The 72,089-nt window shown below is 41.4% G+C and overlaps 5 pseudogenes; 3 read left to right on the top strand and 2 right to left on the bottom strand.

The window, feature by feature from the left end:
* Positions 1 to 34,666: 34,666 nt before the first annotated feature.
* On the bottom strand, positions 34,667 to 35,413 carry LOC144581004 (voltage-dependent calcium channel subunit alpha-2/delta-3 pseudogene; annotated as a pseudogene).
* Positions 35,414 to 45,250: 9,837 nt separating this feature from the next.
* Positions 45,251 to 45,424, top strand: LOC144581245 (COP9 signalosome complex subunit 9 pseudogene; annotated as a pseudogene).
* Positions 45,425 to 45,691: 267 nt separating this feature from the next.
* LOC144581028 (histone H2B type 1-K-like) lies at positions 45,692 to 46,073 on the top strand (annotated as a pseudogene).
* Positions 46,074 to 47,014: 941 nt separating this feature from the next.
* LOC144580963 (solute carrier family 41 member 2 pseudogene) lies at positions 47,015 to 48,784 on the bottom strand (annotated as a pseudogene).
* Positions 48,785 to 48,928: 144 nt separating this feature from the next.
* LOC144581247 (oocyte-expressed protein homolog pseudogene) lies at positions 48,929 to 49,376 on the top strand (annotated as a pseudogene).
* The last annotated feature ends 22,713 nt before the right edge of the window (positions 49,377 to 72,089 follow it).

Here is a 72,089-nt window from a genome sequence, read left to right as displayed (position 1 = left end):
AAGGAACTGTCCATCCCACAAAAGGGAGAGTTGAAAGCAGGGAAGGGGATACGTCCATACAGGCTCCACCCCGAGAAGATCAAACAACTGCAATCCCTCTCCCAGGAGAGTTTTGCAGTTAAAACATCAGACCAAGCTCCATACAGAGCAGCAGGTACAGCAGAAAAAAAATACCTGCCATTGGGAAGGTGGAGCTAATGTCAGCGGCATAAGCTAAAACAAGAGGAAGAATTAACAGCAGCCTGGCTGAGACCAATGCAGCCTAGCAGAGTCTCCACAGGTAGACATCAGACAGACTGTCTCAAGTGGCACGCTGACACCTGCATTTAAAAAAGGCCACATACAGGAGACATAACCCCAACATTAACAGAAAGGACATGCACTCAGAGATTCCACCTGAAATCACCAGCTTGAAACTCAAATATAGGTAAAGAAGATGGGAAGATACCAGCGCAAAAAGGACAAACACATCAAAGTTCAGAACACTTCTCTTCCCCAGAGAGATTACAACTCATCAGCAAGGCAAGAAAACAGGTCAGAAAAGGATTGTCATAACCTAACGGAAGCAGGCTGCAGAAGATGAATAATAACAAACTTCTATGAGCTAAAAGAACATGTTCTAACCCAATGCAAATAAACTAAGAACCTTGAAGAAAGATTAAACGAAATGCTAACTAGAATAAACAGCCTAGAGGAGAACATAAATAACTTGATGGAGCTGAAAAACACAGCATGAGAATTTCGTGAAGCATACACAAGTTTCAGTAGCCAAATGGATCCAGCAGAAGAAAGGATATTAGAGATTGATGATCAATTCAGCTAAATAGAAAGAGAAGGCAAGAAAAAAATCAAAAAATAAATGAATAAAGGCACCAAAAATCCTGGGGTTATGTGAAAAGACACTTGATCCATGTACCTGAAGAGTACGAGGAAAATGAATCCAAGTTTAAAAGCACTCTTCGGGATATTATTCAGGAGAAATCCCCCGACCTAACAATGTAGGCCAACCTTCAAATACAGGAAATACAAAGAACTCCACAGAGAGGCTCCTCAAGAAGAACAACTCCAAGACATATAATCATCAAATTCACCAGAGTTCAAATGAAGTAAAAAATTGCTAAGGGCAGCCATATAGAAAGGTCTAGTCACTCAAAAAGTAAAGCTCATCAGACTTACAGCAGGTCTCTTGGCATAAACCCTACAAGTCAGAAGAGAGTGGGGGCCAATATTAAACATCCTTAAAGAAAACAACATTCAACCCAGAATTTCATGTCCAGTCAAACTAAGCTTCATAAGTGAAGGAGAAATAAAATACTTTATGAACAAGCAATTACTGAGAGATTTTGTTATTTCCAGATGTGCCTTACAAGAAGCACTAAACAAAGAAAACTGCATCCATTGCCAGCCACCGCAAAAACAAACCAAATGGTAAAGACCAACGATGGAAAGAGAAAACTGCATCAAAAAACAGGCAAGACAAACAACCAGTAACAAAATGGCAGAATCAAATTCATACATAACAACATTAAGGTTAAATGTAAATGATGTAAATGTCCCAATCAAAAGACACAGACTGGCAAACTGGGTAAAAAGACAAGACCCATCTGAGTACTGTATTCAGGAGATCCATCTCACATGCAAAGACACACATAGACTTAAAATAAAGGGATGGAAGAAGAGCTACCAAAGAAATGGAGAGCAAAAAATGGCAGGGGTTTAAATTCTAGTCTCTGATAAAATGAACTTTAAACCAACAAAATCAAAAGGGACAAAGAAGGGCATTACATAATGGTGAAAGAATTAATACAGCAAGAAGAGCTAACTATCCTAAATGTGTTTCACCCAATACATGAGCACCCAGATATATAAAGCAACTTCTTAATGACCTACAAAGAGACTTAGACTCCTGCACAATAATAGTGGGAGATTTTAACACTCCATTTTCTGTATTAGACAGATCAAAGAGACAGAAAATCAACAAGGATATCCAGGACTTGAATGTAAAACTGGAACAAGCTGACCTAATAGACATCTACAGAACTCTCCACCTCAAAGCCACAAAATATACATTCTTCTCAGCACCACATTGCACTTACTCTAACATTGACCACATAATTGGAAGTAAATCACTCCTCAGAAAATGCAAAAAAAAAAAATGAAAATCATAACAAACAGTCTCTCAGATTAGATCTCAGGATTAAGAAACTAACTCAGAACTGCACACCTTCATGGAAACTGAACAACTGGCTGCTGAATGTCGACTGAATAAACAATGAAATAAAGGCAGAAATAAAGATGTTTTTCCAAACCAATGGAATGAGGACACAATCTACGAGAATATCTAAGCCACATTAAAAACAGTGCCTAAAGGGAAATTTAAGCAATAAATATCCATATGAGAAGCCAGAAAGGATCCAAAATCGACGCGTTACTGTCAGAATTGAAAGAACTAGAGAAGCAAAATAAAAAATTTCAAAAGCTAGCAGAAGACAAGAAATAAGTAAGATCAGAGCAGAAATGAATGAGATAGAGCCACAAAAAAACTTTCAAAACATTAATAACTCCAGGAGCTGATTTTTTGAAAATGTCAACAAAATAGGCTGCTATACAGATTAATAGAAAATAAAAGAGAGAAGAATCAAACAGATGCATTAAAAAACAATACAGGGGATATCCCCACCGATCCCATGGAAATACAAACTACCATCACAGATTACTACAAACAACTCTATGCACAGAAACCAGTAAACCTGCAAGAAATGGATAAATTCCTGGACACTTGCACCCTCTCAAGACTAAACCAGGAATAAGTTGAAACCCTGAATAGACCAATAACAAGGGCTGAAATTGAGGAAAAAAATTAATAGCTTACCAACCAAAATAAATTCCAGGTCCAGACAGGTTCACAGCTGAATTCTACCAGATTTACAAAGGGGAGCTGGTACCATTCATTCTGAAATTATTCCAAACAATACAAAAAGAGGGACTCCTCCTCAACTCATTTTATGAAAACGTCATCCTGATACCAAAACCAGGCAGAGACTCAACAAAAAAAGAAAACTTCAGGCCAATATCCATGAAGATAGATTCAAAAATCTTCAATAAAATACTGGCAAACTGATTGCAACAGCACAACAGAAATCTTTTTAATCAAGATCAAGTAGACTTCATCAAGGGGATGCAAGTTTGGTTCAATACATGCAAGTCCATAAACGTAATCCACAACATAAATAGGATTAAATACATGGTTTTCTCAATAGATGCAGAGAAGGCCTTCGACAAAATTCAACAGCCCTTTGTGCTAAAAACTCTCAATAAACTAGGTACCAATAGATTATATCACAAAAAATAAAAGGCATTTACAACAAACCCACTGCCAATATACTGAATGGTCAAAATCTGGCAACATTCCCTTTGAAATCTGGCACTAGACAAGGATGCCTTCTCTCACCACTCTTATTCAATATAGTATTAGACGTCTTAGCCAGAGCAATCAGGCAAGAAAACGGAATAAACGTATTCAATTAAGAAAGGAGGAAGTCAATTTTTTTCTATTTGCAGATAACGTGATTAGGTATTTAGAAGACCCCATCATCTCAGCCCAGACTCTGCTTAATCTGATAAGCAACTTTGGCAAAGTCTCAGTATACAAAACCAATGTGCAGAAGTCACAACCATTCCTATACACCAATAACATACAAACAGAGAGCCAAATCAAGAGTGAATTCCACTCACAATTACTACAAGGAGAATAAAATATCTAGGAATACAACTAACAAAGGATGCAGTAAACCTCTTCAAGGAGAAGTAGAAACCACTGCTCAAGGAAATAAAAAAAGAAACAAACAGATGGATAAACGTTCCATGTTCATGGTTAGGAAGAATGAGTATCGTGAAAATGGCCATACTGTCCAAAGTAATTTGTAGATTTAACACTACCCCATTAATTATCAATGACCTTCACAGAACTGGAAAAAAACAATTTAAACTTAATAGGGAACCAAAAAAGAGCCTGTATGTCCCGACCTGCGGGACGAGAAACGGAGACCCTAGGGAGGGAGTGGGGATTAAGAGAGAGAGACAGGAGATGCGAAGAATGGAGACAAGACAAAGATCTGATCAAGTCTCGTTTATTAGGTACAAAGCAGCTGCTTATAAGCAAGCAAAGGCGGGAAGCTCTGAGTGCTGACGTCAGAAAGTAACCATGGAGACGAGACTTCAGGCTGGCCTCGTGACTGAGAAGAATGTGAAACTTAGATAAGGGAAGCAGAAGCTTGAGCAACAAGATCACAAGACGGCTATCATAATGCTCAAGATGGCCACTGCTCCCTACAGGTCCCCCTTTTTTATTTTATTTCATTTGGCCAGCTGCCTGTGGGGACCATGCCTGTCTTAGGTCAAGAGACACACCTGCAGTGATGCTTTTACCCTTACCCGTCGTAGGGCGAGCAGGAATTTTAACAGGGTCTCCTGTCTTAGGCAGGAGCATCTTACCGCCAGGCTCTCAGGTTGCCAGTCATTGGCTAACTGGTCCATCTCATCAGGCAATGTCAGAGATGGTTGGCGGTGCTCATTGAGCTTCTACTGTAACCTTGATCCATCTCTATTTCCCGGTCGGCCATTTCCAGCTTATGGTAATGGACCTGTAGAGGTTGCATTTTTATGGAGTCAATTTGTTGTTTAACAAAAGCCATGACCTTGTTGAAGATAAGAGGTCCAACAGTGAGGAGTAGGAGGAACCCAACAAAAGGGCCGAGGAGGGGGAGGAGATAGGGGAGGAACCCATTCAACCCCCCCATAGTGGATTATCATAGAGTGCCTTTCTTCTTTCAGCCAAGTCTTCTTGCAGGGTTTTTATTTTATCTCTGACAACACCAGAACGGTTGGCGTAGAAGCAGCATTTTTCTTCTAATGCAAGGCACAGCCCTCCTTTTTCAGCGGTAAGCAGATCTAGGCCCCGGCGGTTTTGCAGGACCACTTCGGCTAAGGAATCAAGCTGGTCTTGAATGATTTGTATGGTGGATGAGAGTAAATCAACATCATTAATTAGTTGAAGGGAAAGTTGATGGTAAGAGTGTAAGGAATTACCTAAACCTGCAGTTCCTGTGGTAAAGGCAGCAGTGACTCCGAGGGTAGCTAGTAGAGGAATGAACTGGATTGCCCTCTTGTTTCTACCTGCTATAACATCAAAACTGGGAAGGGGAACAGGGTCATCCCCTGAGACTATGCTGGCGTCAGGAAATAGGGAAGCTACCATGCATATTCATGTCCAGTTCTGAGGGAGATAGGAGAAGGCCATGTTGCTTCTGCAAACAAAGCTTTGTCCAGCAGGGGCATACAAGCCGGTGGTGGCATTTATAAAACCAGAGCAATTACAAAAGTCTGTAATCGAGCCCACATTGATGTCATAGGAATTGTTCATGAGAAATTTTTGATAACAGGTGACATTGATACAGAGGTTTGACAAGGGATGGACTGCAAAAGGAAGACGGAGAGTCCCATTAGTGCTGTGATTGGCGGTTGCAGTGTTCCTAGAGGCATGCAGATCCAGCAGCTGCTGGCTAAAGAGGAGTTGCTGTGTAGCAGAAAATTATGGACTGCCTTAATAAGGTTTTGAGTTTGGGCATCTAGTTTTAATTGGCGAGGCTTGGGTAGGGCTATAGGGTGGTAGGATATAGTAGGGAACAGTGCCTTTAACACTTCTTTAACGTGATGAGACCTCAACTAATCATGTGGGCCTCCTCCATCATTAACGCCGATGGTGGGGCTGCTTTCCCAGCAAACTGGCTGCCCTGCAGGCTTTGGACAAAAAGCTAGAGCATAATTAATACCCAGTGGTGAACTGGAGGTCCAGTCGCCCCCGAAAGAACCAGTTCGGGTATGAGTGATCCAGGCTGTAAAGTAAGTTTTTTTTTTTAATTTTGATTGCATTTTAGGTTTTGGGGTACATGTGCAGAGCATGCAATAGAGTTGCATAGGTACACACATGACAGTGTGCTCTGCTTGCTTTCTCTCCCTCACCCATATTTGGCATTTCTCCCCAGGCTATCCCTCCCCACCTCCCCCTCTCACTGGCCATTTCCTTTTCCCCCCAATAGACCCCAGTGTTTAGTACTCCCCTCCCTGTGTCCATGTGTTCTCATTTTTAATCACCCACCTATGAGTGAGAATATGCGGTGTTTCATTTTCTGTTCTTGTGTCAGTTTGCTGAGGATGATGTTCTCCAGATTCATCCATGTCCCTACAAACGACACAAACTCATCACTTCAGATTGCTGTATAATATTCCATGGTGTATATGTGCCACATTTTCCCAATCCAGTCTATCATCAATGGGCATTTGGGTTGCTTCCAGGTCTTTGCTATTGTAAACAGTGCTGCAATGAACATTCGTGTGCATGTGTCCTTATAGTAGAACGATTTATAGTCCTTTGGATATATACCCAGTAATGGGAATGCTGGGTCAAATGGAACTTCTATTTCTAAGGCCTTGAGGAATCGCCACACTGTATTCCACAATGCTTGAACTAATTTACACTCCCACCAACAGTGTAAAAGTGTTCATTTTTCTCCACATCCTCTCCAGCATCTGTTGTCTCCAGATTTTTAATGATCGCCATTCTAACTGGCGTGAGATGGTATCTCAATGTGGTTTTGATTTGCATCTCTCTGATGACCAGTGACGATGAGCATTTTTTCATATGATCGTTGGCCTCATATATGTCTTCTTTCGTAAAATGTCTGTTCATAACCTTTCCCCAATTTTGAACGGGCTTGTTTGTTTTTTTTCCTGTAAATCTGTTTGAGTTCTTTGTAAACTCTGGATATCAGCCCTTTGTCAGATGGGTAAACTGCAAAAATTTTTTCCCATTCTGTTTGTTGCCAATTCACTCTAGTGATGGTTTCTTTTGCCGTGCAGAAGCTGTGGAGTTTGATTAGGTCCCATTTGTCTATTTTGGCTTTTGCTGCCAATGCTTTTGGTGTTCTGTTCATGAAGTTCTTGCCTACTCCTATGTCCTGGATAGTTTTGCCTAGATTTTCTTCTAGGGTTTTTATGGAGCCAGGTCTTATGTTTAAGTCTTTAATCCATCTGAAGCTAATTTTAGTGTAACGTGTCAGGAAGGGGTCCAGTTTCTGCTTTCTGCACATGGCTAGCCAGTTTTCACAACACCATTTGTTACACAGGAAATCTTTTCCCATTGCTTGTTTTTGTCGGGTTTATCAAAGATTGTATGGTGGTAGATATGTTGTGTTGCCTCTGATGCCTCTGTTTTTTTTATTGGTCAATATCTCTGTTTTGGTACCAGTGCCATGCTGTTTTGATTACTGTAGCCTTGTAGTATAGTTTGAAATCAAGTAGTGTGATGCCCCCCACTATGTTCTTTTTGCTTAGAATTGACTTGGCTATGTGGGCTCTCCTTTGGTTCCATATGAAGTTCATGGTGGTTTTTTCCAGTTCTGTGAAGAAAGTCAATGGTAGCTTAATGGGGATAGCATTGATTTTGTAAATTACTTTGGGCAATATAGCCATTTTCACGATATTAATTCTTCCTAACCATGAACATGGAATGTTTCTCCATCTGTTTGTGTCCTCTCTGATTTCGTTGAGCAGTGGTTTGTAGTTTTCCATGAAGAGATTCCTTACGTTCCTTGTGAGTTGTATTCCTAGGTATTTTATTCTTTTTGTAGCAATTGTGAATGGCAGTTCGTTCTTGATTTGGCTTTCTTTAAGTCTGTTATTAGTATAGAGGAATGCTTGTGATTTTTGCACATTGATTTTATATCCTGAGACTTTGCTGAAGTTGCTTATCAGTTTCAGGAGTTTTTGGGCTGAGGCGATTGGGTCTTCTAGGTATACTATCATGTCGTCTGCAAATAGAGACAATTTGGCTTCCACCTTTCCTATTTGAATACCCTTTATTTCTTTTTCTTGCCTGATTGCTCTGGCTAGAACTTCCAGAACTATATTGAATAGGAGTGGTGAAAGAGGGCATCCTTGTCTAGTGCCAGATTTCAAAGAAAATGCTTCTAGTTTTTTCTCATTCAGTGTGATATTGGTTGTTGGTTTTTCATAAAGAGCTTTTATTACTTTGATGTACGTTCTATCGATACCGAGTTTATTGAGGGATTTTAGCATAAAGGGCTGTTAAATTTTGTCAAATGCCTTCCCTGCATCAATTGAGATAATCATTTGGTTTTCGTTTTTGGTTCTGTTTATGTGGTGAATTACGTTTATAGACTTGTGTATGTTGAACCAGCCTTGCATCCCCGGGATGACTCCTACTTGATCGTGAAGAATAAGTTTTTTGATTTGCTATTGCAATCGGCTTGCCAATATTTTATTGAAGATTTTGCATCTATGTTCATCATGGATATTGGCCTGAAGTTTTCTTTTCTTGTTGGGTCTCTGCCGGGTTTTGGTATCAGGATTACATTGGTCTCATAAAATGATTTGGGAAGAATTTTCTCTTTTTGGATTATTTGGAATAGTTTCAGAAGGAATGGTTCCAGCTCCTCTTTGTGTGTCTGGTAGAATTGGGCTGTGAACCCATCTGGACCTGGGCTTTTTTTGTGTGGTAGGCTCTTAATTGCTGCCTCGACTTCTGACCTTGTTATTGGTCTATTCATAGTTTCAGCTTCCTCCTGGTTTAGGCTTGGGAGGACACAGGAGTTTAGGAATTTATTCATTTTTCCAAGTTTACTAGTTTATGTGCATAGAGTTGTTTGTAATATTCTCTGATGTTGGTTTTAATTTCTGTGGAATTTGTGGCGATTTCCCCTTTATCATTTTTTATTGTATCTATTTGGTTGTTCTCTCTTTTCCTTTTAATCAGTCTGGCTAGTGGTCTATTTTGTTGATCTTTTCAAAAAACCAGCTCTTGGATTTATTGATTTTTTGAACGGTTTTTTGTGTCTCAATCTCCATCAGTTCAGCTCTGATCTTAGTTATTTTTTGTCTTCTGCTGGGTTTTGAGTTTTTTTGATCCTGCTTCTCTAGCACTTTCAATTTTGACGATAGGGTGTTAATTTTGGATCTCTCCATTCTCCTCATATGGGCACTTATTGCTATATACTTTCCTCTAGAGACTGCTTTAAATGTGTCCCAGAGATTCTGGCATGTTGTGTCTTCATTCTCATTGGTTTTGAAGAACTTCTTTATTTCTGCCTTCATTTCATTGTTTATCCAGTCATCATTCAAGAGCCAGTTGTTCAGTTTCCATGAAGCTGTGCGGTTCTGGGTTGGTGTCTGAATTCTGATTTTTAACTTGATTTCACTATGGTCTGAGAGGCTGCTTGTTATGACTTCAGTTGTTTTGCATTTGCTGAGCAGTGCTTTACTTCCAATTATGTGGTCAATTTTAGAGTAGGTGTGATGTGGTGCTGAGAAGAATGTATATTCTGTGGATTTGGGGTGGAGAGTTCTGTAAATGTCTATCAGGTTTGCTTGCTCCAGGTTGGAGTTCAAGCTCTGGATATCCTTGTTGATTTTCTGTTTGGTTGATCTGTCTAATATTGGAAGTGGAGTATTAAAGTCTCCCACTATTATTGTGACGGAGTCTAAGTCTTTCTGTAGGTCATTAAGAACTTGCCTTATGCGTCTGGGTGCTTTTGTATTGGGTCCATATATGTTTAGGATCATTACCTCTTCTTGTTTTGTCGATTTTTTTATGATTATGTAATGGCATTCTTTGTCTCTTCTGATCTTTGTTGCTTTAAAACCTATTTTATCAGAGATGAGAATTACAACTCCTGCTTTTTTTTGCTCTCCATTTGCTTGGTAAATCTTTCTCCATCCCTTTATGTTGAGCCTTTGTGTATTGTTGCATGTGAGATGGGTTTCCTGGATACAGCACACCGATGGGTTTTGGCTTTTTATCCAATTTGCCAGTATGTGTCTTTTGATTGGTGCATTTAGTCCATTTACATTTAGGGTTAATATTGTTATGTGTGAATTTGATACTGCCATTTTGATGCTAGCTGGCTGATTTGCCTGTTAGTTGTTGTAGATTCTTCATTATGTTGATGCTCTTTAGCATTTAGTGTGATTTTGGAATGGCTGGTACTGGTTGTTCCTTTCTATGTGTAGTGCCTCTTTCAGGAGCTCTTGTAAAGCAGGCCTGTTGGTGAGAAAATCTCTGAGTACTTGCTTTTTCGCAAAGGATTTTATTTTTCGTTCACTTCTGAAGCTCAGTTTGGCTGGAGATGAAATTCTGGTTTTAATGTTTCTTTCTTTAAGGATGTTGAATATTGGCTCCCACTCTCTTCTTACTTCTAGTGTTTCTGCCGAGAGATCTGCTGTGAGTCTGATGGGCTTCCCTTTGTAGGTGACCCGACCTTTCTCCCTGGCTGTCCTTACTATTTTCTCCTTTATTTCAACCTTTTTGAATCTGACGATTATGTGCCTTGGGGTTTCACTTCTTTCAGAATATCTTTGTGGTGTTCTCTGTATTTTCTGCATTTGAGTGTTGGACTGTCTTTCTAGGTGGGGGAAATTTTCCTGGATAATGTCCTGAAGAGTATTTTCCAGTTTGGATTCATTCTCTTCGTCACATTCTGGTACTCCTATCAAACGTAGGTTAGGTCTCTTCACATAGTCCCACATTTCTTGGAGACTTTGTTCATTCCTTTTTGCACTTTTTTCTCTGATCTTGGTTTCTCGTTTTATTTTATTGAGTTGATCTTCGACTTCTGGAAATTCTTTCTTCTGCTTGGTCAATTCGGCTATTGAAACTTGTGCGTTCTCCATGAAGTTCTTGTATTGTGTTTTTCAGCTCCTTTAGTTCATTCATATTCCTCTTTAAGTTGTCCATTCTTGTTATCATTTCCTCGAATCTTTTTCATATCTTTTTTCAAGGTTCTTACTTTCTTTGCATTGATTTAAAACATGTTCTTTTAGCTCACAAAAGTTTCTCATTATCCACCTTCTGAAGTCTAATTATGTCATTTCATTACAGTCATTCTGCATCCAGCTTTGTTCCCTTGCTGGTGAGGAGTTTTGGTTTTTTCTAGGAGGTGAGGTGTTCTGGTTTCGGGTGTTTTCCTCCTTTTTGTGCTGGTTTCTTTCCATCTTTGTGGATTTATCCACCTGTCGTCTGTGTAGTTGCTGACTTTTTGATTGGTTCTCTGAATGGACACCCAGGTTGTTGATGATGAAGTATTTCTGTTACTTGGTTTTCCTTCTACCAGTCTAGCCCCTTCACTATATGACTGCTGAGCTCCACTCCAGGCCCTGCTTGTCTGGGGTGCACCTATAGCAGCTGTGGAACAGTGAGCGATGCTACCAATTTCTTTTTCTGCTATCTTTGTCCCAGAATTGTGCCTGCCAAATGTCAGTCTTTTGGATATAGAGGTCAGGGAGCTGCTTGAGGAGACAGTCTGTACTGTATAGGAGCTCAATTGCTTAGCTGTGTGCTCTGTTGTTCATTCAGGGCTGTTAGGCTGCTATGTTTAATTCTGCTGCAAGAGAACTCATTTAGAAACCCTTTTTTTCTCAGATGCTCTGTCTTGGGGGATTGGGGCTTTATTTTTGAGTGTCTGTTTTGCTGTCCTATCCAGGTAGGAGACAGTCTAGTCCCTATTTGCCTGCTGAGGCTCTGCCCTTCTGGTGTGAGTTTCACCCTGTTGCTGCAGGCTCTGCCCTCCTGCTGCGGTCTCCGCCCTGCTGCCATGGGCTGTGCACTGTGGCAGAGTCTCTCTGTTGTAGAGGGTTGCCTCGGCAATGGCAGGCTGCCTCAGCAGTGGGCGTTTACTTCAGTAGGTGCGGGTTGCCTCGGTAATGGCATATGCCCCTCCCCTACTGAGCTGCGCTCTCAGGGGACCTCTGCACTGGGAGTGTTTGGAATCGCCATTTTGTGTGTCGCACTGTGCTACCCCAAATGCTGTGTCCCTGGAATCTCCTGGGCTGGCTCACTGTCCAAGTCCCATTCAGTCTCAAGTTCAGCCCTCTCAAGTCTCAGGTTGCTGGTTCAACAGGGCACCCAGACCAGTGCGCTTTGTGTGGAGCGCTATGTTGTGCTGCTGCGCTACCGTGTGGGCCACTGCCACACTGGCTGCCAGCTATGCCAGCCAAAACCTCTGTCTGGCATCCCGTTTCTCTTCTATACCTGGAAATTTCCCTGTTCTGTGGGCAACAAAGATCTGTCTGGAAATGCGGCCCTGACTCACCCTCTCTACTCATGCACCAAGAGCTTCAATCCTAGGTTGTTCTCACAGCGCCATCTTGAGTCCTCTCCTGAAATATTGTCTTTTTACCATAGGCCTCCATTCAGTCTGAAATGTTTCTTTCTAGATTCTACATGAAGTGTGTTTCTGAACTGCTGAATAAAAAGATTCCTTCAACTCTTTGACTTGACAGATACAAAGCAAAGCAGTTTCGAAGATATCTTGCTGCCATGTATTAAAGCCATTCTTGTGTTTTGTTTACATATGCCAGGGTGGTGTTAAAATATCTTTTTTTAGGTTGTACACAAAGAGTGGTTCTCAGCTGCTTAATCCAAATATGAGTTAAAATCTAAAAGGTGAATGCTCACATCATAACGCAGATTCAAGAATAGCTTCCCCTTGGATTTTAATGTGAGATATTTATTGTTTCACAATAGGCCTCCATTCAAACTAAAATGTCCATTTAAGGATTAAACACAAACGGTGTTTATAAACTGCTGAATCAAAACATAGGTTCAACTCTCTCAGTTGAAAGCACACAAATCAAAGCAGCTTCACAGATACATTCCTTCCAGGTTGTTTTTTTTTTTTTTAATTTTTTATTGGATTTAAGTTTTCGGGTACATGAGCAGAGCATGTAAGACAGTTGCGTAGGAACACACATGGCAGTGTGCTTTTCTTTCCTTCTCCCCTTCACCCACATTTGGCATTTCTCCCCAGGCTATCCCTCCCCACCTCCCCCACCCACTGGCCCTCCCCTTTCCCCCCCAACAGACTCCAGTGTTTAGTACTCCCCTTTCATTTTCCATGTGTTCTCATTTTTCATCACCCGCCTATGAGTGAGAATATGCAGTGTTTCATTTTCTGTTCTTGTGTCAGTTTGCTGAGGATGACGTTCTCCAGATCCATCCATGTCCCTACAAACGACACAAACTCATCATTTCTGATTGCTGCATAATATTCCATGGTGTATATGTGCCACATTTTTCCAATCCAGTCTATTATCAATGGGCATTTGGGTTGATTCCAGGTCTTTGCTATTGTAAACAGTGCTGCAATGAACATTCGTGTACATGTGTCCTTATAGTAGAACGATTTATAGTCTTTTGGATATATACCCAGTAATGGGATTGCTGGGTCAAATGGAATTTCTATTTCTAAGGCCTTGAGGAATCACCACACTGTCTTCCACAATGGTTGAACTAATTTACACTCCCACCAACAGTGTAAAAGTGTTCGTTTTTCTCCACATCCTCTCCAGCATCTGTTGTCTTCAGATTGTTTAATGATCGCCATTCTAACTGGCATGAGATGGTATCTCAATGTGATTTTGATTTGCATCTCTCTGATGACCAGTGACGATGAGCATTTTTTCATATGATTGTTGGCCTCATATACGTCTTCTTTCGTAAAGTATCTGTTCATATCCTTTGCCCACTTTTGAATGGGCTTGTTTTTTTTTTTCCTGTAAATCCGTTTGAGTTCTTTGTAAATTCTGGATATCAGCCCTTTGTCAGATGGGTAAACTGCAAAAATTTTTTCCCATTCTGTTGGTTGCCGATCCACTCTAGTGACTGTTTCTTTTGCCTTGCAGAAGCTGTGGAGTTTGATTAGGTCCCATTTGTCTATTTTGGCTTTTGTTGCCAATGCTTTTGGTGTTTTGTTTATGAAGTCCTTGCCTATTCCTATGTCCTGGATAGTTTTGCCTAGATTTCCTTCTCGGGTTTTTATGGTGCCAGGTCTTATGTTTAAGTCTTTAATCCATCTGGAGTTAATTTTAGTGTAACGTGTCAGGAAGGGGTCCAGTTTCTGCTTTCTGCACATGGCTAGCCAGTTTTCCCAACACCATTTGTTAAACAGGGAATCCTATCCCCCTTGCTTGTTTTTGTCAGGTTTATCAAAGATTGTATAGTTGTATGTATGTTGTGTTGCCTCCGGTGCCTCTGTTTTGTTCCATTGGTCTATATCTCTGTTTTGGTACCAGTACCATGTTGTTTTGTTACTGTAGCCTTGTAGTATAGTTTGAAATCCGGTAGTGTGATGCCCCCCGCTGTGTTCTTTTTGCTTAGAATTGACTTGGCTATGCGGGCTCTCTTTTGGTTCCATATGAAGTTCATGGTGGTTTTTTCCAGTTCTGTGAAGAAAGTCAATGGTAGTTTGATGGGGATAGCGTTGATTCTGTAAATTTCTTTGGGCAGTATAGCCATTTTCACGATGTTAATTTTTCCTAACCATGAACATGGAATGTTTCTCCATCTGTTTGTGTCCTCTCTGATTTCGTTGAGCAGTGGTTTGTAGTTCTCCTTGAAGAGGTCCCTTACGTTCCTTGTGAGTTGTATTCCAAGGTATTTTATTCCTTTTGTAGCAATTGTGAATGGCAGTTTGTTCTTGATTTGGCTTTCTTTAAGTCTGTTATTGGTGTAGACGAATGCCTGTGATTTTTGCACATTGATTTTATATCCTGAGACTTTGCTGAAGTTGCTTATCAGTTTCAGGAGTTTTTGGGCTGAGGTGATGTGGTCTTCTAGGTATACTATCATGTCATCTGCAAATAGAGACAATTTGGCTTCCACCTTTCCTATTTGAATACACTTTATTTCTTTTTCTTGCCTGATTGCTCTGGCTAGAACTTCCAGAAATATATTGAATAGGAGTGGTGAAAGAGGGCATCCTTGTCTAGTGCCAGATTTCAAAGGGAATGTTTCCAGTTTTTGCCCATTCAGTATGATATTGGCTGTTGATTTGTCATAAATAGCATTTATTACTTTGAGATACGTTCCATCGATACCGAGTTTATTGAGAATTTTTAGCATAAAGAGCTGTTGAATTTTGTCAAATGTCTTCTCAGCGTCAATTGAGATAATCATGTGGTTTTTGTTTTTGGTTCTGTTTATGTGGTGAATTACGTTGATAGACTTGCGTATGTCAAACCACCCTTGCATCCCCGGGATGAATCCTACTTGATCATGGTGAATAAGTTTTTTGATTTGCTGTTGCATTCGGCTTGCCAATATTTTATTGAAGATTTTTGCATCTATGTTCATCATTGATATTGGCCTGAAGTTTTCTTTTCTAGTTGGGTCTCTGCCGGGTTTTGGTATCAGAATGATGTTGGTCTCGTAAAATGATTTGGGAAGTATTCCCTCTGTTTGGATTGTTTGAAGTAGTTTTAGAAAGAATGGAACCAGATCCTCTTTGTGTGTCTGGTAGAATTCGGCTGTGAACCCGTCTGGACCTGGGCTTTTTTTGTGTGGTAGGCTCTTAATTGCTGCCTCAACTTCTGACCTTGTTATTGGTCTATTCATAGTTTCAGCTTCCTCCTGTTTTAGGCTTGGGAGGATGCAGGAGTCCAGGAATTTATCCATTTCTTCCAGGTTTACTAGTTTATGTGCATAAAGTTCTTTGTAATATTCTCTGATGATGGTTTGAATTTCTGTGGAATCTGTGGTGATTTCCCCTTTATCATTTTTTATTGCATCTATTTGGTTGTTCTCTCTTCTCTTTTTAATCAATCTGGCTAGTGCTCTGTCTGTTTTGTTGATCTTTTCAAAAAACCAGCTCTTGGATTTATTGATTTTTTGAAGGGTTTTTCTTGTCTCAATCTCCTTCACTTCAGCTCTGTTCTTAGTTTTTTCTTGTCTTCTGCTGGGTTTTGAGTTTTTTTGATCTTGCTCCTCGAGCTCTTTCAATTTTGATGATAGGGTGTCAATTTTGGATCTCTCCATTCTCCTCATATGGGCACTTATTGCTATGTACTTTCCTCTAGAGACTGCTTTAAATGTGTCCCAGAGGTTCTGGAATGTTGTATCTTCGTTCTCATTGGTTTCGAAGAACTTCTTTATTTCTGACTTCATTTCATTGTTTACCCAGTCAACATTCAAGAGCCAGTTGTTCAGTTTCCAGGAAGCTGTGCGGTTCTGGGTTGGTTTCTGTATTCTGAGTTCTAACTTGATTGCACTATGGTCTGAGAGGCTGTTTGTTATTATTTCAGTTATTTTACATTTGTTGAGCAGTGCTTTACTTCCAATTATGTGGTCAATTTTAGAGTAGGTGTGATGTGGTGCTGAGAAGAATGTATATTCTGTGGATTTGGGGTGGAGAGTTCTGTAAATATCTATCAGGTTTGCTTGCTTCAGGTCTGAGTTCAAGCCCTGGATATCCTTGTTGATTTTCTGTATGGTTGATCTGCCTAATATTGACAGTGGAGTGTTAAAGTCTCCCACTATTATTGTGTGGGAGTCTAAGTCTCTTTGTAAGTCATTAAGAACTTGCCTTATGTATCTGGGTGCTCCTGCATTGGGTCCATATATGTTTAGGATCGTTAGCTCTTCTTGTTGTATCGATCCATTTACCATTATGTAATGTCCTTCTTTGTCTCTTTTGATCTTTGTTGCTTTAACGTCTATTTTATCAGAGATGAGAATTGCAACTCCTGCTTTTTGTTGCTCTCCATTTGCTTGGTAAATCTTCCTCCATCCCTTTATTTTGAGCCTTTGTGTATCCTTGCATGTGAGATGGGTTTCCTGGATACAGCACACTGATGGGTTTTGGATTTTTATCCAATTTGCCAGTCTGTGTCTTTTGATTGGTGCATTTAGTTCATTTACGTTTAGGGTTAGTATTGTTATGTGTGAATTTGATACTGCCATTTTGATGCTAAGTGGCTGTTTTGCCTGTTAGTTGTTGTAGATTCTTCATTATGTTGATGCTCTTTAGCATTTAGTGTGATTTTGGAATGGCTGGTACTGGTTGTTCCTTTGTATGTGTAGTGCCTCTTTTAGGAGCTCTTGTAAAGCAGGCCTGGTGGTGACAAAATCTCTGAGTAGTTGCTTATTCACAAAGAATTTTATTTTTCCTTCACTTCTGAAGCTCAGTTTGGCTGGATATGAAATTCTGGGTTGAAAGTTCTTTTCTTTAAGAATGTTGAATATTGGCCCCCACTCTCTTCTGGCTTGTAGTGTTTCTGCCAATAGATCTGCTGTGAGTCTGATGGGATTCCCTTTGTGGGTAACTCGACCTTTCTCTCTGTCTGCCCTTAGTATTTTCTCCATAATTTCAACCTTGTTGAATCTGACGATTATTTGCCTTGGGGTTGCTCTTCTTGCAGAATATCTTTGTGGTGTTCTCTGTATTTCCTGCATTTGAGTGTTGGCCTGTCTTGCTACGTGGGGGAAGTTTTCCTGGATGATGTCCTGAAGAGTATTTTCCAGCTTGGATTCATTCTCTTCGTCCCCTTCTGGTCCACCTATCAAACGTAGGTTAGGTCTTTTCACATAGTCCCACGTTTCTTGGAGACTTTGTTCATTCCTTTTTGCGCTTTTTTCTCCAATCTTGGTTTCTCGTTTAATTTCATTGAGTTGGTCTTCGACTTCAGATATTCTTTCTTCTGCTTGGTCAATTCGGCTATTCAAACTTGTGCATCCTTCACGAAGTTCTCGTATTGTGTTTTTCAGCTCCTTTAATTCATTCATATTCCTCTCTAAGTTATCCATTCTTGTTATCATTTCGTCATATCTTTTTTAAGTTTCTTAGTTTCTTTGCATTGATGTAATACCTGTTCTTTTAGCTCACAAAAGTTTCTCATTATCCACCTTCTGAAGTCTAATTCCATCATTTCATCACAGTTATTCTCCGTCCAGCTTTGTTCCTTTGCTGGTGAGAAGTTTTGGTCCTTTCTAGGAGGCAAGGTGTTCTGGTTTTGGGTGTTTTCCTCCTTTTTTCACTGGTTTCGTCCCATCTTTGTGGGTTTATCCGCCTGTCGTCTGCGTAGTTGCTGACTTTTCGATTGGGTCTCTGAGTGGACACCCAGATTGTTGATGATGAAGTATTTCCGTTACTTGGTTTTCCTTCTACCAGCCTAGCCCCTTCGCTGTACACCTGCTGAGGTCCACTCCAGGCCCTGCTTGTCTGGGGTGCACCTCTAGCAGCTGTGGCACAGCGAGGAATGCTACCCGTTTCTTTTTCTGCTATCTTTTTCCCAGGATGATGCCTGCCAAATGTCAGTCTTTTGGATATAGAGGGGTCAGGGAGCTGCTTGAGGAGACAGTCTGTTCTTTTTAGGAGCTCAATTTCTGTGCTGTGAGCTCTGTTGTTCATTCAGGGCTGTTAGGCTGCTATGTTTGATTCTGCTGCAACAGAGCTCTTTAAAAAAACTCTTTTTTTTCTCAAATGCTCTGTGTTGGGGGGTTCGGGCTTTATTTTTTGATGTCCGTTGAGCTGTCCTGCCCAGTTAGGATGCAGACTAGCCACTGTTTGCCTGCCGAGTCTCCGCCCTGCTGTTGTGTGATTCGCCCTGTTCCTGCAGGCTCTGCTGTGGTCTTCGCCACGCACTTCGGCGGAGTCTCTTCGTTGTAGCGTGTTGCCTCGGCATTGGCAGGCTGCGTCAGCAGTGGGTGTGTGTCTAAGTAGGGACGGGTTGCCTCGGCAACGGGAGGCTGTGTCCTCAGTGGGCGTGTATCTCAGTAGGGACGGGTTGCCTCGGCAACGGCTGGCTGCGTCAGCAGTGGGCGTGTATCTCAGTTGGGGCGGGTTGCCTCGTTAGTGGTGGGCGCCCCTCCCCCACAGAGCGTCTGGGACCGTCTGCTCGGGATAGTTTGAAATCACGGTTTTGTTCGTCCCATGGGTACCCTGAACGCTCTGTCCCTGTAATCCCCTGGGCTGGCCTACTGTCCAAGTCTTGCTCAGTCTCAAGTCCAGCCCTCTCAAGTCTCAGGTTGCCAGTTCAACAGGGCACCCGGACAAGCGTGACCTGTGGGGATTGCTGGGTAGGGCCGGTCGCTGCCGCTCTGGCTGCCGGCTTCGCCAGGCAGACTTACTGCCTGGCGTCCCGTGTCTTTTTTATACTTGGGAGTTTCCCCGTTCTGTGGGCAACAAAGATCAGTCTGGAAATGCAGCTCTGACTCACCTCTTTGGGGATTCAACGAGAGCTCCAATCCTGGGTTGTTCTCAACAGCGCCATCTTCCCCATTTCCCCTCCTTCCAGGTTTTAAAGCCAGTATTTGAGGCTTTTTTCTGTAGGCCAGGTGGCATTAAAAATATCAGTTCTTAGGTTCTACACAAAGAGTGTTTCTCAGCTGATGAAACCAAATATAAGTTAAACTCTGGAAGATGAATGCACACATCACAAAGCAGTTTCACAAATAGCTTCTCCTTAGTTTTTATTGTGAGATATTAGTCTTTTCACCACAAGCCTCCATTTAGTCTGAAATGTCCCTTTCAAGATTTTACACAAAGAGTGCTTCCAAACTGATGAATCCAAACGTAGTTTCAATTCTCTAAGTTAAGTGCAGACACATCAAACAGTTTAAATATAGTTTGCAGGAGAAGATCCAAGATGGCCCTTTAGGAGCAGCTCAGGATTGCAGCTCCCAGTGAAAGGGCAGAAGGTGAGTGAACACTGCATTTCCAGATGAATCTTTATTTCCCACAGACCAGGAGATTCCCAGGTGGAGAAGCCCCACAGGTCACCAGCAAAACTGTTTTGGCCAGTGTGGTCTTTTCAGCTGGTGTGGCTGTTTTGCCAGTGCCCCAGTGCAGCAGCTCTCCATACAATATACACTGGTGTGTTTCCCTTTTAATCTGGTAATTGGAGCTCCGAGAAGGCATATTCACCAATTCATCTGATTAAATGGGTCTGAAACAGGGAACCAGGCCAGGAGATTCCTGGGCAGAACCATTGTTTCAGTCTGCACAGTGGGTTGCCTCCTGGGAAATCACACAGTCCTGGCGCCCTGTCAGCAGGCGACTGGAACACCTGGGAGAGAGTCAACCATTCAACTTTAAAAGAATAGGCTCTGAGACAGGGAGCCAGGTGATCAGGCTTGGGGAGTCTCATCCCCACAAAAACAAACCAAAAAACCCCCAGCAATTGAAAACGCTTGGGGTTGAGGGTTTCATGGCAAGCACATCTGAACCAAGGATGGTACAGCTCGGTAGGTGAGGGGTGTCTGCCATTACTGAGGCACTCCACCCCTACAAAGGTAGTCTGCCATTGCTGAGGCAGCCTGCCATTGGAGCAGCAACCCACCATTATGGAGAGAGTTTACCATTACAGAGGTGGGTCACCATTGCCGAGGAAGTTCTAACCACACCCTTATAGCCAGGACTGAAGGGAAGCTCACAGGGAAGCAGGGCAGAGCCCACAGCTGCTAAGGAAAACCTCTGCAGGCAGACAGTGACTAGGCTGCCTCCTTGCTGGGCAGGGCAGCTCTAAAAAAAAGGCAAAAGCACAGTGGATAATCATAAATAAAGCCCTAACTCCCCTGGACAGAGCACCTGGGGAGAAAAAGGCAGTTTCTGAGTTCTGCAGCAGCAGACTTAAACGTACTTACCTAGTAGCTCTGAATGAACAATGGAGCTCACAGCTCAGCACTTGAGCTCCTATAAAGACAGACTGTCTCCTCAAGCAGCTCCCTGACCCCTGGATATGAAGAGAGTCACCTCACAAAAGACTGATCAGACAGATGATCAGCAGTCATAATTCTGGGACAAAGATAGCAGAAGAAAAAACTGGTAGAAACCCTTACTGTTCTGTAGCTGCTGCAGGTGATTTCCAGGCAAGCTGGGCCTGGAATGGACCTCAGCAGTCCTACAGCAGAGGGGCCAGACTGTTAGAAGAAAAACTAAGAAACAGAAATAACTTCACCATCAACAATCTGGACATCCACTCAGAGACCCAATCTAAAAATCAGCAACTACACAGACAACAGATGGATAAATCTACAAAGATGGGAAGAAACCAGTGCAAAAAGGAGAAAAGCACTAGAAACCAAAACAACTCTCCTACTAAGAGGGATCACAACTCCTCACCAGCAAGGAAACAAAGCTGGATGGAGAATGAGTGTGATGAAATGACAGAATCAGACTTTAGAAGGTGGGTAACGAGAAACTTCTGTGAGCTAAAAGAACATGTTCTAACTCAATGCAAAATACTAAGAACCTTGAAACAAGATTTGAGGAAATGATAACAAGAATGGAAACTTAGGAATATTAGTGAATTGATGGAGCTGAAAAACACAACACAAGAAATTCGCAAAGCATTCACAAGTCTCAACAGCCAAAGAGACCAAGAAGATGAAAGGATATCAGAGGTCGAAGATCAACTCAATGAAATAAAACGAGAAGGCAAGATTAGAGAAAAAAGCACAAAAAGGAATGAACAAAGTCTCCAAGAAATGTGGGACTATGTGAAGAGACCTAATCTACGTTGGATAGGTGTAACTGAATGTGACGAACAGAATGAATCCAAGCTGGAAAATACTCTTCTGGATATTATCCAAGAAAACTTCCCAAACCTAGCAAGGCAGGCCAATATTCAAGCCCAGGAAATACAGAGAACACCAAAAAGATATTCCTCAAAAAGAGCAACCCCAAGGCACATAATCGTCAAATTCACCAGGGTGGAAATGAAGGACAAAATGCTAAAGGCAGTCAGAGAAAAAGGTTGGGTCACCCATAAAGGGAAGCCCATCAGACTCACAGCAGATCTCTTGGCAGAAACTCTACAAGCCAGAAGAGAGTGGGGACCAATATACAACATCCTTAAAGAAAAGAACTTTCAACCCAGAATTTCATATCCAGCCAAACTGAGCTTCATAAGTGAAGGAAAAATAAAATCCTTTGCGAACAAGCAAGTACTCAGAGAATTTGTCACCACCACACCTGCTTTACAAGAGCTTCTGAAAGAGGCACTACACATAGAAAGGAACAACCAGTACCAGCCACTACAAAAACATACCAAATGGTAAAGAGCATCAACAAAATGAAGAATCTTCATCACGTAATGGGCAAAACAGTCAGCTAGCATCAAATGGCAGTATCAAACTCACACATAACAATATTAACCCTAAATGTAAATGAGGTAAATGTACCAATCAAAAGACACAGACTGGCAAATTGAATAAAAAGCCAAAACTCATTGGTGTGCTGTATCCAGGAAATCCATCTCACATGCAAGGATACACAAAGGCTAAAAATAAAGGGATAAAGGAAGATTTACCAAGCAAATGGAGAGCAAAAAGAGGCAGCAGTTGCAATTCTTGTCTCTAATAAAATAGACCTTAAAGCAACAAAGATCAAAATAGACAAAGTAGGACATTACATAATGGTAAAAGGATTGATATGACAGGAAGAGCTAACAATCCTAAATATATATGGACCCAATACAGGAGCACCCAGATAATACATAAGGCAAGTTCTTAATGACTTACAAAAAGACTTAGACTCCCACACAACAATAGTGGGAGACTTTAACACTCCACTGTCCATATTAGACAGATCAACCAGACAGAAAATTAACAAGGATATCCAGGACTTGAACTCAGACTTGGAACAAGCAAACCTGAGAGACATTTACAGAACTCTCCATCCCAAATCCACAGAATATACATTCTTCTCAGCACCACATCACACCTACTCTAAAATTGATCACATAATTGGAAGTCAATCACTCCTCAGCAAATGCAAAAGAACGGAAATCATAACAACCAGTCTCTCAGACCACAGTGCAATCAAGTTAGAACTCAGAATTCAGAAACCAACTCAGAACTGCACAGATTCATGGAAACCTAAAAACTGGCTCTTGAATGTTGACTGGATAAACAATGAAATGAAGGCAGGAATGAAGAAGTTCTTCGAAATCAACAAGAATGTAGACACAACATACCAGAATGTGTGGGACACATTTAAAGCAGTCTCTGGCGGAAAATATATAGCAATAAGTGCCCACATGAAAAGAGTGGAGAGATCCAAAATTGACACCTTATTGTCAAAATTGAAAGAGCTGGAGGAGCAAGATCAGAAAAACTAAAAGCCTAGCAGAATCCAAGAAATAACTAAGATCAGAGCAGAACTAAAGGAGATAGAGACACAAAAACTCTTCAAAAAATCAATAAATCCAAGAGCTGGTTTTTTGAAAAGATCAACAAAATAGACAAACCACTAGCCAGATTAATAAAAATCAGAAAGAGAGAATAACCAAATACATGCAATAAAAATGATAAAGAGGAAAATCACCACAGATTCCACAGAAATTCAAACCATCATCACAGAATATTACAAACAACTCTATGCACATGAACTAGTAAACCTGAAAGAAATGAATAAATTTCTGGACACTTGCATCCTCCCAAGCGTAAACCAGAAAAAAGTCAAAACCACGAATAGACCAATAACAAGATCTGAAGTTGAGGCAGCAGTTAAGAGCCTACTACAAAAAAAAGCCCAGGTTCAGATGGGTTCACAGCCGAATTCTACCAGTCACACAAAGAGGAACTGTTACCATACTTCCTGAACGTTTTCCAAACGTACCAAAAAGAGGGAATCTTTCTCAAATCATTTTATGAGACCAACATCATCCTGAAACCAAAGCCTGGCAGAGACTCAACAAGAAAGGAAAACTTCAGGCCAATATCCATGATGAACATAGATGCAGAAATCTTCAATAAAATACTGGCAAGCCAATTGCAACAGCACAACAGAAAGCTTATCCACCATGATCAAGTCGGATTCAACCCGGAGATGCAAGGCTGGTTCAAGATATGGAAGTCTATAAACATAATTCACCACATAAAGAGAACAAAAGACAAAAACCACATGATTATCTCAATTGATACAGAAAAGACCTTTGATAAAATTCAACAGCGCTTTATGCTAAAAACCCTCAACAAACTCGGTATTGACATAACGTATCTCAAAATAATAAAAGCTATTTATAACAAACCAACAGCCAGTATCATACTGAATGGGCAAAAACTGGAAGCATTCCCTTTGAAATCTGGTACTAGACAATGATGCTCTCTCTATCCACTCTTATTCAATATAGTGCTGGAAGTTCTAGTCAGAAAAAGGCATAAAAAAGAAATAAAGGGTATTCAAATAGGAAAGGAGGAAGCCAAATTGTCTCTATTTTCAGAGGACATGATAGTATATCTAGAAAACCCCATCGTCTCAGCCCAAAATCTCCTGAAACTGATAAGCAACTTCAGCAAAGTCTCAGGATACAAAATCAATGTCCAAAAATCACAAGCATTCCTATACACCAATAAGAGACTGAAAGAGAGCCAAATCAAGAACAAACTGCCATTCACAATTGCTACAAAGGGAATAAAATACCTAGTAATACAACTAACAAGGAAAGTAAAGGGCCTCTTCAAGGAGAACTAGAAACCACTTCTCAACAAAATAAGAGAGGACACACAGATGGAGAAATATTCCATGTTCATGGTTAGGAAGAATCAATACCGTGAAAATGGACATACTGCCCAAAGTAATTTACAGATTAAGTGCTATCCCCATCAACCTATCTTGATGACCTTCTTCACAGAACTGGAAAAAACCACCTTAAACTTCATATGGAACCAAAAGAGAGCCCACATAGCCAAGACAATTCTAAGTAAAAACAACACAGTGGGAGGCATCACACTACTTCAAACTATACTACAAGGGTACAGTAATCAAAACAGTATGGTACTGGTACCAAAACAGAGATATAAACCAATGGATCAGAACAGAGGCATCGGAGGCAACACAACATATCTACAACTATACAATCTTTGATAAACCTGAGAAAAACAAGCAATGGGGAAAGGATTCCCTGTTTAACAAATGGTGTTGGGAAAACTGGCTAGCCATGTGCAGAAAGCAGAAACTGGACCCCTTCCTGACACCTTACACTAAAATTAACTCCAGTTGGATTAAAGACTTAAACATAAGACCTAACACCATAAAAACCCCAGAAGAAAATCTAGGCAAAACCATTCAGGACATAGGAGTAGGCAAAGGCTTCATGACCAAACACCAGAAGTATTGACAATAAAAGCCAAAATAGACAAATGGGACCTAATCAAACTCCACAGCTCCTGCATGGCAGAAGAAACAGTCACTAGAGTGAATCGGCAACCAACAGAATGGGAAAAATTTTTGCAGTTTACCCATCTGACAAAGGGCTGATATCCAGAATTTACAAAGAATTCAAACAGATTTACAGGAAAAAACAAACAAGCCAATTCAAAAATGGGCAAAGGATATGAACAGATACTTTACAAAAGAAGACATACATAAAGCCAACAAACATATGAAGAAATGCTCATCATCATTGGTCATTAGAGAAATGCAAATCAAAACTACATTGAGATACCATCTCATGCGAATTAGAATGGCGATCACTAAAAAGTCTGGAGACAGCAGATGCTGGAGTGGATGTGGTGAAATAGAAACACTTTTACACTCTTGGTGGGAGTGTAAATTAGTTCAACCATTGTGGAAGACAGTGTGGTGATTCCTCAAGGACCTAGAAAGAAAAATTCCATTTGACCCAGCAATCCCATCACTGGGTATATATCCAAAAAATTATAAATCATTCTACTATAAGGACACACACACACACACACGAATGTTCATTGCAGCACTGTTTACAATAGTAAAGACCTGGAATCCCTCCAAATGCCCATCAATGATTGACTGGACAGGGAAAATATGGCACATATACACCATGGAATATTATGCAGCAATCAAAAACAATGAGTTTCTGTACTTTATAGGGACATCGATGAACCTGGAGAACATCATTCTCAGCAAACTGACACAAGAAGAGAAAATGACACACCACATATTCTCACTCATAGGCGGGTGTTGAACAATAACACATGGACACAGGGAGAGGAGAGCTACTCACTGGGGTCTGTTGGGGGGAATAGGGGAGGGACAGCGGGGTTGGGGAGATGGGGATAGATAGCATGGGGAGAAATGGCAGATATAGGTGAAGGGGAGGAAGACAGCAAATCACACTGCCATGTGTGTACCTATGCAACTATCTTGCATGTTCTTTACATGTACCCCAAAACCTAAAATGCAATTAAAAAATCTGGAGACAACAGATGCTGGAGAGGATGTGGAGAAATAGGAACACTTTTACATTGCTGGTGGGAGTGTAAATTAGTTCAACCATTGTGGAAGACAGTGTGGCGATTCCTCAAGGACCTCGAAAGAGAAATTCCATTTGACTCAGCAATCCCATTACTGGGTATATATCCAAAGGATTATAAATCGTTCTACTATAAGGTCACATGCACACAAATGATCATTGCAGCACTGTTTGCAATGGGAAAGACTTGGAACCAACCCAAATGCTCATCGATGATAGACTGGGCAGGGAAAATGTGGCACATATACACCATGCAATATTATGCAGCAATCAAAAACAATGAGTTTGTGTCCTTTGTAGGGAAATGGATGAACCTGGAGAACATCGTTCTCAGCATACTGACACAAGAACAGAAAATGAAACACTGCATGTTTTTACTCATAGGCGGGTGTTGAAAAATAAGAACACATGGACACAGGGAGGGGAGCACTACACACTGGGGTCTGTTAAGGAAAATAGGGGAGGGACAGCAGTGGCTGAGGAGTTGTGGAGAAATAGCATGGGAAGAAATGCCAGATATAGGTGAAGGGGAGGAAGGCAGCAAATCACACTGCCACGTGTGTACCTATGCAACTATCTTGCATGTTCTTCACATGTACCCCAAAACGTTAAATGCAATAAAAAATTAAAAAAATAAAATAAAATATTGTTTGCTTCCCGGTTTTAATTCAGTCATTTGGGATTACCCAATAGCCCTGGGTGGCATTGGAAATATCTGTTTTTAGATTATACATAAAGAATGTTTCTCAGCTGCTGAATCCAAATCTAAGTTCAACTCTGGAAGGTGACTGCAAGCATTGCAAAGCAGTTTCAAAAATAGCTTCCCATTAGTTTTTACTTTGAGATATTTAACTTTTCACCATAGGCCTCCATTCAGTCTAATGTCCCTTTCTAGATTCTACACAGTGTGTTTCTACACTGATATGTCAAAATATAGGTTCAACTCTCTGAGTCGGACAAGCACACAGCAAAGCAGTTTAAAATATAGTGTGCGGGGGGAGGACTCAAGATGGCGCTGTGAGACCAACCCAGGATTGGAGCTCGCGTTGAATCCGCAAACGGTGAGTCAGAGCTGCATTTACAGACTGATCTTTGTTGCCCACAGAACGGGGAGACTCCCAAGTATAAAAAGACACACGACGCCAGGCAGTAGGTCTGCCTGGCGAAGCCGGCAGCTGAGGCGGCGGCGGCCGGCCCTACCCAGCAATCCCCACAGGGCACGCTTGTCCGGGTGCCTTGTTGAACTGGCAACCTGAGACTTGAGAGGGCTGGACTTGAGACTGAACGAGACTTGGACAGTAGCCCAGCCCAGGGGATTGCAGGGACAGATCGTTTGGGATTCCCAGTGGGACGAACAAAACCGCGATTTCAAACTATCCCGAGCAGACGATCTGAGACGCTCTGTGGGGGAGGGGCGTCCACCACTACCAAGGCAACCCACCCCAACTGAGATACACGCCCACTGCTGACGCAGCCAGCCATTGCCGAGGCAACCCGCGCCAACTGAGATACACGCCCAATGCTGACACAGCCAGCCATTACCGAGGCAACCCGTCCCTACTGAGATACACGCCCACTGCTGACGCAGCCTGCCATTGCCGAGGCAACACGCTACAACGAAGAGACTCCACCGCAGGGCGTGGCGGAGACCACAGCAGAGCCTGCAGTAACAGGGCGAATCACACAACAGCAGGGCGGAGCCTCGGCAGCAAAACAGTGGCTAGTCTGCCTTCTAGCTGGGCAGAACACCTCATCACACATCCAAAAATAAAGCCGAAACCCCTGAACACAGAGCATTTGAGAAAAAAAAGGGTTTTTTAATGAGCTCTGTTGCAGCAGAATCAAACATAGCAGCCTAGCAGCCCTGAAGGAACAACAGAGTGCACAGCTCAGCAATTAAGCCCCTATAAAGTACAAACTGTCTCCTCAAGAAGCTCCATGAACCCTCTATATCCAAAAGACTGACATTAGGCAGGCATCATCCTGGGACAAAGATAGCAGAAAAAGAAACTGGTAGCATCCCTCGCTGTGCCACAGCTGCTAGAGGTGCCCCCCAGACAAGCAGGGTCTGGAGCGGACTTCAGCAGTCGTACAGCGAAGGGGCTAGACTGGTAGAAGGAAAACGAAGCAACAGAAATACTTCATCATCAACATTCTGGGTGTCCACTCAGAGACCCAATCGATAAGTCAGCAACTATGCAGATGACCAGCGGACAAATCCACAAAGATGGGAAGAAACCAGCGCAAAAAGAAGGAAAACACCCGAAACCAGAACACCTCGCCTCCTAGAAAGGACCAAAACTCCTCACCAGCAAGAAAACAAAGCTGGACGGAGAATGACTATGATGAAATGACAGAATTAGACTTCAGAAGATGGATAATGAGAAACTTTTGGGAGCTAAAATATCATGTATTAAATCAATGCAAAGAAACTAAGAAACTTGAAAAAAGATTTGAAAAAAGATTCGAGGAAATGATAAGAAGAATGGATAACTTAGAGAGGAATATGAATGAATTAAAGGAGCTGAAGAACACAATACGAGAACTTCGCGAAGCAAACACAAGTTTCAATAGCCGAATTGACCAAGCAGAAAACAGAATATCTGAAGTCGAAGACCAACTCAATGAAATAAAACGAGAAACCAAGATCAGAGAAAAAAGCGCAAAAAAGAATGAATAAAGTCTCCAAGAAATGTGGGACTATGTGAAAAGACCTAACCTACGTTTGATAGGTGTACCAGAAGGGGATGAAGAGAATGAATTCAAGCTGGAAAATACTCTTCAGGACATCATCCAGGAAAATTTCCCCCACCTAGCAAGACAGGCCAACACTCAATGGCAGGAAATACGGAGAACACCACAAAGATATTCCGCAAGAAGAGCAACCCCAAGGCACATAATCGTCAGATTCAACAGGGTTGAAATAAAGGAGAGAATACTAAGGGCAGGCAGGGAGAAAGGTCGGGTCACCCACAAAGGGAAGCCCATCAGACGCACAGCAGATCTCTCGGCAGAAACACTACAAGCCAGAAGAGAGTGGGGGCCAATATTCAACATTCTTAAAGAAAAGAACTTTCAACACAGAATTTCATATCCAGCCAAACTGAGCTTCAGAAGTGAAGGAAAAATAAAATCCTTTGCGAACAAGCAAGTACTCAGAGATTTTGTCACCACCAGGCCTGCTTTACAAGAGCTCCTAAAAGAGGCACTACACATAGAAAGGATCAACCAGTACCAGCCATTCCAAAATCACACTGAATGCTAAAGAGCTTCAACATAATGAAGAATCTACAACAACTAACAGGCAAAACAGCCACTTAGCATCAAAATGGCAGTATCAAATTCATACATAACAATATTAACCCTAAATGTAAATGGACTAAATGCACCAATCAAAAGACACAGACTGGCAAATTGGATAAAAATCCAAAATCCATCAGTGTGCTGTATACAGGAAACCCATCTCACATGCAAGGATACACAAAGGCTCAAAATAAAGGGATGGAGGAAGATTTACCAAGCTAATGGAAAGCAAAAAAAAAAAAGCAGGAGTTGCAATTCTCATCTCTGATAAAATAGACGTTAAAGCAACAAAGATCAAAAGAGACAAAGAAGGCCATTACATAATGGTAAAAGGATCAATACAACAAGAAGAGCAAACGATCCTAAACATATATGGACCCAATGCAGGAGCACCCAGATACATAAGGCAAGTTCTTCAGGACTTACAAAGAGACTTAGACTCCCACACAATAATAGTGGGAGACTTTAACACTCCACTGTCAATACTAGACAGATCAACCAGACAGAAAATCAACAAGGATATCCAGGGCTTGAACTCAGACCTGGAGCAAGCAAACCTGATAGACATTTACAGAACTCTCCACCCCAAATCCACAGAATACACATTCTTCTCAGCACCACATCACACCTACTCTAAAATTGACCACATAATTGGAAGTAAAGCACTGCTCAACAAATGCAAAACAACTGAAATCATAACAAACAGCCTCTCAGACCATAGTGCAATCAAGTTAGAACTCAGAATTCAGAAACCGACCCAGAACCGCACAGCTTCATGGAAACTGAACAACTGGCTCTTGAATGTTGACTGGGTAAACAACAAAATGAAGGCAGAAATAAAGAAGTTCTTCGAAACCAATGAGAACGAAGACACAACGTGCCAGAACCTCTGGGACACATTTAAAGCAGTCTACAAAGGAAAGTATATAGCAATAAGTGCCGATATGAGGAGAATGGAGAGATCCAAAATTGACACCCTATCGTCAAAATTGAAAGAGCTAGAGGAGCAAGATCAAAAAATCTCAAAACCAAGCAGAAGACAAGAAATAACTAAGATCAGAGCTGAGCTGAAGAAGATTGAGACACTAAAAACCCTTCAAAAAATCAATAAATCCAAGAGCTGGTTTTTTGAAAAGATCAACAAAATAGACAGACCACTAGCCAGATTGATTAAAAATAAAAGAGAGAACAACCAAATAGATGCAATAAAAAATGATAAAGTGGAAATCACCACAGATTCCACAGAAATTCAAACCATCATCAGAGAATATTACAAACAACTCTATGCGCATAAACTAGTAAACCTGGAAGAAATGGATAAATTCCTGGACTCCTGTGTCCTCCCAAGCCTAAACCAGGAGGAAGTTGAAACTGTGAATAGACTAATAACAAGGTCTGAAGGTGAGGCAGCAATTAAGAGCCTACCAATCAAAAAAAGCCCAGGTCCAGATGGGTTCACAGCAAAATTCTACCAGACACACAAGGAGGAGCTGGTATCATTCCTTCTAAAACTATTTCAAACAATCCAAAAACAGGGAATCCTTCCCAAATCATTTTATGAGACCAACATCATCCTGATACCAAAACCCGGCAGAGACTCAACGAGAAAAGAAAACTTGAGGCCAATATCCATGATGAACATAGATGCAAAAATCTTCAATAAAATATTGGCAAGCCGATTGCAACAGCAAATCAAAAAACTTATTCATCATGATCAAGTATGATTCATCCCAGGGATGCAAGGCTGGTTCAACATACGCAAGTCTATCAACGTAACTCACCACAGAAGCAGAACCAAAAACAAAAACCACATGATTATCTCAATTGACGCAGAGAAGGCATTTGACAAAATTCAGCAGCCCTTTATGCTAAAAACCCTCAATAAACTCGGTATCGATGGAACGTATCTCAAAGTAATAAAAGCTATTTATGACAAACCAACAGCCAATATCATACTGAATGGGCAAAAACTGGAAGCATTCCCTTTGAAATCTGGCACTAGACAAGGATGCCCTCTCTCACCACTCCTGTTCAATACAGTACTGGAAGTTCTAGCCAGAGCAATCAGGCAAGAAAAAGAAATAAAGGGTATTCAAAAAGGAAAGGTGGAAGCCAAATTGTCTCTATTTGCAGACGACATGATAGTATACCTAGAAGACCCCATCGCCTCAGCCCAAAAACTCCTGAAACTGATAAGCAACTTCAGCAAAGTCTCAGGATATAAAATCAATGTGCAAAAATCACAAGCATTCGTCTACACCAATAACAGACTTAAAGAAAGCCAAATCAAGAGCGAAATGCCATTTGCAATTGCTACAACAAGAATAAAATACCTTGGAATACAACTCACAAGGAACGTAAGGGACCTCTTCAAGGAGAACTACAAACCACTGCTCAACGAAATCAGAGAGGACACAAACAGATGGAGAAACATTCCATGTTCATGGTTAGGAAGAATTAATATCGTGAAAATGGCTATACTGCCCAAAGTAATTTACAGAATCAACGCTATCCCCATCAAGCTACCATTGACTTTCTTCACAGAACTGGAAAAAACCACCATGAACTTCATATGGAACCAAAAGAGAGCCCGCATAGCCAAGTCAATTCTAAGCAAAAAGAACACAGCGGGGGCATCACACTACCGGATTTCAAACTATACTACAAGGCTACAGTAACAAAATAACATGGTACTGGTACCAAAACAGAGATATAGACCAATGGAACAAAACAGAGGCACCGGAGGCAACACAACATACATACAACTATACAATCTTTGATAAACCTGACAAAAATTAGCAATGGGGAAAGGATTCCATGTTTAACAAATGGTGTTGGGAAAACTGGCTAGCCATGTGCAGAAAGCAGAAACTGGACCCCTTCCTGACACGCTACACTAAAATTAACTCCAGATGGATTAAAGACTTAAACATAAGACCTGGCACCATAAAAACCCTAGAAGGAAATCTAGGCAAAACCATCCAGGACATAGGAGTAGGCAAGGACTTCATGAACAACACACCAAAAGCATTGGCAACAAAAGCCAAAATAGACAAATGGGACCTAATGAACCTCCACAGCTTCTGCACGGCAAAAGAAACAGTCACTAGAATGGATCAGCAACCAACAGAATGGGAAAAAATTTTCGCAGTCTACCCATCTGACAAAGGGCTGATATCCAGAATTTACAAAGAACTCAAACGGATTTACAGAAAAAAACAAACAAGCCCATTCAAAAGTGGACAAAGGATATGAACAGATACTTTATGAAAGAAGACTTATATGAGGCCAACAATCATATGAAAAAATGCTCATCGTCACTGGTCATCAGAGAGATGCAAATCAAAACCACATTGAGATACCATCTCACGCCAGTTAGAATGGCGATCATTAAAAAATCTGGAGACAACAGATGCTGGAGAGGATGTGGAGAAAAAGGAACACTTTTACACTGTTGGTGGGAGTGTAAATTAGTTCAACCATTGTGGAAGACAGTGTGGTGATTCCTCAAGGCCTTAGAAGTAGAAATTCCATTTGCCCCAGCAATCCCACTACTGGGTATATATCCAAAAGACTGTAAATCATTCTACTATAAGGACCCATGTACACGAATGTTCATTGCAGCACTGTTTACAATAGCAAAGACCTGGAATCAACCCAAATGCCCATTGATAATAGACTGGATTGGAAAAATGTGGCACATATACACCATGGAATATTATGCAGCAATCAGAAATGATGAGTTTGTGTCGTTTGTAGGGACATGGATGAATCTGGAAAACATCATCCTCAGCAAACTGACACAAGAACAGAAAATGAAACACCACATATTCTCACTCATAGGTGGGTGATGAAAAATGAGAACACATGGACACGGAAAGGGGAGTACTAAACACTGGGGTCTATTGGGGGGAAAAGGGGAGGGCCAGTGGGAGGGGGAGGTGGGGAGGGATAGCCTGGGGAGAAATGCCAAATATGGGTGAAGGGGAGAAGGAAATCAAAGCACACTGCCATGTGTGTACCTACGCAACTGTCTTGCATGCTCTGCTCATGTACCCCAAAACCTATAATCCAATAAAAAATTTAAAAAAAAATATTGTGTGCTTCTAGAATTTAAAGCTAGTCTTTCTGGATTCTCCTGTATCCCCTGGTGGCATTGGAAATATATGTTTCAGGTTCTACACAAAGAATGTTTCCAAGTTGCTGAATTTAAACATGTTAAACACTGGGACATGAATGCACACATCACAGAGCTGTTTAACAAATAGCTTCAAATTAGTTTTTATTAGGAGATATTTGACTTTCCACCATAGACCTCCATTAAGTCTGAAATGTCCCTTTTTAGATTCTACACAAAGTAGAATCAAATCATGGGTTCAACCTTATGAGGTGAAGGAACATATAAAAAATGAGTTTAAAATACAGCTTGCTTCCATGTTGTAAAGCCAGTCTTTTGTGATTCCCCAATAGCCCAGGGTGGCATTGGAAATATCTGTTTTTAAACTCTACTCAAAAAGTGTTTCTCAGCTGCTGCATCCCAACATAAGCTAAACTCTGGAAATTGAATGCACGCATCACAAAGCAGTTTCTCTAATGGCTTCCCATTAGTTTTTATTGTGAGATATTTTACCTTTTCACCATAGGCCTCAATTCAGTGTGAAATGTCCCATTTTAGATTCTATGTGAAGTGTTTCTAAACTGCTGAATCAAATCATAGTTTCAACTCTCTGAGTTGAATGAACATACAGCAAAGCAGTTTAAAATATAACCTGCTTCTAGGTTTTAATGCCTGTTTTTCAGGCTACCTTCATAACCCAAGGTGGCCTCGAAAATATGTTTTTAGATTCTACACAAAGTGTTTCTCCGCTGTTGAATCAAAACATAAGTTAAACTCTGGTAGGTGACTGCACACGTCACAAGGCAGTTTCACAAACAGTCTCCCATTAGTTTTTATTGTGAGATATTTGACTTTCCATAATATGACTCCATTCAGTCTGAAATGTCCCTTTCTAGATGATACACGAAGTTGTTTCTAAACTCCTGAATTTAAACATAGGTTCAACTCTCTGGTTTTTTTAATTAATGATTTTACTATACTTTACTTAAAAAGTACACAGCTTTAAATTGGTTTCAAGCAGAAGGGACACTGCCTACAACTGGCGGTCTCATTTCTGATGAAGGGTGATTATCATGTGGCAAACTCACATTTGCATGTAATTTTTGTTAACATATCTTTTAGAGTTTATATCATGTACAGTTTAAACTCATGATGAGATGCTGATGGTTGGACTATATTCATGTATCATATGTTGCACCATATTTTGGTTCACAGTTTATCCATGATTTAGCATGCCAAGAGAACATCTCAGTCAGTGTCACCTTGAGAAGAGCATCAAAAGCAGAGGGAGCAGTAGGAGGACTGGCAGGGCCTGGAGACCCGGCGCAGCCCCACACTCCTTTGCATTCTTCTCAGTATGGAAGCCATGACAAGATTCTGGGCACCTTCTGATCTTCTGGGCCTTTAGATGTTCACACTTAAGGGATTCATTATACCTAATTTCAATGGGCACCATGGTGATGGGGGCCACAGATTCGCAGAGGCAGCTGCAGTCCACCACTACCATGAATAGGTTGCTGCTTGGGATTTGCTGGATGAAAAAGGACTTGGAGCAGTCTTCACAAGCTATATTCCCTGTGGTCTCCTTGATGGTGCACTAAGAGACAAATGCTGGATATTCAGTATCACAAGGCTCCAGGGTCTGTTTCAATTTCTGGGCTTTAGCTGTCATATCGGAGTGCCACCAACTGCAGAGGTTAAATTCCACCAGGAACAAGACAAGTTCTGTCATTATCCATTTTACTGCAGAGAGGAAGGCATTATAAGGGTCCAGGAGGCCATGGGCACCATCACTGCTTTTCTTGTTGGCTCTACACATGACTTGGTAGTCATAAAGGGTAATTCTTTAACGGAGCCAATTGTTAGCAATTTGTTCATCACAGCTCCCTCGATCTCACCAAAAAAGTCTCCAGTCTGGGCCTGGCATGATGGCTTATGCCTGTAATCCCAGCACTTTGGGAGGCCGAGGTGGGTGGATTACAAGATCAAGAGATCGAGACCATCCTGGTCAACACGGTGAAACCCCATCTCTATTAAAAATACAAAAAAAATTAGCTGGGCACGGTGGTGCGTGCCTGTAATCCCAGATACTCAGGAGGCTGAGGCAGGAGAATTGCCTGAACCCAGGAGGCAGAGGTTGCAGTGAGCCGAGATCACGCCATTGCACTCCAGCCTTGGTAACAAGAATGAAACTCTGTCTCAAAAAAAAAAAAAAGTCTCCTGTTTGTGTGTAGTCGTCAGACACCAAAATAAATCCATTATTGTCTATGAGGTAACAGTTCACAGTCTCATCAGCACAGCTGATGGAGCATTTGCCATCCAGGGAGGCACACTGTCTGCTGGCAGTCCAGAACTTCCTTTGGAAAAATTCAAGTTTCATCTGAATGCCTAGAGCTTTTCAGTCCCTGTTTTGTAATTTATCTTCAAACAACATGTTGGATGAGCACAGTAGTTCACGCCTTAATCCCAGTACTTTGGGAGGCCAAGGTGGGTGGACCCTGGTCTTTTTTTTTCTGTAGTCATTTTTAAAATGAACTCAAGTAAATTCATACTAACAAGCATTATGTAGTTGCCTATTGTATGACAGGAATGGTCTTGGATCCAATCATTCCTTTGATTTCTAAGAATCCCAGGGAAATGCCTAAGTCTTTAGTTTCCAATTTGAGGATAAGGTGAAAATCTTGTGTGCAAAATAGCGGATTTTGGTTTAGCAAGGTTAATTGAAGACAATCAATACACAGCAAGACAAGGTGCAAATTTTCCAATCAAATGGACAGCTCCTGAAGCTGTACTCTATGGTCGGTTTAAAATAAAGTCCGATGTCTCGTTATTTGGAATTCCACAGACAGAACTGGTAACAAAGGGCAGAGTGCCATATCCAGGTATGGTGAACCATGAAGTACTAGAACAGGTGGAGCAAGGATACAGGATGCCCTGCCCTCAGGGCTGTCCAGAATCCCTCCATGACTTGATGAATCAGTGTTGGAAGAAGGACCCTGATGAAAGACCAATATTTGAATATATTCAGTCCTACTTGGAAGACTACTTCACTGCCACAGAGCCACAGTACCAGCCAGTAGAAAATTTATAATTTGAGTAGCCTATTTTATATGCACAAATCTGGCAAAATGTAAAAAACTTGTGTAGAGTTTCTACAGGAATCAAAAGAAGAAATTCTTCTTTACTCTGCATGTTTTTAGTGGCAAACTGGAATCCCATATATGGTTGCACAAAACCACTTTTTTTGTTCCCAAGTATTAAACTCTAACGTACCAATGATGAATTTTCCAACCTATTTCAGGGTCCAAAGAAAATAGAGCTAAGATACTGATGACAGTGTGGGTGATAGCATGGTCATGAAAAACAGTGAGGCTACTGCTTAAAAATCATTTTCTTTCTTTTCTTCCCCAACCTTAGAATTGCTCAAAGAAAATTATTTATTGTTACCAATTAAACTTGAGAGATAAAAAACTATACCATAATGAAATATAAAATTAAGGAATATTATGGGACCAAATAATTCCATTCCAGTTTTTTGAAGTTTCTTGCATTTATTATTCTCAAAAGTTTTTTCTAAGTTAAATAGTCAATATGCAATCTTAATATATGCCTCCGTTTTCATGGACATGGGCCAGGTTTTTCAAAAAGAATATAAACAGGATCTCAAACTTGATTAAATTTTAGACCACAGATGTGGAATTTGAAAGTATAATACAGTATGCTAATATTCATATTCATGAAACTAAAAAGTAGAATAAGAAATTTTTCACTTCAGTCCTTTTTGAAGAGTTTGGCTTAGAATAATGAAGGTAACTAGAAAGTGAGTTAATCTTATTAGGTTGCATTGATTTTTTTAAGGCGTTATGTAATTGAAGCTACTAACCAATCAAAGGGGAAATCTTTTAATCTTTAGATAGCATGCAAAGTAAGACCCAGCATTTAAAAAGCTCTTTTTCAAAAACAGACTTGGTACTGGTGAGATATTGCTAATATGTCCATATGGTGATGGGTGCCACAAATAGAAAATATGACCCAGATCAGGGACTTAAATGCACTTTTGCTCATGTTGAATATAGATGGTAGAGAAGAAAATGTATTTAAAAGAAATACGAGATAAGAAAATGTAAAAGTTTTGAAAGTTTTGCAAGTAGAGGGATAGAATAAAATGTTTAATGTTGATGTCATAGAGTGACAAAATGGCTTTGCTGGCACTCAAAGTTCCTCATTTAGCTATGTTCTGAGACTATGAAGAGTTATAAGGTATAATTATAAAACTAATTTGTCTTATACACTATATGGGTGTTATTTGTTTAAAATAGTGAAGTTACAGCTTCACATTAAATCCAGGAGGATGCGGCTTTTATGCAAAACATTTTTAGAACTCCAGTTTTCAAATCATGTTTGAATCTACATTCACTTTTAAAAACTACCTAATGGTGGTCATTTTTTTCCATTTAGAATATATTAAATAGTTGAATTTTGGAGGAAAACTTGTTCTGAATATTAACAGTGGGGGAAAAGTGGACAGTTGTTTTTACCCAAAAGTACAAAAGTGAAACATACAAAATAAGACTGATTTTAAAGAGTAACTCAAAAATTTCAAAACACAAATTTGAATAGCAGCACTAGTGATTTAAGTCTCTAGCCGAAGACCAAATCAATGAAATAAAACGAGAAACCAAGATTAGAGAAAAAAACTCAAAAAGGAATGAACAAAGTCTCCAAGAAATGTGGGACTATGTGAAAAGACCTAACCTACATTTGATAGGTGTACCAGAAGGGGACGAAGAGAATAAATCCAAGCTGGAAAATACTCTTCAGGACATCATCCAGGAAAATTTCCCCCACCTAGCAAGACAGGCCAACACTCAATTGCAGGAAATTCAGAGAACACCACAAAGATATTCCGCAAGAAGAGCAACCCCAAGGCACATAATCGTCAGATTCAATAGGGTGGAAATAAAGGAGAGAATTCTAAGGGCAGCCAGAGAGAAAGGTCGGGTCACCCACAAAGGGAAACCCATCAGACTCACAGCAGATCTCTCGGCAGAAACACTACAAGCCAGAAGAGAGTGGGGGCCAATATTCAACATTCTTAAAGAAAAGAACTTTCAACACAGAATTTCATATCCAGCCAAACTGAGCTTCAGAAGTGAAGGAAAAATAAAATCCTTTGCGAACAAGCAAGTACTCAGAGATTTTGTCACCACCAGGCCTGCTTCACAAGAGCTCCTAAAAGAGGCACTACACATAGAAAGGATCAACCAGTACCAGCCATTCCAAAATCACACTGAATGCTAAAGAGCATCAACATAATGAAGAATCTACAACAACTAACAGGCAAAACAGCCACTTAGCATCAAAATGGCAGTATCAAATTCACACATAACAATATTAACCCTAAATGTAAATGGACTAAATGCACCAATCAAAAGACACAGACTGGCAAATTGGATAAAAATCGAAAACCCATCAGTGTGCTGTATCCAGAAAACCCATCTCACATGCAAGAATACACAAAGGCTCAAAATAAAGGGATGGAGGAAGATTTACCAAGCAAATGGAAAGCAAAAAAAAGCAGGAGTTGCAATTCTCATCTCTGATAAAATAGACTTTAAAGCAACAAAGATCAAAAGAGACAAAGAAGGCCATTACATAATGGTAAAAGGATAGATACAACAAGAAGAGCTAACGATCCTAAACATATATGGACCCAATGCAGGAGCACCCAGATACATAAGGCAAGTTCTTCAGGACTTACAAAAGGACTTACACTCCAACACAATAATAGTGGGAGACTTTAACACTCCACTGTCAATACTAGACAGATCTACCATACAGAAAATCAACAAGGATATCCAGGGCTTGAACTCAGACCTGGAGCAAGCAAACCTGATAGACATTTACAGAACTCTCAACCCCAAATCCACAGAATACACATTCTTCTCAGCACCACATCACACCTACTCTAAAATTGACCACATAATTGGAAGTAAAGCACTGCTCAACAAATGCAAAACAACTGAAATCATAACAAACAGCCTCTCAGACCATAGTGCAATCAAGTTAGAACTCAGAATTCAGAAACAGACCCAGAACCGCACAGCTTCATGGAAACTGAACAACTGGCTCTTGAATGTTGACTGGGTAAACAACAAAATGAAGGCAGAAATAAAGAAGTTCTTCGAAACCAATGAGAACGAAGACACAACGTGCCAGAACCTCTGGGACACATTTAAAGCAGTCTCTAGAGGAAAGTATATAGCAATAAGTGCCCATATGAGGAGAATGGAGAGATCCAAAATTGACACCCTATCATCAAAATTGAAAGAGCTAGAGGAGCAAGATCAAAAAATCTCAAAACCCAGCAGAAGACAAGAAATAACTAAGATCAGAGCTGAGCTGAAGGAGATTGAGACACGAAAAACCCTTCAAAAAATCAATAAATCCAAGAGCTGGATTTTTGAAAAGATCAACAAAATAGACAGACCACTAGCCAGATTGATTAAAAATAAAAGAGAGAACAACCAAATAGATGCAATAAAAAATGATAAAGGGGAAATCACCACAGATTCCACAGAAATTCAAACCATCATCAGAGAATATTACAAACAACTCTATGCGCATAAACTAGTAAACCTGGAAGAAATGGACAAATTCCTGGATTCCTGTGTCCTCCCAAGCCTAAACCAGGAGGAAGCTGAGACTATGAATAGACCAATAACAAGGTCTGAAGTTGAGGCAGCAATTAAGAGCCTACCACACAAAAAAAAGCCCAGGTCCAGATGGGTTCACAGCCGAATTCTACCAGACACACAAGGAAGAGCTGGCACAATTTCTTCTAAAACTATTTCAAACAATCCAAAAAGAGGGAATCCTTCCCAAATCATTTTATGAGACCAACATCATCCTGATACCAAAACCCGGCAGAGACCCAACTAGAAAAGAAAACTTCAGGCCAATATCCATGATGAACATAGATGCAAAAATCTTCAATAAAATATTGGCAAGCCGATTGCAAGAGCAAATCAAAAAACTTATTCATCACGATCAAGTATGATTCATCCCAGGGATGCAAGGCTGGTTCAACATACGCACGTCTATCAATGTAATTCACTACATAAACAGAACCAAAAACAAAAACCACATGATTATCTCAATTGACGCAGAGAAGGCATTTGACAAAATTCAACAGCCCTTTATGCTAAAAACCCTCAATAAACTCGGTATCGATGGAATGTATCTCAAAGTAATAAAGGCTATTTATGACAAACCAACAGCCAATATCATACTGAATGGGCAAAAACTGGAAGCATTCCCTTTGAAATCTGGCACTAGACAAGGATGCCCTCTTCCACCACTCCTATTCAATATAGTACTGGAAGTTCTAGCCAGAGCAATCAGGCAAGAAAAAGAAATAAAGGGTATTCAAATAGGAAAGGTGGAAGCCAAATTGTCTCTATTTGCAGACGACATGATAGTATACCTAGAAGACCCCATTGCCTCAGCCCAAAAACTCCTGAAACTGATAAGCAACTTCAGCAAAGTCTCAGGATATAAAATCAATGTGCAAAAATCACAAGCATTTGTCTACACCAATAACAGACTTAAAGAAAGCCAAATCAAGAGCGAACTGCCATTCGCAATTGCTACAAAAAGAATAAAATACCTTGGAATACAACTCACAAGGAACGTAAGCGACCTCTTCAAGGAGAACTACAAACCACTGCTCAACGAAATCAGAGAGGACACAAACAGATGGAGAAACATTCCATGTTCATGGTTAGGAAGAATTAATATTGTGAAAATGGCTATACTGCCCAAAGTAATTTACATAATCAACGCTATCCCCATCAAGCTACCATTGACTTTCTTCACAGAACTGGAAAAAACCACCATGAACTTCATATGGAACCAAAAGAGAGCCCGCATAGCCAAGTCAATTCTAAGCAAAAAGAACACAGCGGGGGGCATCACACTACCGGATTTCAAACTATACTACAAGGCTACAGTAATCAAAATAGCATGGTACTGGTACCAAAACAGAGACATAGACCAATGGAACAAAACAGAGGCACCGGAGGCAACACAACATACATACAACTATACAATCTTCGATAAACCTGACAAAAACAAGCAATGGGGAAAGAATTCCATGTTTAACAAATGGTGTTGGGAAAACTGGCTAGCCATGTGCAGAAAGCAAGAACTGGACCCCTTCCTGACACCTTACACTAAAATTAACTCCAGATGGATTAAAGACTTAAACATAAGACCTGGCACCATAAAAACCCTAGAAGAAAATCTAGGCAAAACTATCCAGGACATAGGAGTAGGCAAGGACTTCATGAACAAAACACCAAAAGCATTGGCAACAAAAGCCAAAATAGACAAATGGGACCTAATGAAACTCCACAGCTTCTGCACGGCAAAAGAAACAGTCACTAGAGTGGATCGGCAACCAACAGAATGGGAAAAAATTTTTGCAGTTTACCCATCTGTCAAAGGGCTGATATCCAGAATTTACAAAGAACTCAAACAGATTTACAGGAAAAAAACAAACAAGCCCATTCAAAAGTGGGCAAAGGATATGAACAGATACTTTACGAAAGAAGACATATATGAGGCCAACAATCATATGAAAAAATGCTCATCGTCACTGATCATCAGAGAGATGCAAATCAAAACCACATTGAGATACCATCTCACGCCAGTTAGAATGGCGATCATTAAAATATCTGGAGACAACAGATGCTGGAGAGGATGTGGAGAAAAACGAACACTTTTACACTGTTGGTGGGAGTGTAAATTAGTTCAACCATTGTGGAAGACAGTGTGGCGATTCCTCAAGGCCTTAGAAATAGAAATTCCATTTGACCCAGCAATCCCATTACTTGGTATATATCCAAAAGACTATAAATCGTTCTACTATAAGGACACATGTACACAAATGTTCATTGCAGCACTGTTTACAATAGCAAAGACCTGGAATCAACCCAAATGCCCATTGATAATAGACTGGATTGGAAAAATGTGGCACATATACACCATGGAATATTATGCAGCAATCAGAAATGATGAGTTTGTGTCGTTTATAGGGACATGGATGAATCTGGAGAACATCATCCTCAGCAAACTGACACAAGAACAGAAAATGAAACACCGCATATTCTCACTCATAGGTGGGTGATGAAAAATGAGAACACATGGACACAGAAAGGGGAGTACTAAACACTGTTGTCTATTGGGGGGAAAAGGGGAGGGCCAGTGGGAGGGGGAGGTGGGGAGGGATAGCCTGGGGAGAAATGCCAAATATGGGTGAAGGGGAGAGGAAAAGAAAGCACACTGCCATGTGTGTACCTACACAACTGTCTTGCATGCTCTACTCATGTACCCCAAAACCTATAATCCAATAAAAAATTAAAAAAAAAAGTCTCTAGCAAGGGAAAAATTGAATCTGATAAATAAAATGAAGGTCTGGTGTATATGTTTTAAAATACTCTCATATAATCACACCTTAAATTAAGCCTTATATTAGGTTCCTCTATTTTCAGGATGTAATTCTTAACTATCATTATTTACCTGATTTGATCATTAAATTTGAAATTCTTTGCCATGGCATATATGTTCAAATTCAAACCATTTTAAAATGTGACAGATGGACTTCATGCAAGTTGGCAATAGTGCTGGTACTAAAAATTGTGGTTGTTTTTTCAGTTTACAAAACCTGCTTAGTATTGACTCTACCAAGAGGGTATTCCTAAGAAGAGTGCCATCATTATTCCTCTTGTCAACAACTTGTGACATGAGATTTTTAAAGGGCCTTATGTGAACTATGATATTGTAATTTTTCTAAGCATATTCAGAAGGGTAACAAAATTATGTACTAAATCTGATCAGGAAAGTAAGCCAGGAAACGTTGATAGCATTCATTAGGTTTTAACTGAATGGAGCAGTTCCTTATATAAGAACTTGTATAATAGGGATAAAACACTAACTTAATGTGTATTCATTTTAAATTGTTCTGTATTTTAAATTGCCAAGAAAAATAAGCAAGTTTGTATATTTGAAGATTTTTTTTCCAACAGCTTTTTGTCTTCAGTGTCTTAATGTGGAAGTTAACCTTTACCAAAAAAGGAAGTTGGCAAAAACAGCCTTCTAGCACACTTTTTAAAAAATGAATAATGGTAGCCTAAACTTAATATTTTTATAAAGTATTGTAATATTGTTTTGTGGATAATCGAAATAAAAAATTCTCATTGAATGCAAAAAAAATCCTTTTACCATTGTTTCTCCTTCTTCCCCTCCCCTCCCTCATTCCCTCACTCCTCCCCTCCTTTGCTTGCTCAGCCTCTTTTGTTCAGTATGTGTAACTTGAAGGTAATTTGTACTACTGGATATCTGACTGGAGCCACAGATACAGAATCTGTATTGTTACTGAAACACAGCATGGATTAACATTCAACTTAAATAAAACAAACCTAAATTAAAAATGCCAAATATCATTGCTCCTCCACACTTTATACTTCTAAAATAAAATCTCTAGTCCAAACAGTAAAAAAAAAAAAAATGTTTTTCCAGGAAAAACCATGTAATTCCAGGAAAAATCATGTTTTCCGAGAACGTTTCCAGACATATTTCTCAGAGCCTTTGCAACTCCAGAGGAGGAGAGTGGGGCCACCTTGGTGGGCAGCTGGCTCAGACCACCCAGACGTGGGACAGAGGTGTGGGCCTCCCCATCCTGTGCTCTCTGGGAAGGGACAAACCCAAGCACCAAACCAGGACACTGTCCTTTGACATTCCCTTACCCTGCCAAAGATCGTCATTTCTTCTCCCACCTTTGCCACCACCAGACAGGCAGAGGTGGGGTGGGTCCTCCTGCCTCCGCCCATCCCCCTTCTGTGAGCTTGGACCTCCCTGGGTGGTGCTAGGCTCTGAGCTGGGGGCTCTGACCAGGGTTCACTCAGGCCCATCCCCTGTGGGCCCAGGGACCACGTTTGGGGAGGTCAGAGGATGTTTGTGGCTGGACCAGCTTCCCCATCCTCATTAGTACAATAAACTGCTCAGCACTTTTCCTTCAGTTCAATGCACAAATGCTCCTGGGTCCTCATGGGGGCAGAGAGCCTCCCCTGGGCCTGCAGACAGAGTTTTATTAGCAGTACCTCATGCCACGGGATTCTGTCAGCCCGGCAGACTCACTTCTCAGTATCTTCACCTGAGCAGGTGTCTATGACCCTAATGCGTTCTGTTGAGGCCTGCAGGAAAAACAGACTCCCCTCCTGGGTTTCCACACTCAGGCATCAGAGGACTGGCTCCTGTGACCGGGTCCCCTCTCCTCTGAATGGGAAAGGGGTCCGGGGATGTGAGGGTGTGGCACAGAGGGGAGGGGAGACAGTGCTGGGGCAGCCCGTCATCTGTGGTCCCCTTCCCAGATGCGGGATCCTTGGGCACTAACCTGCCTGGGAAGGAAGGACCCTGTGCCCTCCGTCCACCCCCAATCCTGACATCCTGTTCATCTGCACTTGCCCTGTGCTGTGAATGTAATGGTGGTCTCAGCCCCACCCCATCATTTGTTCCCCAGTGAAAAGACGTGGCATTTTCATTTGTCTTTGTTTACACATCTGTGCACTGCCTATAGCAGTCGACTGTCACAGCTTCTGACTTCAGATGGTAGAATGTGTGCACTGACTGTGAGTCAAATAAACACTTGAGATGAAAAAATAAAAGAGAGAGAGCCACAGGCCCGAGATGAAGCTGGCCATGGATCAGATGTTCCCCAAGGGTGCCAGGCCCTACGTGGACCTGGACAAGGTGGGAGGTAGCACCAGGCTCCTGATGGACTTGGCAGCCAATGAAAAGGCTGTTCACACAGACTTTTAAAATGATTTTGAAGATCTCTTTGATGATGATGACATCCAGTGAGATGCTGTCTGCTGCAGGCCAGGCCCTTGGTGCAGAGCCTTGGTGTGAGCCTGTGCATGTTTTGAAGAACATGGAAGTCCATTGAAATGAGGACCTGGTTAACCAAGAACGACAATAATGTACTCAGCCACCTGGACGAGGCTGTTCATCGCTGATGTGACCAGGTTTTGCCCTCAATTCAATTAAAAGAAAGCAACATAAAAAAGAGATATTTCCCATTTCCTCGAACTAGCTGTTGATTGTTTCTTATCTTTGTTCGCCTTCGACATGCCTGAGCCAGTCAAGTCTGCTCCCGCCCCAAAGAAGGGCTCCAAGAAGGTGGTGACCAAGGTGCAAAAGAAGGACGGCAAGAAGTGCAAGCGCAGCCGCAAGGAGAGCTACTTTGTGTACGTGTACAAGGTGCTGAAGCAGGTGCACCCCAACACTGGCATCTCCTCCAGGGCTATGGGGATCATGAACTCCTTTGTCAACGACATCTTCGAGCACATCGCGGACGAGGCTTCCCACCTGGCGCATTACAACAAGCACTCGACCATCACCTCCAGGGAGATCCACACGGCCGTGCGCCTGCTGCTGCTGGGGGGAGCTGACCAAGTACGCCGTGTTGGAGGGCATCAAGGCTGTCACCAAGTACAGCAGAGCTAAGTAAACCTGCCAAGGAGGGACCTTTTCTGTAATTTCCTGATCTGATCAAGAAAGCTTCTTACCAAAGGGGGAAAAAAAAGCACAATTGCTTTCTGTTACCTCATTATCTACTGCAGAAAAGAAGACTGAGGAATGCAACCACACCTGGATGGAATTTTCCACAAGATAAAGCTGGCCTCTTGGTCTCATTCAGACTTCAAAGAGAATCATTTACAAGTTAATTTCTGTCTCCCTGCGTCATTACTTCTCCCTTATAATCATTCACTGTTTTTCAAATAATTGTATACATTACCCATCTCCTCTTTTGCCTCTGAGAAAGGGTATATAAGCTTCTGTACCCCACCAAGGCGTTGGAGTAATCATTCTGTGATCCCCAGCCCTGTACATTAATCAATTTGTATGCTTTTTCTCTTAAAAAATCATTTTTTAAAATTAATTTTAGATGGAGGTAAAAGTGAGTTTATTTTATGCACAGCAAAACATATTTAGGTCAGTTTAAATAGGAGCAATTGGTAAATTTATCCTCAGCTAGCATAGAGGTGGGCAATGTTAAAACGATTCAAAGCTTGGTTGGACACCCTTCATTTTATACTATGCGTGGGATACAGCACATCTGTGAGACAACAAAGGCTAAGAGCTCTGCTTCTAATCCTGCATTACAAATATAATAATAAAGTACATTTGCTGTTTGTGGTTTTAAAATTATTTGCTGTAAACATCCCATATTATTTCTTAATTAGTTTCAGAGCTGGAGTCTATATCTATGTCTATGCCAAATTATCATTTATTCTGTGAAAAGCAGCACAAATACTGTTCATTCTGGTTTTGACACAAATTTCTTAAAAAAAGGTTAAGGCCATTTAACTGGATCAGGGCCAACTGACGATTAACCTGGCAAAAGTCAAACTACTGATTTAAGAGTTTTGAAAAAGAGCCATTAGTGGTTGTAGTGTATCTTCTTCCTTGGTAACTTGACACAGTTTGTAGGATTTATTAGTCTCCAACATCTCCATCTCAATCTCCAATAAGCCAAAGAAAATGAAAACTTAAGGCTAGCAGAGCTGTCTCGAGCAGATCACCCAATGCTGTTAGGTAGGGGATGGAGAAACAATCTGGGTCCTTTCCTTTCCTCCAGAAGTGATGGACCATCCAGTCAGCAATCCACAGCAAGGTAAATAACTGTAACACAGCAGCAAATAAATACACTACTATGAAGATTATCATTAAAGAAATATGACCACTTTTCATCAGATGAATAGGGTAGAGGAAAATTAAATGTCCAGGAATCACTAAAAGCAGCAGAACTTGGGGAGACTTATTATTTACTCCTGGACCAAAGAAAGTTCTAAATGGGTAGTAACAACCTTTGGGTTCATCAGGCAGTTCTCCTGGAATGCTATGTAAATGGAGGTTGGTAGAAATCCTGCTAGCCTGAATGGCTAACAAATTACCACCAATACCATTAATAACTGGCGTGTAAACAACAATCCCAACCAAGTTTGGGTCAGATAGAGTTGTGTCCAGAATAAGGCCCCCAATTCTACTTATAACCGTAGCTGTTATGACAGGCTCCCAGCCTGAGTGGAGAACTGTTCTTGTGGCTGGATGTTTGGCAGCTATTATAATCCAAATAGGAGTTAGAGCCAAGAAAAAGACACCAACTAATGGAGGAATGTAGTAATAGGTCTCAAGACAGGAGTATAAACCCTGACTTATCCAAGCCAATATGGCAAGAGTTATAAGGTCACCAAAACTAGCAGCAATGGGTGTAGCAACATTATCAGGATTTACACCAGTCTTCTTTGAACAAATGATAACCCCAACCATTATTATTCCGTGCAGAAGTGATGCAATGAAGGCAGTTGCCGCACTGCTGGAGCACAAATGTATGGAATGATCAAGGTAATATTTTCTTTCTGGAATCCAGCCCAATATAATTGCTGCCACAGTTGCTAGAAAACCAATTACTGTTGCCTGAACCTGCTTTAAAGCCAAGTTGCCAATTATTAAACTCCACTTTTCAATGGGTGAATCCATCTTCCCAATATTTACCTCAGTAGATAATCTGAATGCCAATGTCATTTACAAGTTCCCTTTGAGACCAACAAGTGCAGGGACTAAAATGAAAACTTCTGTAACTTTTCTGAACACCTCCCAGTGCTGTACTATATCCAGTACCATGCCAGCTGAAACCTTTCCAAAACCAGTTAGCAAAAAGGGCACAAGCATTTGCAATGCCCTGATGCCACTGGATTCCTTTGGTAATTTTTGGCTCACTTCTACAATAGCATCTTCATCACCATCACTAGATATGTCTTCGTCTTGTAACATGGCAGTGGTTTCTGAAGTCTCCCTTCCATCACATTAATTGTAGTTGGCATAGTCATCATACTTTTGGCTGCAGCTTGATGATGCATGCCCATTACTGGCATGAAAAGACTGCTCTGAGAAACTGTGATACTCCATGAGTTGCTCAGATCTATTACTAAAAGTCTGTACTGCAGTTGATAATCCATCTTGCCAAATGCCGTTTGCTTTTTTGTGCCCGTCTTCTTGGTTTTTCTGGTAAATTACTGGAACCATACTCAAGAGTAAATTTAAAAACTTGTCAGATTGAATTGTGTTTAAACTCAAAGTCCAATCTACAAAACCTCCTCCACCGCTTGGACCACCACTTGTTTTGTCAGTAATAGATCTTCCTTTACTATTAGTCATATTGTCATTGCAAAAGACCCTGTAGTCCTTAGATCTCAAGCTTCGTGAACCACAGCAGATGAATCAGGACATTTCCAGAACATATGTTTGGAGGAGGTCACGTGAAAGCTGCCCCAAGTGTGCTCCGCGGCTGCTGGTCCCAGTATGGTCGATGTTTCTGGTGCTGCTGAGTCTCAGTGGGGCAAACGGACCCTGGCCCACTCCCTGGAGCAGCTGCGTAGGTTACCACTTCCGCCACCACAGATTCGCATCCGACCGTGGTGGTTTCCGGTGCAGGAATTCAGAAACCCTTTGGTGTTCTATCTGGAGGCACGGCTGGAAGATACGCTCTTTGGCCCAGACTGAGCCGTAATTCCAGAAATGGAGTGGACGAGCCAGGCCCTGTTGACAGTGGACATAGTGGACTCTGGGAACCTAGTCAAAATCACCATTTTGGACGGCCCCGTGTACAGAATCGGGTTAAGCCATGCTCCTGTGCCTGGCATGATTTCACCAAGAACATCGAGCCTGAGCTGAGAAGATGAAACACCTTGAGAATAACTTGAAGGCCCAAGCATCAGACCCCCAAACTCCCCAGGATTCTGTTGCTTAAGACAACAGTGTCAGTAGCATCTGGAGAACTTTGCAACTTTTGCTGCTAAAGTTGAAGAGAAGCAAGTACAGCATTCCTAAATCCCTGCTTTCATTTTTCCTGTGTCTTGATGAAATGTGGTTTATTTTGTTGCAAGAGTGAATTTGAACTATTCTAATAAATGGCTACTTTGCCCAGTGACATTAAGATCTTCATTCACTTATAATAAAGCAAATTTATATTTAAAAAACCGGATGCTTAAATAAACCCTTGAGAGTAAGAATCTTCCATAAATGCCTAAATTTCTGGAATTTATCAGGGAAGGGTGGGAACCCTCCCCAAAGCCAAGTTCCCAGATACCAGCCAACCACCAACCTTGCAAGTGGACCTTGCTAAAGATAATGTTGCTATAATTTGTATTTATCTCATTTTCTTTTGAGGAAAAATCATAAAAAATATTGTTTTTTTACTGAACAATAGTTCAGCTACGGATGTTCTGAGTGGGTAATGTCTGGAGGAGGTCATTTCTGGAAATGCATGAATTTACCAGTTTGTGCCTAATTTAGTTTTTATTTTCATTAAAAAAACTATGGTTTATGTTTTCCAGCTATAAATAAAATAAACCCTCATGGCCAAGGTTCTATGTGAAACAAACAAGGGAGGTAAAACGGTGCCTAGAGACACATCTGAGAACAAGATAGCCAACTTCATGAATTACCCCAACATCTTACAGGGCTGGAGTTTGACAGTTAATTCAGCCATCCACTCCCAAAGTCAACTCTCATATCCTTGCTTATACTTTCTCTTTCATCAAATGAAGAAAAGTGAAAATCCTGTCTCTTCAACTATCCATGAGCAAAATATCACATGGATTCCTAAGACTTGTAGTTAATGAAAAATCTGGGTCATAAAAAAAAGTGGCCAGAATTCACACTTCCAAATAAAAGTATTTTTTTTCACCGAGGCAGGACTACGTTTAATGGGATAGTTAGGGGACAGCACCAGCCCAGGGAATCCTGGGACAGATCAGGGGTGGGCAGGGGAGGGTCTGGTCACTCATGGGGGTACTGGGGATGCTTGGGGGTTCCTGTGCAGCAACTGGCACCAGCTATTTTATTTTCATAGCTTGTTTGCTATGTTTTTATTTCATTTTAAATCTGAGCCATTTTTGGCAATATCTTTTAAAAAATCATTATGAAACATTTATTGGAAATGTATAGATTCACAAGAAAGAGACACCAAAGTGTTTGGGAATTTTAATCCCAAGAAGTAAACATCCCAGAGTCAGATCCCATTTGCTGTTATTCAGCCATGTTTGTATGACTGAATGTAATTTAGGAAATCAGAAATTAGAGATGAAAAGTACAAATATGTAACAATGGTTGTAATTGCTTTTTTTGAACTTACTGGCTTTAACTTAAGTAATATAGGTGTGTAGTTATTTTATCTAAAGGTGTCAGATTATCTGTGGCCCTGTTAATTAACTGCAGGAATCAGAGAGAGGACAAAAATGCCTGTATAATTTCTTTTGAAGGCTAGTCCTTATGTTTGTAATTTCTGTTAAATATTTTCTACAGATTGCTTCACTTCCCCTTTTCCCCAATAGCAAGTTTATATTCTTGTAATGTTTACTTTGGTCAACATGGTAACTTTTGGAAGCAAATGCCAAAATGTAAGATTCTCACAAGCAGCAAAGGAGTGTAACTGCCTGTAGCCACCACATCAAGGGCAGAGAAGAGGCTCGTGTACTTCAGATTGATCTCACTGTACAAAAAGAGTGGAAGAAATAAGGGTCTCTCATTTTATTACACTTGGGTCATGTACAAGGTTGAACCATATAAAATTGCCAATGTTCAACCATTGCTGATCTACAAAAGTGACAGTATCATATGCCTCAACTTAATACTTACTATTAAATGCAAGTTAAAATCTCTGTGAGGCAAAGGGATAATATTCTCTAGGAACTCACTTTTTTTTAAATTTTTTATTGGATTTTAGGTTTTGGTGTACATGAGCAGAGCGTGCAAGACCGTTGCGTAGGTACGCACATGGCATTGTGCTTTGCTTTGGTTCTCCCCTTCACCCACATTTGGCATTTCTCCCCAGGCTATCCCTCCCCACCTCCCCCTCCCACTGGCCCTCCCCTTTTCCCCCCAATAGACTCCAGTGTTTAGTATTCCCCTTTCTGTGTCCATGTGTTCTCATTTTTCATCACCCGCCTATGAGTGAGAATATGCGGTGTTTCATTTTCTGTTCTTGTGTCAGTTTGCTGAGGATGATGTTCTCCAGATTCATCCATGTCCCTATAAACGACACAAACTCATCATTTCTGATTGCTGCATAATATTCCATGGTGTATATGTGCCACATTTTTCCAATCCAGTCTATTATCAATGGGCATTTGGGTTGATTCCAGGTCTTTGCTATTGTAAACAGTGCTGCAATGAACATTCGTGACATGTGTCCTTATAGTAGAACGATTTATAGTCTTTTGGATATATACCCAGTAGTGGGATTGCTGGGTCAAATGGAATTTCTACTTCTAAGGCCTTGAGGAATCGCCACACTGTATTCCACAATGGTTGAACTAATTTACACTCCCACCAACAGTGTAAAAGTGTTCGTTTTTCTCCACATCCTCTCCAGCATCTGTTGTCTCCAGATTTTTTAATGATCGCCATTCTAACTGGTGTGAGATGGTATCTCAATGTGGTTTTGATTTGCATCTCTCTGATGACCAGTGACGATGAGCATTTTTTCATATGATTGTTGGCCTCATATATGTCTTCTTTCGTAAAGTATCTGTTCATATCCTTTGCCCACTTTTGAATGGGCTTGTTTGTTTTTTTCCTGTAAATCTGCTTGAGTTGTTTGTAAATTCTGGATATCAGCCCTTTGTCAGATGGGTAGACTGCGAAAATTTTTTCCCATTCTGTTGGTTGCCGATCCACTCTAGTGACAGTTTCTTTTGCCGTGCAGAAGCTGTGGAGTTTCATTAGGTCCCATTTGTCTATTTTGGCTTTTGTTGCCAATGCTCTTGGTGTTTTGTTCATGAAGTCCTTGCCTACTCCTATGTCCTGGATAGTTTTGCCTAGATTTCCTTCTAGGGTTTTTATGGTGCCAGGTCTTATGTTTAAGTCTTTAATCCATCTGGAGTTAATTTTAGTGTAAGGTGTCAGGAAGGGGTCCAGTTTCTGCTTTCTGCACATGGCTAGCCAGTTTTCCCAACACCATTTGTTAAACATGGAATCCTTGCCCCATTGCTTGTTTTTGTCAGGTTTATCAAAGATTGTATAGTTGTATGTATGTTGTGTTGCCTCCGGTGCCTCTGTTTTGTTCCATTGGTCTATATCTCTGTTTTGGTACCAGTACCATGCTGTTTTGATTACTGTAGCCTTGTAGTATAGTTTGAAATCCGGTAGTGTGATGCCCCCCGCTGTGTTCTTTTTGCTTAGAATTGACTTGGCTATGCGGGCTCTCTTTTGGTTCCATATGAAGTTCATGGTGGTTTTTTCCAGTTCTGTGAAGAAAGTCAATGGTAGCTTGATGGGGATAGCGTTGATTCTGTAAATTACTTTGGGCAGTATAGCCATTTTCACGATATTAATTCTTCCCAACCATGAACATGGAATGTTTCTCCATCTGTTTGTGTCCTCTCTGATTTCGTTGAGCAGTGGTTTGTAGTTCTCCTTGAAGAGGTCCCTTACGTTGCTTGTGAGTTGTATTCCAAGGTATTTTATTCTTTTTGTAGCAATTGCGAATGGCAGTTCGCTCTTGATTTGGCTTTCTTTAAGTCTGTTATTGGTGTAGACGAATGCTTGTGATTTTTGCACATTGATTTTATATCCTGAGACTTTGCTGAAGTTGTTTATCAGTTTCAGGAGTTTTTGGGCTGAGGCGATGGGGTCTTCTAGGTATACTATCATGTCGTCTGCAAATAGAGACAATTTGGCTTCCACCTTTCCTATTTGAATACCCTTTATTTCTTTTTCTTGCCTGATTGCTCTGGCTAGAACTTCCAGTACTATATTGAATAGAAGTGGTGAGAGAGGGCATCCTTGTCTAGTACCAGATTTCAAAGGGAATGCTTCCAGTTTTTTCCCATTCAGTATGATACTGGCTGTTGGTTTGTCATAAATAGCTTTTATTACTTTGAGATACGTTCCATCGATACCGAGTTTATTGAGGGTTTTTAGCATAAAGGGCTGTTGAATTTTGTCAAATGCCTTCTCTGCATCAATTGAGATAATCTTGTGGTTTTTGTTTTTGGTTCTGTTTATGTGGTGAATTACGTTGATAGACTTGCGTATGTTGAACCAGCCTTGCATCCCCGGGATGAATCCTACTTGATCATGATGAATAAGTGTTTTGATTTGCTGTTGCAATCGGCTTGCCAATATTTTATTGAAGATTTTTGCATCTATGTTCATCATGGATATTGGCCTGAAGTTTTCTTTTCTCGTTGGGTCTCTGCCGGGTTTTGGTATCAGGATGATGTTGGTCTCATAAAATGATTTGGGAAGGATTCCCTCTTTTTGGATTGTTTGAAATAGTTTTAGAAGGAATGGTACCAGCTCCTCCTTGTGTGTCTGGTAGAATTCGGCTGTGAACCCATCTGGACCTGGGCTTTTTTTGTGAGGTAGGCTCTTAATTGCTGCCTCAACTTCAGACCTTGTTATTGGTCTATTCATAGTTTCAGCTTCCTCCTGGTTTAGGCTTGGGAGGACACAGGAGTCCAGGAATTTATCCATTTCTTCCAGGTTTACTAGTTTATGCGCATAGAGTTGTTTGTAATATTCTCTGATGATGGTTTGAATTTCTGTGGAATCTGTGGTGATTTCCCCTTTATCATTTTTTATTGCATCTATTTGGTTGTTCTCTCTTTTATTTTTAATCAATCTGGCTAGTGGTCTGTCTATTTTGTTGATCTTTTCAAAAAACCAGCTCTTGGATTTATTGATTTTTTGAAGGGTTTTTCGTGTCTCAATCTCCTTCAGCTCAGCTCTGATCTTAGTAATTTCTTGTCTTCTGCTGGGTTTTGAGTTTTTTTGATCTTGCTCCTCTAGCTCTTTCAATTTTGACGATAGGGTGTCAATTTTGGATCTCTCCATTCTCCTCATATGGGCACTTATTGCTATATACTTTCCTCTAGAGACTGCTTTAAATGTGTCCCAGAGGTTCTGGCACGTTGTGTCTTCATTCTCGTTGGTTTCGAAGAACTTCTTTATTTCTGCCTTCATTTCGTTGTTTACCCAGTCAACATTCAAGAGCCAGTTGTTCAGTTTCCATGAAGCTGTGCGGTTCTGGGTCGGTTTCTGAATTCTGAGTTCTAACTTGATTGCACTATGGTCTGAGAGGCTGTTTGTTATGATTTCAGTTGTTTTGCATTTGTTGAGCAGTGCTTTACTTCCAATTATGTGGTCAATTTTAGAGTAGGTGTGATGTGGTGCTGAGAAGAATGTGTATTCTGTGGATTTGGGGTGGAGAGTTCTGTAAATGTCCACCAGGTTTGCTTGCTCCAGGTCTGAGTTCAAGCCCTGGGTATCCTTGTTGATTTTCTGTCTGGTTGATCTGTCTAGTATTGACAGTGGAGTGTTAAAGTCTCCCACTATTATTGTGTGGGAGTCTAAGTCCTTCTGTAAGTCATTAAGAACTTGCCTTATGTATCTGGGTGCTCCTGTGTTGGGTCCATATATGTTTAGGATCGTTAGCTCTTCTTGTTGTATCGATCCTTTTACCATTATGTAATGGCCTTCTTTGTCTCTTTTGATCTTTGTTGCTTTAAAGTCTATTTTATCAGAGATGAGAATTGCAACTCCTGCTTTTTTTTGCTTTCTATTAGCTTGGTAAATCTTCCTCCATCCCTTTATTTTGAGCCTTTGTGTATCCTTGCATGTGAGATGGGTTTCCTGGATACAGCACACTGATGGGTTTTGGATTTTTATCCAATTTGCCAGTCTGTGTCTTTTGATTGGTGCATTTAGTCCATTTACATTTAGGGTTAAAATTGTTATGTGTGAATTTGATACTGCCATTTTGATTCTAAGTGGCTGTTTTGCCTGTTAGTTGTTGTAGATTCTTCATTATTTTGATGCTCTTTAGCATTTAGTGTGATTTTGGAATGGCTGGTACTGGTTGATCCTTTCTATGTGTAGTGCCTCTTTTAGGAGCTCTTGTAAAGCAGGCCTGGTGGTGACAAAATCTCTGAGTACTTGCTTGTTCGCAAAGGATTTTATTCTTCCTTCACTTCTGAAGCTCAGTTTGGCTGGATATGAAATTCTGGGTTGAAAGTTCTTTTCTTTAAGAATGTTGAATATTGGCCCCCACTCTCTTCTGGCTTGTATTGTTTCTGCCGAGAGATCTGCTGTGAGTCTGATGGGCTTCCCTTTGTGGGTGACCCGACCTTTCTCTCTGGCTGCCCTTAGTATTCTCTCCTTTATTTCAACCCTGTTGAATCTGACGATTATGTGCCTTGGGGTTGCTCTTCTTGCAGAATATCTTTGTGGTGTTCTCTGTATTTCCTGCAATTGAGTGTTGGCTTGTCTTGCTAGGTGGGGGAAATTTTCCTGGATGATGTCCTGAAGAGTATTTTCCAGCTGGGATTCATTCTCTTCGTCCCCTTCTGGTACACCTATCAAACGTAGGTTAGGTCTTTTCACGTAGTCCCACATTTCTTGGAGACTTTGTTCATTCCTTTTTGCGCTTTTTTCTCTGATCTTGGTTTCTCGTTTTATTTCATTGAGTTGGTCTTCGACTTCAGATATTCTTTCTTCTGCTTGGTCAATTCGGCTATTGAAACTTGCGTTTGCTTTGCGAAGTTCTCGTATTGTGTTTTTCAGCTCCTTTAATTCATTCATATTCCTCTCTAAGGTATCCATTCTTGTTATCATTTCCTCGAATCTTTTTTCAAATCTTTTTTCAAGGTTCTTAGTTTCTTTGCATTGATTTAATACATGATCTTTTAGCTCAGAAAAGTTTCTCATTATCCATCTTCTGAAGTCTAATTCCGTCATTTCGTCACAGTCATTCTCCATCCGGCTTTGTTCCCTTGCTGGTGAGGAGTCTTGGTGGTCCTTTCTAGGAGGCGATGTGTTCTGGTTTCGGGTGTTTTCCTCCTTTTTGCGCTGGTTTCTTCCCATCTTTGTGGATTTGTCCGCTGGTCGTCTGCGTAGTTGCTGACTTTTCGTTTGGGTCTCTGAGTGGACACCCAGAATGTTGATGATGAAGTATTTCTGTTGCTTGGTTTTCCTTCTACCAGTCTAGCCCCTTCGCTGTACAACTGTTGAGGTCCGCTCCAGACCCTGCTTGTCTGGGGTGCACCTCTAGTAGCCGTGGCACAGCGAGGGATGCTACCAGTTTCTTTTTCTGCTCTCTTTGTCCCAGGATGATGCCTGCCTAATGACAGTCTTTTGGATATAGAGGGGTCAGGGAGCTGCTTGAGGAGACAGTTTGTACTTTATAGGGGTTTAATTGCTGAGCTGTGCACTCTGTTGTTCATTCAGGGCTGTTAGGCTGCTATGTTTGATTCTGCTGCAACACAGCTCATTAAACAACCCTTTTTTTTTTTCAAATGCTCTGTGTTGAGGGGTTTGGGCTTTATTTTTGGATGTCCGATCAGGTGTCCTGCCCAGCTCAAAGGCAGACTAGCCACTATTTGGCTGCCGAGGCTCCGCCCAGCTGTTGTGTGATTCGCGCTGTTCCTGCCGGCTCAGCTGTGGTCTCCGCCACGCCCTGCGGCGGAGTCTCTTCGTTGTAGCGTGTTGCCTCAGCAACAGCAGGCTGCGTCAGCAGTGGGCGTGTATCTCAGTAGGGACGGGTTGCCTCGGCAACGGCTGGCTGAGTCAGCAGTGGGCGTGTATCTCAGTTGGGGCGGGTTGCCTCGGCAACGGCTGGCTGCCTCAGCAGTGGGCGTGTATATCAGTTGGGGCAGGTTGCCTCCGTAGTGGTGGACGCCCCTCCCCCACAGAGCGTCTCGGCCCGTCTGCCCGGGATAGTTTGAAATCGCGGTTTTGTTCGTCCCACTGGGTATCCCAAACGATCTGTCCCTGCAATCCCCTGGGCTGGGCTATGGTGCAAGTCTCGTTCAGTCTCAAGTCCAGCCCTCTCAAGTCTCCGGTTGCCGGTTCAACAAGGCACCCGGACGAGCGCGCCCTGTGGGGATTGCTGGGTAGGGCCGGCCGCCGCCGCCCCGGCTGCCGGCTTCGCCAGGCAGACCTACTGCCTGGCGTTCCGTGTCTTTTTATACTTGGGAGTTTCCCCGTTCTGTGGGCAACAAAGATCAGTCTGGAAATGCAGCACTGACTCACCGTTTGCGAATTCAACGCGGGCTCCAATCCTGGGTTGTTCTCACAGCGCCATCTTGAGTCCCCTCCCTCCGTAAGTGCTTTTCTTATAGAACCCCTTCTTACTGAGCAATATGCCTCCTTATATTATAAAATCTTTCTGATAATGCATTAGTTTTTTTTTTGTAGATTAGTAAAAGTGCTTTCCATGTTACTTTATTCAAAGCTAATAATTGCTTTCCTTAGTTTTCTAGTAACTAGGTGTAAAAATCATGTGTTGCAGCTTTATAGTTTTAAAAATATTTTAGATAATTATTAAACTATGAACCTTCTTAACATCACTGTCTTGCCGTTTTATTGACACTGCCACTTGACCAATACTGACCCTCTTGACCTCGCCCACATGGACACATGCCTCCTGTAGTTGCTTTACCTAATGATATTCCTTTGGGTCTGTGAGGTTCTGTAAACTGTGCTAGTGCTGACAATGTTCTGTACAGCTTAACTCACTGGCAAAAATACAATGGTGGACCTTTCAACCACTACATTTTTTAAATTGACAGTTGCAGAATTGTGGAGTGTTTTTACATTGATCTTTTGCTAATGCAATTAGCACTATGTTTTGCATGTATGACTTAAAAAATCCTTGAATCATAGAAAAAACCAAACAATTAAAAATATATATATATATTTGCTCATAACCTTCCCTCCCTGGGCGATGGCTAGAGCTTTGGAGACCAGCCCCTGGGGACAGAGTCAGAGGCACTGGGTGGAAAAAAGAACATGTGGCAATTTGGTCCATTGCCATGTGTGGGTATGGGAGAGGGAGGGAAGACTCTAGAAGGCCCTGAATCTAGGGACCCTGCATCTAGGGACCTGGGAGCATTCTAGGGACCTAGATATGCCCCCATGGGCAAGGCTCACATGCCAAGGCAAAGCAGTTGAGTCCAGCCTGGCTCAGGTTGAGGGCTTAGTGCCTCTTAGCCTTGCCCTGGTGTTCTTGGACCTTCTGGAAACTGAGCCACATCAGGCCAATGTTGATGGCATAGGTGGTGATGCAAACGTTGAAGAAGTCATAGAGCATGAAGAACAAGATCCAGGCCAGGTAGACAGAACCAGCAAGAGAGACCAGGGAGCTCAGCAGCAGCAGGACAGAGGCCCAGTGTGTCCGCAGGCAATTTATGTTCTGGAAATAAATTTATTTCCAGCTCAGGCTCCTTCCCATTGGTTCTCACAAAGTGTGCTTCTCTGGGTGGAGCAGGCTGTCACTTCAGTTGGACCCAGGTACTTTTCTCTTTGGCTTCTTTATTTTTCTGATTATTTTTCTTCACACGTTTTAGGAAGCTATCTCGGCTCGTAGAGTGCTTGATGTGCTCAATATGCACATTAATTCTCTTGGCAAGAATCTTGCCCTTAACTTGTTTGTTTACAACAACGCCAACAGCATGCTGGGTAACACTGTAGACTCTTTCAGTTTTGCCATGATAACATTTGAGGGGCATTCCTTTCTGAACAGTACCCATTCCCTTGAAGTCTACAACATCACCTTCCTTATAGATTCACATATATGTGGCCAAAGGAACAACTCCATGTTTTCTTCCTTTTATTTTTTTAAATTTTTATTGCATTTTAGGTTTTGGGGTACATGTGCAGAACGTACAAGACAGTTGCATAGGTACACACATGGCAGTGTGTTTTGCTTCCTTCCTCCCCTCCACCCACATTTGTCATTTTTCCCCAGGCTATCCCTCCCCAGCTCCCCCCCACGCTGGCCCTCCCCTTTTTCCTCCAATAGATCCCAGTGTTTAGTACTCACTCCCTGTGTCCATGTGTTCTCACTGTTCACCACCTGCCAATGAGTGAGAATATGCGGTATTTCCTTTTCTGTTCTTGTGTCAGTTTGCTGAGAATGATGTTCTCCAGATTCATCCATGTCCCTACAAACGACACGAACTCATCATGTCTGATTGCTACATAATATTCCATGGTGTATATGTGCCACATTTTTCAAATCAAGTCTATCATTGATGGGCATTTGGGTTGGTTCCAGGTCTTTGCTATTGGAAACACTGCTGCAATAAACATTCGTGTGCATGTGTCCTTATAGTAGAACGATTTATAGTCCTTTGGATATATACCCAGTAATGGGATTGCTGGGACAAATGGAATTTCTATTTCTGAGGCCTTGAGGAATCACCACACTGTCTTCCACAGTGGTTGAACTAATTTACACTCCCACCAACAGTGTAAAAGTGTTCTTTTTTCTCCACATCCTCTCCAGCATCTGTTGTCTCCAGATTTTTTAATAATTGCCATTCTAACTGGCGTGAGATGGTATCTCAATGTGGTTTTGATTTGCATCTCTCTGATGACCAGTGATGATGAGCATTTTTTCATATGATTGTTGGCCTCATATATGTCTTCTTTCGTAAAGTGTCTGTTCATATCCTTTGCCCATTTTTGAATGGGCTTGTTTGTTTTTTCCTGTAAATCTGTTTGAGTTCTTTGTAAATTCTGGATATCAGCCCTTTGTCAGATGGGTAAACTGCAAAAATTCTTTCCCATTCTGTTGGTTGCCGATTCACACTAGTGACTGTTTCTTTTGCCGTGCAGAAGCTGTGGAGTTTGATTAGGTCCCATTTGTCTATTTTGGCTTTTGTTGTCAGTGCTTTTGGTGTTTTGTTCATCAAGTCCTTGCCTACTCCTATGTCCTGGATGGTTTTGCCTAAATTTTCTTCTAGGGTTTTTATGGTGCCAGGTCTTATGTTTAAGTCTTTAATCCATCTGGAGTTAATTTTAGTGTAAGGTGTCAGGAAGGGGTCCAGTTTCTGCTTTCTGCACATGGCTAGCCAGTTTTTCCAACGCCATTTGTTAAACAGGGAATCTTTTCCCCATTGCTTGTTTTTGTCAGGTTTATCAAAGATTGTATGGTTGTAGCTATGTTCTGTTGCCTCTGATGCCTCTGTTCTGTTCCATTGGTCTATATCTCTGTTTTGGTACCAGTACCATGCTGTTTTGATTAGTGTAGCCTTGTAGTATAGTTTGAAATCAGGTAGAGTGATGCCCCCCGCAGTGTTCTTTTTGCTTAGAATTTACTTGGCTATGTGGGCTCTCTTTTGGTTCCATATGAAGTTCATGGTTGTTTTTTCCAGTTCTGTGAAGAAAGTCAATGGTAGCTTGATGGGGATAGCCTTGATTCTGTAAATTACTTTGGGCAGTATAGCCATTTTCACAATATTAATTCTTCCTGACCATGAACATGGAATGTTTCTCCATCTGTTTATGTCCTCTCTGATTTCGTTGAGCAGTGTTTTGTAGTTTTCCTTGAAGAGGTCCCTTACATTCCTTGTGAGTTGTATTCCAAGGTATTTTATTCTTTTTGTAGCAATTGTGAATGGCAGTTCGTTCTTGATTTGGCTTTCTTTAAGTCTGTTATTGGTGTAGAGGAATGGTTGTGATTTTTGCACATTGATTTTATATCCTGAGACTTTGCTGAAGTTGCTTATCAGTTTCAGGAGTTTTTGGGCTGAGGCGATGGGATCTTCTAGGTATACTATCATGTCGTCTGCAAATAGAGACAATTTGGCTTCCACCTTTCCTATTTGAATACACTTTATTTCTTTTTCTTGCCTGATTGCTCTGGCTACAACTTCCAGTACTATATTGAATAGGAGTGGTGAAAGAGGGCATCCTTGTATAGTGCCTGATTTCAAAGGGAATGCTTCTAGTTTTTGCCCATTCATTATGATATTGGCTGTTGGTTTGTCGTAAATACCTTTTATTACTTTGAGATACGTTCTATTGATACCGAGTTTATTGAGGGTTTTTAGCAAAAGGGCTAGTGAATTTTGTTGAATCCCTTCTTTGCGTCAATTGAGATAATCGTTTGGTTTTTTTTTTTGGTTCTGTTTATTTGTTGAATTACATTTATAGACTTGCTGTTGCAATCGGCTTGCCAACATTTTATTGGAGAATTTTGCATCTATGTTCATCATGGATATTGGCCTGAAGTTTTCTTTTCTTGTTGGGTCTCTGCCAGGTTTTGGTATCAGGATGATATTGGTCTCATAAAATGATTTGGGAAGGATTCCCTCTTTTTGGATTATTTGGAATAATTTCAGAAGGAATGGTATCAGCTTCTCTTTGTGTGTCTTGTAGAATTCGGCTGTGAACCCGTCTGGACCTGGGCTTTTTCTGTGTGGTAGGCTAATAATTGCTTCCTCGAGTTCAGACCTTGTTATTGGTCTATTTGTCGTTTCAGCTTCCTCATGGTTTAGGCTTGGGAGGACACAGGAGTCCAGGAATTTATCCATTTCTTCCATGTTTGCTAGCCTATGTGCGTAGAGTTGTTTGTAATATTCTCTGATGATGGTTTGAATTTCTGTGGAATCTGTGGTGATTTCCCCTTTATCATTTTTTATTGCATAAAATTGGTATTTCTCTCTTTTCTTTTTTATCAATCTATCTAGTGGTTTTTCTATTTTGTTGATCTTCTCAAAAAAACAGCTCTTGGATTCATTGATTTTTGAAGGTTTTTTTGTGTCTCTATCTCCTTCAGTTCTGCTCTGTTCTTAGTTATTTCTTGTCTTCTGCTAGATTTTGAGTTTTTTTGATCTTGCTCCTCTAGCTCTTTCAATTTTGACGATAGGGTGTCAATTTTGGATCTCTCCATTCTCCTCATATGGGCACTTATTGCTATGTATTTTCCTCCAGAGACTGCTTTAAATGTGTCCCAGATATCTGGCATGTTGTGTCTTCATTCTCATTGGTTTCAAAGTACTTCTTTATTTCCACCTTCATTTCATTGTTTATCCAGTCAACATTCAAGGGCCAGTTGTTCAGTTTCCATGAAGCTGTGCGGTTCTGAGTTGGTTTCTGAATTCTGAGTTATAACTTGATTGCACTATGGTCTGAGAGGCTGTTTGTTATGACTTCAGTTGTTTTGCATTTGCTGAGGAGTGCTTTACTTCCAATTACGTGGTCAAGTTTAGAGTAGGTGTGATGTGGTGCTGAGAAGAATGTATATTCTGTGGATTTGGGGTGGAGAGTTCTGTAAATATCTATCAGGTTTGCTTGTTCCAAGTCCGAGTTTGAGCCCTGGATATTCTGGTTAATTGTCTGTGTGGTTGTTCTGTCTAATATTGACAGTGGAGTGTTAAAGTCTCCCACTGTTATTGTGTGGGAGTCTAAGTCTCTTTGTAAGTCATTAAGAACTTGCGTTTTGTATCTGGGTGCTCCTGTATTGAGTCCATATATGTTTAGAATCGTTACATCTTCTTGTTGTATGGATCCTTTTACCATTATGTAATGGCCTTCTTAGTCTCTTTTGATTTTTGTTGCTTTAAAGTCTATTTTATCAGAGATGAGAATTGCAACTCCTGCCTTTTTTTGCTCTCCATTTGCTTGGTAAATCTTCCTTCATCCCTTTATTTTGAGCCTTTGTGTATCCTTGCATGTGATGGGTTTCCTGGATACAGCACACTGATGGATTTTGTTTTTTTATCCAGTTTGTCAGTCTGTGTCTTTTGATTGGTGCATTTAGTCCATTTATATTTAGGGTTAATATTGTTATGTGCGAATTTGATACTGCCATTTTGATGCTAGCTGGCAGATTTGCCCATTAGTTGTTGTAGATTCTTCATTATGTTGATGCTCTTTAGCATTTAGTGTGATTTTGGAATGGCTGGTACCGGTTGTTTCTTTCTTTTTTTTTTTTTTTTTTTAATTTTTATTTTTTTATTTTTTTTAACTTTTTATTGGATTATAGGTTTTGGGGTACATGAGCAGAGCATGCAAGACAGTTGCGTAGGTACACACATGGCAGTGTGCTTTGCTTTTCTTCTCCCCTTCACCCACATTTGGCATTTCTCCCCAGACTATCCCTCCCCACCTCCCCCTCCCACTGGCCCTCCCCTTTTCCCCCCAATAGACCCCAGTGTTTAGTACTCCCCTTTCTGTGTCCATGTGTTCTCATTTTTCATCACCCACCTATGAGTGAGAATATGCGGTGTTTCATTTTCTGTTCTTGTGTCAGTTTGCTGAGGATGATGTTTTCCAGATTCATCCATGTCCCTACAAACGACACGAACTCATCATTTCTGATTGCTGCATAATATTCCATGGTGTATATGTGCCACATTTTTCCAATCCAGTCTATTATCAATGGGCATTTGGGTTGATTCCAGGTCTTTGCTATTGTAAACAGTGCTGCAATGAACATTCGTGTACATGTGTCCTTATAGTAGAACGATTTATAGTCTTTTGGATATATACCCAGTAATGGGATTGCTGGGTCAAATGGAATTTCTATTTCTAAGGCCTTGAGGAATCGCCACACTGTCTTCCACAATGGTTGAACTAATTTACACTCCCACCAACAGTGTAAAAGTGTTCCTTTTTCTCCACATCCTCTCCAGCATCTGTTGTCTCCAGATTTTTTAATGATCGCCATTCTAACTGGCGTGAGATGGTATCTCAATGTGGTTTTGATTTGCATCTCTCTGATGACCAGTGACGATGAGCATTTTTTCATATGATTGTTGGCCTCATATATGTGTTCTTTCGTAAAGTATCTGTTCATATCCTTTGCCCACTTTTGAATGGGCTTGTTTGTTTTTTTCCTGTAAATCTGCTTGCGTTGTTTGTAAATTCTGGATATCAGCCCTTTGTGAGATGGGTAGACTGCGAAAATTTTTTCCCATTCTGTTGGTTGCCGATCCACTCTAGTGACAGTTTCTTTTGCCGTGCAGAAGCTGTGGAGTTTCATTAGGTCCCATTTGTCTATTTTGGCTTTTGTTGCCAATGCTCTTGGTGTTTAGTTCATGAAGTCCTTGCCTACTCCTATGTCCTGGATAGTTTTGCCTAGATTTCCTTCTAGGGTTTTTATGGTGCCAGGTCTTATGTTTAAGTCTTTAATCCATCTGGAGTTAATTTTAGTGTAAGGTGTCAGGAAGGGGTCCAGTTTCTGCTTTCTGCACATGGCTAGCCAGTTTTCCCAACACCATTTGTTAAACATGGAATCCTTTCCCCATTGCTTGTTTTTGTCAGGTTTATCAAAGATTGTATAGTTGTATGTATGTTGTGTTGCCTCCGGTGCCTCTGTTTTGTTCCATTGGTCTATATCTCTGTTTTGGTACCAGTACCATGCTGTTTTCATTACTGTAGCCTTGTAGTATAGTTTGAAATCCGGTAGTGTGATGCCCCCCGCTGTGTTCTTTTTGCTTAGAATTGACTTGGCTATGCGGGCTCTCTTTTGGTTCCATATGAAGTTCATGGTGGTTTTTTCCAGTTCTGTGAAGAAAGTCAATGGTAGCTTGATGGGGATAGCGTTGATTCTGTAAATTACTTTGGGCAGTATAGCCATTTTCACGATATTAATTCTTCCTAACCATGAACATGGAATGTTTCTCCATCTGTTTGTGTCCTCTCTGATTTCGTTGAGCAGTGGTTTGTAGTTCTCCTTGAAGAGGTCCCTTACGTTCCTTGTGAGTTGTATTCCAAGGTATTTTATTCTTTTTGTAGCAATTGTGAATGGCAGTTCGCTCTTGATTTGGCTTTCTTTAAGTCTGTTATTGGTGTAGACGAATGCTTGTGATTTTTGCACATTGATTTTATATCCTGAGACTTTGCTGAAGTTGTTTATCAGTTTCAGGAGTTTTTGGGCTGAGGCGATGGGGTCTTCTAGGTATACTATCATGTCGTCTGCAAATAGAGACAATTTGGCTTCCACCTTTCCTATTTGAATACCCTTTATTTCTTTTTCTTGCCTGATTGCTCTGGCTAGAACTTCCAGTACTATATTGAATAGGAGTGGTGAGAGAGGGCATCCTTGTCTAGTACCAGATTTCAAAGGGAATGCTTCCAGTTTTTGCCCATTCAGTATGATATTGGCTGTTGGTTTGTCATAAATAGCTTTTATTACTTTGAGATACGTTCCATCGATACCGAGTTTATTGAGGGTTTTTAGCATAAATGGCTGTTGAATTTTGTCAAATGCCTTCTCTGCGTCAATTGAGATAATCATGTGGTTTTTGTTTTTGGTTCTGTTTATGTGGTGAATTACGTTGATAGACTTGCGTATGTTGAACCAGCCTTGCATCCCTGGGATGAATCCTACTTTATCATGATGAATGAGTTTTTTGATTTGCTGTTGCAATCGGCTTGCCAATATTTTATTGAAGATTTTTGCATCTATGTTTATCATGGATATTGGCCTGAAGTTTTCTTTTCTCGTTGGGTCTCTGCCGGGTTTTGGTATCAGGATGATGTTGGTCTCATAAAATGATTTGGGAAGGATTCCCTCTTTTTGGATTGTTTGAAATAGTTTTAGAAGGAATGGTACCAGCTCCTCCTTGTGTGTCTGGTAGAATTCGGCTGTGAACCCATCTGGACCTGGGCTTTTTTTGTGAGGTAGGCTCTTAATTGCTGCCTCACCTTCAGACCTTGTTATTGTTCTATTCATAGTTTCAGCTTCCTCCTGGTTTAGGCTTGGGAGGACACAGGAGTCCAGGAATTTATCCATTTCTTCCAGGTTTACTAGTTTATGTGCATAGAGTTGTTTGTAATATTCTCTGATGATGGTTTGAATTTCTGTGGAATCTGTGGTGATTTCCCCTTTATCATTTTTTATTGCATCTATTTGGTTGTTCTCTCTTTTCTTTTTAATCAATCTGGCTAGTGGTCTGTCTATTTTGTTGATCTTTTCAAAAAACCAGCTCTTGGATTTATTGATTTTTTGAAGGGTTTTTCGTGTCTCAATCTCCTTCAGCTCAGCTCTGATCTTAGTAATTTCTTGTCTTCTGCTGGGTTTTGAGTTTTTTTGATCTTGCTCCTCTAGCTCTTTCAATTTTGACGATAGGGTGTCAATTTTGGATCTCTCCATTCTCCTCATATGGGCACTTATTGCTATATACTTTCCTCTAGAGACTGCTTTAAATGTATCCCAGAGGTTCTGGCACGTTGTGTCTTCATTCTCATTGGTTTCGAAGAACTTCTTTATTTCTGACTTCATTTCGTTGTTTACCCAGTCAACATTCAAGAGCCAGTTGTTCAGTTTCCATGAAGCTGTGCGGTTCTGGGTCGGTTTCTGAATTCTGAGTTCTAACTTGATTGCACTATGGTCTGAGAGGCTGTTTGTTATGATTTCAGTTGTTTTGCATTTGTTGAGCAGTGCTTTACTTCCAATTATGTGGTCAATTTTAGAGTAGGTGTGATGTGGTGCTGAGAAGAATGTGTATTCTGTGGATTTGGGGTGGAGAGTTCTGTAAATGTCCACCAGGTTTGCTTGCTCCAGGTCTGAGTTCAAGCCCTGGGTATCCTTGTTGATTTTCTGTCTGGTTGATCTGTCTAGTATTGACAGTGGAGTGTTAAAGTCTCCCACTATTATTGTGTGGGAGTCTAAGTCCTTCTGTAAGTCATTAAGAACTTGCCTTATGTATCTGGGTGCTCCTGTGTTGGGTCCATATATGTTTAGGATCGTTAGCTCTTCTTGTTGTATCAATCCTTTTACCATTATGTAATGGCCTTCTTTGTCTCTTTTGATCTTTGTTGCTTTAAAGTCTATTTTATCAGAGATGAGAATTGCAACTCCTGCTTTTTTTTGCTTTCCATTAGCTTGGTAAATCTTCCTCCATCCCTTTATTTTGAGCCTTTGTGTATCCTTGCATGTGAGATGGGTTTCCTGGATACAGCACAGTGATGGGTTTTGGATTTTTATCCAATTTGCCAGTCTGTGTCTTTTGATTGGTGCATTTAGTCCATTTACATTTAGGGTTAATATTGTTATGTGTGAATTTGATACTGCCATTTTGATTCTAAGTGGCTGTTTTGCCTGTTAGTTGTTGTAGATTCTTCATTATGTTGAAGCTCTTTAGCATTCAGTGTGATTTTGGAATGGCTGGTACTGATTGATCTTTTCTATGTGTAGTGCCTCTTTTAGGAGCTCTTGTAAAGCAGGCCTGGTGGTGACAAAATCTCTGAGTACTTGCTTGTTCGCAAAGGATTTTATTCTTCCTTCACTTCTGAAGCTCAGTTTGGCTGGATATGAAATTCTGTGTTGAAAGTTCTTTTCTTTAAGAATGTTGAATATTGGCCCCCACTCTCTTCTGGCTTGTAGTGTTTCTGCCTAGAGATCTGCTGTGAGTCTGATGGGTTTCCCTTTGTGGGTGACCCGACCTTTCTCTCTGGCTGCCCTTAGTATTCTCTCCTTTATTTCAACCCTGTTGAATCTGACGATTATGTGCCTTGGGGTTGCTCTTCTTGCGGAATATCTTTGTGGTGTTCTCTGTATTTCCTGCAATTGAGTGTTGGCTTGTCTTGCTAGGTGGGGGAAATTTTCCTGGATGATGTCCTGAAGAGTATTTTCCAGCTGGGATTCATTCTCTTCGTCACATTCTGGTACACCTATCAAACGTAGGTTAGGTCTTTTCACATAGTCCCACATTTCTTGGAGACTTTGTTCATTCCTTTTTGCGCTTTTTTCTCTGATCTTGGTTTCTCGTTTTATTTCATTGAGTTGGTCTTCGACTTCAGATATTCTTTCTTCTGCTTGGTCAATTCGGCTATTGAAACTTGCGTTTGCTTCGCGAAGTTTTCGTATTGTGTTTTTCAGCTCCTTTAATTCATTCAAATTCCTCTCTAAGGTATCCATTCTTGTTATCATTTCCTCGAATCTTTTTTCAAATCTTTTTTCAAGGTTCTTAGTTTCTTTGCATTGATTTAATACATGATCTTTTAGCTCACAAAAGTTTCTCATTATCCATCTTCTGAAGTCTAATTCCGTCATTTCGTCACAGTCATTCTCCGTCCAGCTTTGTTCCCTTTCTGGTGAGGAGTTTTGGTCCTTTCTAGGAGGCGATGTGTTCTGGTTTCGGGTGTTTTCCTCCTTTTTGCGCTGGTTTCTTCCCATCTTTGTGGATTTGTCCGCTGGTCGTCTGCGTAGTTGCTGACTTTTCGTTTGGGTCTCTGAGTGGACACCCAGAATGTTGATGATGAAGTATTTCTGTTGCTTGGTTTTCCTTCTACCAGTCTAGCCCCTTCGCTGTACGACTGTTGAGGTCCGCTCCAGACCCTGCTTGTCTGGGGTGCACCTCTAGTAGCCGTGGCACAGCGAGGGATGCTACCAGTTTCTTTTTCTGCTCTCTTTGTCCCAGGATGATGCCTGCCTAATGACAGTCTTTTGGATATAGAGGGGTCAGGGAGCTGCTTGAGGAGACAGTTTGTACTTTATAGGGGTTTAATTTCTGAGCTGTGCACTCTGTTGTTCATTCAGGGCTGTTAGGCTGCTATGTTTGATTCTGCTGCAACACAGCTCATTAAACAACCCTTTTTTTTTTTCTCAAATGCTCTGTGTTGAGGGGTTTGGGCTTTATTTTTGGATGTCCGATCAGGTGTCCTGCTCAGCTCAAAGGCAGACTAGCCACTGTTTGGCTGCCGAGGCTCCGCCCTGCTGTTGTGTGATTCGCGCTGTTCCTGCCGGCTCTGCTGTGGTCTCCGCCACGCCCTGCGTCGGAGTCTCTTCGTTGTAGTTTGTTGCCTCAGCAACGGCAGGCTGCGTCAGCAGTGGGCGTGTATCTCAGTAGGGACGGGTTGCCTCGGCAACGGCTGGCTGAGTCAGCAGTGGGCGTGTATCTCAGTTGGGGTGGGTTGCCTCGGCAACGGTTGGCTGCGTCAGCAGTGGGCGTGTATATCAGTTGGGGCAGGTTGCCTCCGTAGTGGTGGACGCCCCTCCCCCACAGAGCGTCTCGGACCGTCTGCCCGGGATAGTTTGAAATGGCGGTTTTGTTCGTCCCACTGGGTATCCCAAGCGATCTGTCCCTGCAATCCCCTGGGCTGGGCTACTGTGCAAGTCTCGTTCAGTCTCAAGTCCAGCCCTCTCAAGTCTCGGGTTGTCGGTTCAACAAGGCACCCGGACAAGCGCGCCCTGTGGGGATTGCTGGGTAGGGCCGGCCGCCGCCGCCCCGGCTGCCGGCTTCGCCAGGCAGACCTACTGCCTGGCGTCCCGTGTCTTTTTATACTTGGGAGTTTCCCCGTTCTGTGGGCAACAAAGATCAGTCTGGAAATGCAGCACTGACTCACCGTTTGCGAATTCAACGCGGGCTCCAATCCTGGGTTGTTCTCACAGCGCCATCTTGAGTCCCCTCCCCCCGGTTGTTTCTTTCTATGTGTAGTGCCTCTTTTAGGAGCTCTTGTAAAGCAGGCCTGATGGTGACAAAATCTCTGAGTACTTGATTGTTCGCAAAGGATTTTATTTTTCCTTCACTTCTGAAGCTCAGTTTGGCTGGATATGAAATTCTTGGTTGAACGTTCTTTTCTTTAAGGAGGTTGAATATTGGCCCCCACTCTCTTCTGGCTTGTAGTGTTTCTGCCGATAGATCTGCTGTGAGTCTTATGGCCTTTCCTTAGTGGGTGAGCTGACCTTATTCTCTGGTTGCCCTTAGTATTTTATTCTCTATTTCAACCCTGTTGAATCTGACGACTATGTGCCTTGGGATTGCTGTTCTTGCAGAATAATTATGTGGTGTTCTCTGTATTTCCTGAATATGAGAGTTGGCCTGCCTTGCTAGTTGGGGGACATTTTCCTAAATAATATCGTGAAGAGTATTTTCCAGCTTGGATTCATTCTCTTCGTCCCCTTCTGGTACACCTATCAAACATAGGTTAGGTCTCTTCACATAGTCCCACATTTCTTGGAGACTTTGTTCATTCCTTTTTGCGCTTTTTTCTCTAATATTGGTCTCTCATTTTATTTCATTGAGTTGATATTCGACTTCTGATATTCTTTCTTCTGCTTGGTCAATTCGGCTGTTGAAACTTGTGCATGCTTCGTGAAGTTCTCGTATTGTTTTTCAGGTCCTTCAATTTATTCATATTTCTCTCTAAGTTATCAATTCTTGTTATCATTTTCTCAAATCTTTTTTCAAGTCTTTTTTTAAGGTTCTTAGTTTATTTGCATTGATTTAGAACATGTTCCTTTAGTTTACAGAAGTTTCTCATTACCCACCTTCTGAAGTCTAATTCCGTCATTTCGTCACAGTCATTCTCCGTCCAGGTTTTTTTCTTTGCTGGTGAAGAGTTTTGGTTTTTTGTAGGAGGCGAGGTGTTCTGGTTTCGGGTGTTTTCCCTTTTTTTGCGATGGTTTCGTCCCATCTTTGTGGATTTATCCACCTGTCGTCTGAGTAGTTGCTGACTTTTCGATTGGGTCTCTGAGTGGACGCCCAGATTTTTGATGATGAGGTCTTTCTGTTACTTGGTTTTCCTTCTACCAGTCTAGCCCCTCTGCTGTAGGACTGCTGAGGTCCACTCCAGGCCCTGCTTGTCTGGGGTACACTTGTAGCGGCTGTAGGACAGTGAGGGATGCTACCAGTGTCTTCTTCTGCTATCTTTGTCCCAGAATGGTGCCCGCCTAATGTCAGTCTGATCAGTCCTTTTTGTGGTGACTCTGGATATACAGAGGTCAGCGAGCTGCTTGAGGAGACAGTCTGTACTTTATAGGAGCTCAAGTGCTGAGCTGTGAGCTCGTTGTTCATTGAGGGCTGTTAGGCAGGTGCATTTAATTCTGCTGTAGCACGACTCTTAGAACCCCTTTTTTTCTCAGATCCTCTGTCTCAGGGGGGTTGGGGCTTCCTTTATGAGTGTCCATGGCACTATTCTTCCCAGCTAGGAGGCAGTCTAGTCACTATTTGCCTGCTGAGGCTCCGCCCTGCTGATGAGGTGTGGGTCCTGTTCCTGTGGGCTCTGCCCTTCAGCCGCTGGCTCCACAGCTGGCTCCGCCCTGCTGCCACCAGCTCCGCCCTGCAGCGGAGTCTCTCTGTTATGGCGTGTTTCCTCAGCAATGGCAGGCTGCATCAGCAATGGGAGTGTACCTCCATAGGGGCGGATATCCTCGGTAATGGCGAACACCCCTTCCCCACGGAGCTGCACCGTACTGGGTTCAGCTGTGCTCACAGTAAAAGTCTCCATCCGGAGCGTTTCAAGTTGTCGTTTTGTTTGTCCCTGTGGGGTTGAAACCTGCCGAGGCTGCTCGCCTGGCTCCCTGTCTCAGACTGCCTTTCTTTCTTTTTTTTTTTTTAAGTTGAATGGATGGCTCTTTCCCAGGTGTTTCTTTCATCCGCTGTTAGAGCACCATGATCTGTGTGATTTCCCATTCAGCTAGCCACTGTACTAACTCAAACGCCACTTTCCAGGAATCTCGTGGTCTGGCTCACTGTCCAAGTCCCGTTTAATCAGATGGATATGTTAATCTGCCCTCCCAAATCTCAGATTGCCAGTTTAGCAGGGCACCCAGGCCCGTGTGTTTTGTGTGGATTGTTGGGGAGTGCCTGCACTGCGGCACCAGCCGAAGCTGCTGCAACAGCTGAACCGGCTGCACTTGCATCCCATGTCTTTCCTACACCTGGGACTTTCCCCGTTCTGTGGGCAACAAAGATTTGTCTGGAAATGTGGTTTTGACTCA

The sequence above is a fragment of the Callithrix jacchus genome, chromosome X, assembly GCF_049354715.1.
Source record: "Callithrix jacchus isolate 240 chromosome X, calJac240_pri, whole genome shotgun sequence".
NCBI lineage: Eukaryota > Metazoa > Chordata > Mammalia > Primates > Cebidae > Callithrix > Callithrix jacchus.
This window is presented reverse-complemented; position numbering and strand designations above follow the sequence as displayed.